At 28.4% G+C, this 60948-nt stretch overlaps 4 protein-coding genes and 1 long non-coding RNA gene across 5 annotated transcripts; all 5 read left to right on the top strand.

The window, feature by feature from the left end:
* The first annotated feature begins 2300 nt into the window (after window positions 1-2300).
* Window positions 2301-27451, top strand: LOC100210621 (cytosolic non-specific dipeptidase). Its single transcript, XM_065790970.1, has 14 exons — window positions 2301-2433; window positions 3782-3859; window positions 3939-3957; window positions 6855-6959; window positions 17570-17902; window positions 23270-23350; window positions 23431-23504; window positions 24069-24143; window positions 24217-24470; window positions 24552-24604; window positions 25604-25722; window positions 25848-25933; window positions 26010-26176; window positions 27313-27451. Exons 2-14 carry the CDS (start codon window positions 3831-3833, stop codon window positions 27361-27363), a joined length of 1446 nt encoding a protein of 481 aa, XP_065647042.1. The 5' UTR covers window positions 2301-2433; window positions 3782-3830; the 3' UTR covers window positions 27364-27451.
* A 1750-nt stretch (window positions 27452-29201) lies between these two features.
* Window positions 29202-31714, top strand: LOC136076953 (uncharacterized). The gene is made up of 2 exons (XR_010636715.1): window positions 29202-31252; window positions 31368-31714. It is a non-coding gene; the product is annotated as an uncharacterized LOC136076953 (long non-coding RNA).
* An 11499-nt stretch (window positions 31715-43213) lies between these two features.
* On the top strand, window positions 43214-44273 carry LOC136076069 (uncharacterized). The gene is made up of 2 exons (XM_065789534.1): window positions 43214-43875; window positions 44171-44273. Exons 1-2 carry the CDS (start codon window positions 43214-43216, stop codon window positions 44271-44273), a joined length of 765 nt encoding a protein of 254 aa, XP_065645606.1.
* A 3320-nt stretch (window positions 44274-47593) lies between these two features.
* Window positions 47594-50181, top strand: LOC136076954 (uncharacterized). Its single transcript, XM_065790972.1, has 5 exons — window positions 47594-47766; window positions 47851-47961; window positions 48202-48430; window positions 48514-49918; window positions 49997-50181. Exons 1-5 carry the CDS (start codon window positions 47694-47696, stop codon window positions 50009-50011), a joined length of 1833 nt encoding a protein of 610 aa, XP_065647044.1. The 5' UTR covers window positions 47594-47693; the 3' UTR covers window positions 50012-50181.
* A 7497-nt stretch (window positions 50182-57678) lies between these two features.
* LOC136076070 (uncharacterized) lies at window positions 57679-59241 on the top strand. Its single transcript, XM_065789535.1, has 3 exons — window positions 57679-57991; window positions 58101-58672; window positions 58771-59241. Exons 1-3 carry the CDS (start codon window positions 57679-57681, stop codon window positions 59239-59241), a joined length of 1356 nt encoding a protein of 451 aa, XP_065645607.1.
* The last annotated feature ends 1707 nt before the right edge of the window (window positions 59242-60948 follow it).

Consider the following 60948-nt stretch of genomic DNA (forward strand, 5'->3'; position numbering starts at 1 on the left):
AGTTCGGCAATAATGTATAGAGATTTGTTATAGAGTTTTTGTTTTCTTTTCGAGCATTGCCCAAGAGTTTTTTTCATCTAGGGTTAGCAATTGTTTTCGCTTTCGTTTTAATTGTTTTTATTCAACATGGAAATGTTTCATTATATATATGTAAAAACTTATTTAAAAAGGCATTACATGCTTCATTAGTATAATGACATTCATAAACTTTTTCCCATTTCTCTTCATATAGTTTTTGCAAGAAGTTGTTTGTATTTAACGTTGATAGATAGCGTTTTTTTTAAGTTAATTATCTTTAGATGAGTAGTCGAAGTTATTTTAAAGTTATTATTTTTAATATAAATAGGAAAGTGGTCACTGATGTCTGCCTTAACAATTTTTGTTTCAAATGACGTTTCAGTTGCTGAACTTTTATTTACTCGAATTGGCTTTTTTACCAATTCCAAGTGGTTGACTAATTATTGTTTAATTTGGTAAAGTGAAATTTGAATTGGATTCAATAAAGCTTTCTGAGCCATGCCATGTCTCTGTAAGAGCTATGACATCAAAACTGTAATTTACAATATTCAAAAATTCCTTAAATTTTTTGAAATTATGCTGCATGCTTTGTATATTGATGTGCAACATAAAAATTGAATTAGAGTGATTTATTGTTTTAAAATCATAAGTGTCAATATATATATATATATTTTTTAATTTTATTTAGGTACCCCAAGAAGTCCTTAGGTATTATCATAGAGCACTGCGGATGAGCATTTAAAAGGAAGTTCACGCCTCCTTTCTAACCGATATCGCAAAACTTGCCCAGAGGTAGGTTTAAACCACGAATCCTTTGTTTCTGAGGCAAGTGCGCTACCGCTGCGCCACGGCTGTTTAATAATAAGGTACATTTAGTAAATTCATTTTAGTTTCATGAAAAGTATTTTGATTTGTTTGATTTGTAAAAAATTATTTAAGAAGTTGTTCTGAAAAAGATCAAATAACAGTTTTTCAAAATCTTTGTTGTTTAAAGCATCCATGAAAAATTAGATAAATATTGGAAAAAAATACATATTAAGATAAATAGTTTCAAACATTCAAATACTCAAATATAAAATGACACCTAATTCTTACTTATCTCAATAATCTGCTTTAACTCCTCCATCATAGTTGTCCTCTTCACTATTATATATTAAATTTGAGTTTATTGAAAAATTTCAAATTTTATTGAATAACCTTTTGGTGTTCAAAAAGTTATGGTAATGTGAAGTCTTCCCCCTCTGAAAATGAGGGGGGTGTAAATTTTGTAAAGCCGTAACTTTTGAACACTAGCTGTTATTTGATGAAGTTGGAAATGTGTCGATAATTTCAAATTTAATATAAGACAGTGATTTAAATTATTCTTTCAACTATTTACCCTCGCATGTGGGGAGAATGGTCATAACTTTTGGGGTATTTTTGTTCACAGGCTCAGATCACATCAATTTTTTTAGAAAACATTCTAGTTTGATACAGAGTTGTTAACAAGGCCAAAAGTAGCAAGGTTAAGGCCAAAAGTTACAAGGCCAAGGACAACGCCAAAAGTTCTAAGGTCAAGGTCAAGAATAAGAGTTTTAAGGCCATGGTCTACGCAAACATTTCCGCAGAATTCAACGAACTCAATAGGAATATAATTTTCTCAATAAGAGAAAATATACTTGTTGATATATATGAAAACAAAAATACATAAAAATAAAGAATGAAAACTTTTAATTCCTTAATTTTTTTTTTTTTTTTTTGTTGAAGGCTAAGGCCAAAACCATCAAGACCAAGGCCAAGTTTTCAAGGCCAACGCGAAGGTCAAGGCAAACAGTTTCAAGACCAAGATCAAGGCCTTAATTTTTGACCTTAAGGTAAGGTCGGGGTCAAGGTTAAGGCCAAGGTCAAGGACTAACAACTCTGGCTTGACATTAATATACTTAAATTTAGAATTAAATTTGCGCTGTGCTTGCAAGTGTCACATCGCATGCTATAATAAATACTGACCGGCAAGATATCTAATCTCAGATCTAGTAATGCAATCCAGAAATAATGAAAAGAAACTGTAAAAACTTTACCATTTTTTCTGAATTTGACGCACCGCAAAGTGACTATTTTGTAAATTTGGCGCTAAAATTGTTTTTTTGTAGCTTTTTTTAACTAAACCCAAAGTTTTGTTACTTGTATTATTGTACCAAAACATCACAAAATATCAAGAAATAATTAAAAATAGAAAATTTGGGTCTTTCACCTAAGTACAACCTTAAATATCTGAATAAACAAATTTTGTATCTATTTAAAATATTGTCTTCGCTATGCTTCGATGCGTCGATCAACGCGTTGACGCTTGGCGGATAATAATACTCCTTAACGCATTATTTATGTACATATTGTAAAGATATTATCTAATTGGCTTACTAGCCTCACAAGAGTAAAGTAAGTTGAATGAATTATAATAATATCTGTGTTTTTTTGTCTACTGGTGTCGATATCGTCACAGTGTGTTTTGTCTGTGTATGTTTTGAAACTAACTTTATATATAGTTGAAATAAACTTAGTTTAAGTTGATCTAAGTCGAGTTCTAGTAATCAACAATCTAATTTCAAGTTTGATTGTTAATCACTATTACCTATTACCTAACTTAGTGATTATCCGTTTAGGAGTTCAACTTATGACAAGTTTAATTTATTTTTAATTTTAAGGAAATTAAACTTGTAAGAGGTTATTGTAATTTGTAATTACTTTAAGTCTGTTATTTTGTAAATGGTTAACAACAAAATTTGAAAAGAGGTTGTTGAACACTGTCACCATTATTGGTTTGGACTAGGTTTTTATAATTCATAAGACAATATATTATTTTGTTTCTATTAGATTAATTTGAAAATTGTCAAATTTCCCTGTTTTATAGTTCAAATGTGAAAAAGGCTGATTTTATATTATGAAATATTTTATTTTTTTATTTCAAAATTATTTTTATATTTCATAATATAGTTTATTATTTTGTTTTTATTTTATTAATTTAAAAATTGCTAAGTTGGTCTGTTTAAAGGTATCTTTCGTTAAAGTAAAGATATCAATGCACTCTGTTAAATGAATATATTAAAACATTGCTTAGACATATTAAAATTAATGCTAGGGTAAATTTAAAGTACCTTATAAAAAAAAAAAAATCATTAAAATAGTCTTGTTTAAAATGGTATGAAAAAAAAGGTATTATGAATTATTCCTCTATGTTTTTGTAAAAATTATCTGCCTTTTGTTATAGTATATTATATCTTTATATATGTTATTTGTATAACTTCTATAGAACTTCAAAAATGTTTATTTTTTTTGTATTTTAAAAAATAAAAAAAGATTTGAAAAATTAATTATGTGCAAGCATTAGGATTTGAAAACAATGATTCACTTTAGAAACGCTGCGAGCTAAGGCGAGCTTCGACTAAAATAAAAAAGTTAGTTTTTCTTGGTATTCATTTATTCTTTGGTTTTAATCAAAAAAATTTTAGTCCTAACATTTTTTTTATCTTTTTTCATCAATCTCTTTAATATGAACACAACAGGTCTCGGAGGTTTGGGATTCCTTTAATAAACATATTACATTTATTATTTTTTTATTATTAATTAAATATATTATTTTAACTCTATTTAAGACTAAAAAATGGCAAATAAATGCTATAAATAAAGTTTACATAAGTTAGATATTTGCATACTCTTTCGTTAACATCTTTTAATAAAAAAAGTGAACAAAAGTGTACGCAAATATCTAACTTATTCTTGTATTTAGGTGTAATATTACTTTCCTTTTTGAAGTCAATTTTCATTTTAAACAGACTATGGCAGATGTACTACAGAACTTCTATGAGTAAGAAATCTGAAAATTTAGATTTTTTTAATTTTTTTATTTTGTTAATTGTTGTATTAATTTATTAACCTTTTTTTAGTTTTGTTGATCAAAATCAGGTGCGTTGATTTATTATTACTAATTCTTTTTTCATATATCAAAATATATTTTGTTTTTATTTTTATAAATACAAAAAAAAAAAGTACTCTATTTCATTTCTGAATGTTCAAAAGTAAAACAAAATTGTCAATGTGATCCAATGTCATATGGCTTCATTATTGGATCAATATGATCCAATGTCAGTCTTGTGCAAGGAGTTCAAAATCATGGGTACTAATTGAGTTATAAAAATCTTATGACCAATTTTGCATGCTGATTTACATGATCTTTAGAAACCAAAAGTTTCACTTCCAAAATGAAAGTTCTAAAAGTATTACTACTGCTTGCTTAAAAGTGAAAACAGTTTTGAAGGGATCTTTAAGTGCCGAGACTAGTTGTGTTCATATCATAGAAAACATTAGAAAATAAGTTAAAAGTGAATTAAACTTTCCAATACAAATTATTGAATGAGATTAGTAAATGACTGAGGCTTGTCTCGGCACTTGGGGATCCCTTTAAGTAAGTAGTAGTAGAAGCCAAAATAGAAACAAAAATATCTAAAAAATGGACCAATAATAAAATATTTTATAATGGCAAAAATAGAAAGCAATAGCTGAGTTATTGTAGAAAGTAAAAAGAATGTGTAGGTTTAAGAAAGTAAAAAGTAGGGTGCTGTGTAAGAAAGTTGTAAGAGCAAGCATTTTTTGTACTGCATATAAAAGTTTAAAAAGAAATCAATTCTTTAATTACTTTGAACCGGAAATAGATCAACAGGAATTAAACAGAATTAAAATTTGTTGCATTCTTCATTCTACAAATACATGTGTTAATATTGTCAATCATATATGTATGGAAATAAGGAAAGTTTATTGCAGAAGTTATGAAATTTAAAGAGTAAGATTTTAGTAATGAATAATAAGTCAAACAGTATAAGCCAAAAATTGACTCGGTATACATTAAAGCTTTGAAGAGTGAACACAAAAAAATGACATCATATACTGAAGCTTTTAGGAATAAAGCATGCTTGAATAAATTATCAAGTCTGAGATTGCGGCGTATATTATGCTGACTTTTAGGCCTACAATAAAATGCTTCGACTAAAATAAAAAAGTTATTTTTTCTTGGTATTCATTTATTCTTTTGTTGTAATCAAAAAAAAATTTATTGTTGTTATTCTCTTTAATATGAACACAACATGTCTTGGAGGTTTGGGATCCCTTAAAATGATGACAGTAAAATCTTAAAAAAATTATTTAGTTTTTTTAGTATGTGATGGCACAGCAGTATTGCTAGGATACAGGAACAACATTAAGAAGTTAGGGTTGAGCAAGGCTTATTGGGACAGTTATGGTTGAAGCCTTATATCTCAGCTAACAAATTTTTTGATAATATATTTTTAATTATTGCACTTCATTATTGTAGGTTTAATTTTAGAAATATCAAAATGCATTAAAAGTACCAAAATGCATTAAAAGTACCAAAATGCATCCAGTAAGTTTGCGAAAAACAAAATTTGCGTATTTTGCGAGCAATACAATGGCAAAAGACTTATCTTGAACTATTGCTAATTAGCTTTATTTATAAAAAGTTATTATTTACCCTCTTTTAGAATCTGGTTTTAAAAAGATATTTGGAATTGAACTTTTTGATGCTGTTTACAATTTGATGATTTTATTTTTAATCTAAAATGTTATTGTACTTATTTAGAAAAGCAATATTATATTATTATTAACAAATTTAAAGAAACTGTTATTTTTATATCTTAACTTAGATTATTAATAGTGTTTAATATAAATAATGATTATAAGAAATTATATAAGTAAGATCAGTTGTCCAAAATGGGATGTAATGCAGTTTTAGCTGAGTAAAAAGGAATTTAGATTTAGAAAAGCTGTTGATACATGTGGTATATTTAAATTTGCTCTACAAAATACATTGCTAATAAGCCAGCTCATCAAAAATGCTGCTAAATAGTTCCAGGATATTTTTTGTGTGATTAACAAATTTACTGCTGCGTTTTAACTGTCTTGTTTAACCCCACCCATCTGCAAAATGCAAAAAAATTTGTTAGTCTAAAGTTTGGTTACTTTGATTGTTGTAGCTTATTTTTTAGAAATTGTTTTTTGTTTTTACACATGAATGAATTTTAAGAAATTGCAAAAAAACTGCGTTTACTAATTTATCTGCAACTATTATTCGTTTCTTAAGTGTCCCTATATGCCTCGCCTTACCATACTCACAGAAATATATTTTTCTGTTATTGTTTAGTGTTGTGCTAATCATAGACTGAAATTATCAGTATGTGATGCTGTTTAGAAGCTTTCAGGAATCATCAAATTTGAATAATTTCTTAATAAGCTTTACTTTGCACAGAATTTTTGCTTTAATTGAGTTTCACGTCACAAGATTTCAAAAAATATCCTGCTATTGATCCTAATGTCTTTTATGTAAATCTAAAAAAGAAAATTTGCTTGTTGATGAAGGTGTAGAAATGGCTCAGTGGGCTCAAATACCAAAACATTGGCCAGAAATTATTAGTGCTCAGCTGAATTAGAAATTAATTAGTGCTCATAAAACATTGAAATTGTTCATAAAACATTGAACATATTCATAAAAAGTGCTCATAAAAAAGTGCTCATAAAAAATTGAAAACTCAGAACTTATTAGTGCTTATAAAACATTGGCCAGAAATTATGAGTGCTCAGCTGACATTTAGAGGAACTAAAATAAGAATCTTGTCAATAAGACTACAATTAAATGAAAGAGAAATGATTTGTCAATTTTGTGAATACCTTCTTGAAAAACTATTTTATTTAGTACGAAAAAAAACGTGGGAATTCTTATAAAAATAGTTTATAGTTTTATTAATTGTTCATAATGTTTTATTTTATAAGTTATAAGGAAATCTTGTTTTTAGGACTCTTATGTTAAGGCATTAAAAAAATGGGTTGAAGTTGAAAGTGTTTCTGCATGGCCCCATAGAAGAAAAGAAACTATTGATATGGTTATTATGGTTGGAAAGGTAATTTAAATAAATAATTTTAGACATCTCTTATCTCTAATCTCTAACTTGTTTAAAATATTTTGTAAATAATTTTTGCTAACAACCGTTACTCCAAGTTTCAACATTTTTATTTACAAAATTTGTATGTATATGCTACATGTTTTTACATGTCTTGTTTTTTCTATTTGTTAGTCTCTACAAAATTGTTAAAAAAGTTTTCAAAGTTTTTAGCTTTTTTGGCCAAAAGACAGGACTTCAATCTTTTTTGTGATCTTAGTTTAAATTTTTGATTTTGATTAATTTGTATAATTGTATAAAGTTTGTAAAATTTACATTTATAATTTTTATGGCAATTTAATTTATTTAATTACAATGAACAGTATTTATTTCATTCTTTGTGAAAAATCTGCTGTCAATCCTAAATTTACCAAATCAATTTAAATTTAGTTCTTTGCCAAGTAAAATTCTATCCTTTAACTTATATATAAATATAAAAAGTATATATTTTATATATATTTTATATACATTATATATCCAATATGCAGTTTTTTTTTCACAAATTTATTCAAGTGTGTTATCTGAGAAGAAACTACATTTTAACTCCAAATTATCTTTAATTATCTAATAATAAAATCTTTTTTAAATTATTTATGCTTTTTAGAGACAAGCTCCACACTGAGCTGTGGGATACTTAATTGATATAATAGTTTAAATATTAGTTAATATAATAGTTGGAATTTTCATCTATTATGATTAATTTATTAAAAAGAAATTTATAAATTGTTCTTTGGGAAAAATAGTTATAATAATTCCACATTTCTCAATTTGAGAATCAATAAATTTTTTTACTTCAACAGTATTGTGGATTATTTTAAATAGAAAATCTTGTATTATTTTCGTTTCTTTTTTTTAAAAAGAAACCAAGAAAATGCACATTCTTGGTTTTTTTTTTTGAAAAAAAAATAGACTGTGTTTGGGCGACTGTATTTGGGCTGTAAATCGACCTGTATTTGGGCGGCACCCAAATACGGTCGACATTGTCGAAAATGGTCTAGAATAGCCCAATGGATACTTAAAAAAAGTAAAAAGCATTTTTTACTTTTACTTAGTAAAAGTAAAAATGCTTCAATTAGTTATAGAAAACTATTTATATGTTTACGGGTCATCCATAAATGATGTCAGTAAATATAGGGGGAGGGAGTGCTGGAAAGTTTGACACTAATTGACAATGGGGAGGGGGTGTTGAGGCCAAAATGATGTCAATTTAAATTATATTTCTAATTTTAATGAGTAGATTTTAACGGTATTTACATCTACTAAATGGTATAGAAATGATGTTTTGTTTGTGGGGAAATTAATATTAAATGTGAGGAATTTGATATTATATTTTATTCAATTATTTATAATATAATATTATAAATTAATAAAATAAGTTTCCCAGAGACATTAAATAAATAACAACTACTAATGTAAAATAAAAATTACTATTGTTTTAATAATATATTACCATTTGACTGCGAATCAAGTTATGTTAGAAATATTAAATCTTTGTATATAAAATTCCCAATGGTTATTCGCTCCCTAGCGGATTATAAAATGTGGTTCAAAGTAAACTCATAAATTTGTCATTTTTTGAAATTAAATTGTTGTTATTTCAAATACGAAACTCTAATTGCTCTCTAGTTGATTGTAAAACGTGATGCAATGCAAACAAATAAAGTCTATTGAAAATTCGAAATGCTAATTTCTCCCTAGCAGGTTGAAGAAAATCTTTTAAAAAGCTTGCGCTAACGATGAGCAAAATCATTATTCTGATTGTGGTGTAAACAATACTAATAAATCAATATTAAAATATAGATAAAACCGCATTACTTAACTTATTGATGGTCTCGTATGGAAATGCTCATCCCGATAAAAAAAAACTAATATCCAGAAAGAAGTCCATAGTATATGGAATTCATTAAAAGAAGAGAAACTGGTGCATATGGATCTTGAATCAAGAGTAATGTATTTTATCAATTTATTTAATGAAAAGGCAATGAAGTTCAAGAGCAAGCAATTATCATTTTGGGCCAATACTCCAAAACAGTCTGCCCCCACGAGTACTCCACTTGAATTTAACAAGATCAACAAAATGCATTAACTTTGAGTTTCTTGACCACAAAAAATTAAAAAAATGCAAGAACAGTGGCTCAAGATCGACTCAATTCTGAGATTGCAGCTTTAAATTGTGAAGTTGCTGGACTGAAGACTAGAAAGAGAAGTGGATTCATTGCTGAAGCTGAAGAGGATGATTTGAAAAAGAAAAAGAAGAAACTAGCTCATCTATGTAAAGAACTGGCCAAAAAAAAGTATGATCAAGCTCAACAGAAGAAAACTAGAGAACTGAAAAAGTTAGAATGGAGGAAATCTGCTTGGAGCATCCAGAAGTCAAAGAAAAACTAAAAATCAGAAAGAAATCTGGTCAACCGTCATTAGAAGTAGATCAACCTCTTCTTTTGAATGCGATTATGGATATTGCTCTCCATGGTTCGTCCGCTGATGAAAAATGTCGGTCAGAGGTTCTTCGGGTAATGATAGCTTAGCTATGTTTGTTAATATTGTGTTTGTTAGAGTTTTACTCTTAATTAGTACTTGCACTATTGTAAATATCGTTGAAATGTTAACAACTAATTTCAAGATTTGATTTGAATATAATTTACAAAATAAATCCTGTTTTCTGTAAAAAAGTTAATTATATCCAAATATATTTCTTTATTATTACTCTCGACAAATTGACATCCGAGATGAACAAAATTGGATTTGCAATCAGCAAGAGCGCCCTCTATACTCGTCTACTTCCGAGAAGTTATGGAACATTAGAAGGCAAAAGGCACATCAAAACAGTCCCTGTTAGATTGATCAGTCCTCAGAATGAATCTCATTTAAAACATGTTGATGGATTCTTTTGCAGTTCAACTTAAAATATGTGGAAGAAGTTTGTTCTATTTTAGGGCCAGATAAAGTGTGTTTCATTAGCCAAGACGACAAGGCTAGAGTGCCAGTTGGAATCACAGCAGCCAAAAAACAGGCGCCGTTGTTGATGCATTTGGAGTACCGGGTAACTCTCCCGGACCACGACTGGGTTGTGGCTGCTAAACACAAGCTTATACCATCTGTATACGCTGGAATTATGATCAAAAAAGATGGTCTCAGAAAAACAGATGCTGTTTCTTATTCTGGACCTACCTACATTGCTGTTCGATCAGGAAAACACGCATCCTCGACTGCCTTCGCTCATGGATTAGATTTTCAGCAGAGAACCTCAAAATAATATGGTTAAGCCTATCGTTGTGTTGAGCGTCGATGGAGGACCCAACGAAAATCCCAGATACCAGAAAGTAATTGAAATCGGGATTCACCATTTCTTGAAGAATAACCTTGACGCTCTTTTCATTATGACAAACGCTCCAGGCCGCAGTGCATTCAACAGAGCTGAGCAATGAATGGCACCTCTAAGTAACGAATTATCTGGGGTGACTCTTCCACACGAACATTACGGAACTCATCTTGATTCTCAAGGTAATTACATTGACAAAAGTTAATTTGTAAAAATATTAATATAATTTTTAACCTATAATAACCAACATATCTTTTTAAATCAGGCAGGACAATAGATGAAAATTTAGAAAAGCAGAACTTTGGTTTTACTGAATAGGCTTTGGCTGATATTTGGTCTGATCTACAAATTGACAGTTATTCAACCATTGCAGAGTATATTGATCCAGACAAATCAGAGCTAGAGACAAGGAGCCTTTTATTACAAGGTCAACGTTGGATTGCCGATCATCTTCGTACAAGTCAATATTTTACTCAAATTGTCAAATGTGAAAATCGTTCTTGTTGTCGGACTATTAGAAGCTCTTTACTCTAATTAGAACAAGATTTCTTCTGCCACCTGTCCCTGTCAACCAAACGAAAGACGGGCTCAAAGCAGTAGATGTCTCAGAAGGAGCAAAAGAATTGTTTCCATCATCTGTCTTTATGCTCATTGCATCAAACATTGAAAGTATTCTTCCTCGTACTGCCAAAGGATTTCCAATTTTTGCCGTATGATGCGTTTTGTCCATCAATTCAATCTAGCCTAGCTAATAGAATCTGTAAAAAGTACAATATCTACTTGGATAGAAGCGTGCTTTTTCAACATAGCCTCTCAAGCTAAGTTGAAAAAGCACGCTTTTATCCATTCTTCTGCTATAACACTCTCTCTAATCAAAAGGGTCCAACCTGTTCGTATCGCTGCCAAGCATCAGACAGAATTTTTGGCAGTCATCGCCTTGCAGAAGAGTTCAGAAACTGCTGAATGGTTAGATAAAAATGAAGTTGACGCAACGAATTTGATTGTACCTTAAGAATACAATATCCTTTTAGAGCGCAGAGAGCATTCACTACCTATCGTTTCAATCGATGATCACTTCAACAACCCATGGGAAGATTATATTAAAGATATATAATACTATTTGCTTAGTTAATTATTTAATGAGATATCGACTATTATATAATATATTTTGATGAGATCTACTGTTATATAAATGTATAAGTTAGTCAGAAAAAAAATCAATGGTTTTTAAGCATTTTTGTTGTTTTTTAGGGGGGACTACACAAAAACTGACATCATATATAACAGGGGGTTGGCCAAAAATTGACAGTTTGACAAAGGGGGGGAGGGGGAGTCAAAAAATTGAGAAAAAACACTGACCATTTATTGATGACCCCTTATGCTGGCAATAAAACACGTGTTCTTTTTAAAGTGTTTTTAATTGTTATTGTGAAAAGCTATAAAACAACAATAAACAAAGTCCATAAAGTACGTACGCTCATAGGGGGAGGAGGAGAGGTCTTCAAAAAGGGTATGAAAGCGGATGGGGGGGAAGGGCAATTTAAAAGTACGTACTTCGATTTTTTAATTTATCACAATTAACCAGCTAATCAATAGAGAAGTTAAAATTCAGACTAAAGATCCTAGTTTGCCAACATAAAAAGATGTATAATATAGGGAGTAGATGGTATAGTTTCTCTCTATGCACACAAATGCATGGGCACAAATCCCCCCCCCCCCATCCCTACCTTCAAAAAAAAAAGAGGTGTTGTAAATTTTGGATGGTCATTACTTTTGTAATTTACAATATTTTTCAACGAAATTTAAAATCTGTTGATAAATTTAAATTTAGTTTTAGATATTAAAATCGAAAATTTTACTACATTAGTGCCCTCACATTTGGGCAGGGAGGGGGTTGGGGAAGCTTTTCAAGGCTTTTTGTTCCCAGGCCTCTGCTGCCCCTAACTTTTTTTTTGAAAATAAAAAAGTTAGGGGCAGCATCCCTAACTTTTTTTTTTGAAAAAAAAAAAGTTAGGGATGGGGTATTTGAAAAATTTATTTACTTTTTATGGGGGATGGGGACTTTAAAGTACGTATGGCAACAGGGGAGAGGGTGTCATATTTCAAAATTTTTGGCGTACGTACTTAATGGAGGACCCCAAACTGCAAAGTTGTTTTGACAATATAAAGAGCTTGTGTAAATATAAAACAACTTCGTGGTGCTTCAGCTTGCTGTTCGTATTGCTGTTTTATACAGTTAAATTTTTATAACATTAATAACATACAACCTGTTAAAATTAAATTAATCAAATAAATAGAATTATTAATAAATTAAAACATTATTTAAAACTTTAAACTTCATACTTGCACAAAATATACTATATCTATAGACCAAACGAGTAAGGTCAAAGCAAAACATTAGATACCACGTTTTTTATAATTCTGTGTGCAAAAGGAAAAAGGAGATAAGTCAAAAAAATGTTAAAAATTAGTTATACAGGGCATTCGAATAATAATATTTTTAAGTATCAAGGAAAAAAGTTTAAAATTTAAATATCCCCTCAAAAAATGGCTTATCACCTTTTCCTTATGCACACAGAATTTATTGCTTCTTTGTCTGTTACTATTAAAAATTCAAGTATAATAAATATACTATTAAAAATTTAAGTATAACAAACATTAAAAATTTAAGTATAAATAAAGTTTTCATTCAAATGTTTTTTAAGTTAATGTTTTAATTTAATTTTTTTATAATTTAATTTTTGGTTTAATGTTTGCAATAATCACTGGTTTAATTTTTGCAATAAAATGTTTCCACTTTGAAAACTTATTTTAAGCAAAGAAACAAAACAAAGCAAAGTAACAAAACAAAATCATCTAATCAAAATGTTTATGATTTAAATTTTATTCCTCACTTGCACTATGTTTTAAATCTGATATTGTTACTTGATACATTTAACTTTCAGTAATGAAAGTTACTATGCCACTGCTATTATGGATGTTGCTGCAATTAAATTTATAATTATTGGGCATTAAAATTCTTTTCAATTTTTTTTTTTCAATTTCAAATTTTATTCACAAAATTATTTGAATGAAAGAATTTTAGAAGACTAAAATTCTTTTGTTCAAATAGATTTCTTTAAAAGAAAAATTCCTAAAAACAACTTGCGTATTTATAGAAAATGTTTTATCTTGATATTGCTTTAAATAAAATGAAAGTGTAAAAAAATAGTATCGCGTTTTTCACATCCTATTAGAGATTTCTTGTTAAAGTAATTTTTAGTTCGAAGTTTATATTATGTGTTAACATAAGATATAAACAGAAACATTTGTATGGCTAACTTTTGCAAGTCTTTGAGTATATTAAGTAAATTTAATAGTTGAGTAACTGTAAGTTACAGTAGTAACTTAACTGTTTTTTTTGTTTTTTTTTATTTGGTTTATAGGTAAATTTACTTTGATGCACTTTATCCATTCAGTAAATCAAACCAAATATTATTGGCTTCACACAGAGATTTAAAGTAATTTAAATTCAAACCGCTTTATGTTGAATGAAAATCTCTACGCAAGAGAGCAAATGGTTGTACTTCTATTCAAAAGATAAGTTTAGCATGACATACTTTATGACCCCTAATAAAAAAACTTAGACAAAATCATTACTTGTATGTCCAAAAAAAAAGCTACATTAGAAAAGAAAAAATATATAAACAAACAAACAAAACAAAAACTAACAAAAATATATTAAAAAAAAAACTAATTACGAAGGTGTGAAAAGCATTTTATTAAATTGATATTAAATTTATTGAATATAAATTTTTTTTTAAGTAAATTTAATTCAAATTTTTTTAAAAATTTAAAAATGCCTTATTTTACAATTTTTTATACTACTAAAATTTCCAAACTATGTTAAAGTATTAAAAAAAAAAAATTAATAAATTTAATTCAAGTTACTTTAAAATGTTAATATTAAATATTACATTTTTTGTACATTTAAGCTATGATATTGCTTTTTAGCAAAAGTTTTTTTTTTATCATCAGTTTTTTGAATTGATCATAGACTGAACGTCGATTAGAAGTGATTAACTAGTTTATGAGTAGTATGCAAAGATTTTGTTGAAACCTAAATGTTAATATATGTATAATTGAGGAATAAGTTTCATGTTAATCAAGCTTTCCAAAACAAATTATTTATCGAGATATTAGCAAAAAACTATCATTTTTAAAGCCTTTTTTTTTTCTTGAATGCTCTTTGATTAAATGATCAATACAAAAAAGTTTTTTTAAGTAACTTAAACTCAAGTAGAGGAATGTCTTTATATATATTTTATAAAATGAACCAAACTTTTATAACCAAATAAAAGTAAAATGATCAATAAGTAAACGCTTTAAAAGCCCAACTTATCTTTATTTTATTTTAAAAACAAAACTAATATTGATGCTATAAATATAAGATATGTAAATTTCAAAATTATACTGATATTTGTTAAAAATGAGTTCTACTAATAACATCTTAAAACCAAAAATACTATATTTTTTTTTTTTGGATTTAGAAAAAAATAATGAAAATACATTAGGTTTCATGGTAACTGAAAACTTTTAATGGAAATAAATTAAAAAAAAAACACAAAAATGGTAATCTTTGTTTAAAATTTTTATTTTGTCAAAAGTCTCCAGTTAAACTAAAATGTTTTAGGTAGCGCAAACGTTTTTTTATAAAAGTCAAAACCCAATCTAATAGCGTATTTGTGTAAAATGTTTAGAAAACTCTGCGGTAACTTATATCCGCCAGTAAGTATATTTAAATCCCTTAAAGAAATTCAACCATAAACAAGTGTCCCCTGATTAAAAAAACCCTAAAGATAAATGCTTTAAAGAAAAAAAATAACCTTAAATAAGAATAAGATTTTAAAATAAGTAAATTTTTTTTTTTTAAACGTTTAAATTTTAATTATAATTTTTTTTATAGTAATATTGATTAATTTAAAGATATTTTATAAATATAGACTTACAACAATTGTTAATTGGTTTCAAATTAAATTTAATTACAATGCAGTACTTTAAAATATGCAACTGATGTAGTTAAACTTTCAATGATGTAAATATCTTTATTGAGTAAAGTTACATTTACTTGTGTTACGCTTTTTAAAATCTCACAAGTCCTGAAGATGGCCATGAGCAAAGAATGACCAGTAAAGAATTTAGGATTTTAATTTTGGATTTTTTGACTTAAAAACCTCCTATTTGCACCAATGATGCACTTTGTACTTTAGTAGTTTTAAAAAGGCAAACAAAAATTATTCTCTTCCATCCAGTAATGATATTGCTTGCGTTTTGTTTGGGTGACATTACATATATTGAACTTGTAAAAAAACTAGAAAAAAAAAGAAACTGATGACTGAACATTGGATGCAAGGTTCTTCTTTCAAATATCCATATGCAATGAAAGGTGGTAAAAACCCACAGAAAGGATACTTTTTGTCTCCAACACATTGGGTGGGAACTATTCTCGCTTTAAATTTTCTCCTTCTTTAAATAATCTTCTTTGTGTACTTGTATTTTATTTGCCACTAAAGTGAGTGAAAATAATCATTGACTACAAAAATAGCACAATTAGTTAACAGACCACTTAAAAAATGCAGTCATTTGACAGAAAGTAATGAATAAATGATATATCATTTAAATAACTAATATCAAAAATTTTTGTTTTATTTGGTAATCATTTTTTACTACCTATAAATTCAAGTACAAATATACAAATTATGCTAAATACACAGTACGAAGCGGAAGTCAAAGAATTTATTTGAACGTTTGGTTCTAATCAATAAAACTGTTATGCTTTGTGGTAGACTTGGTATTGCATATCGAGGCAGAAGGAATGACTAGAGTGGAAATAATTTTGCTCAACTTTATTAGCAGCATTAGATGTAATTCTTGAATGGTATAATTTATAATGCAAAATCAGAGATGCTCTGATTTTGCATTATAGATTTTATGTTATTTAAATTTAGTTTATTAAGTTTTGACATTTATTCACCAAGGAAAAAAATTATTTTGGGTGTTAAAAACAAAAACCTAAAAATTGACCTTTAACTCTTTCCCTGAGGAGAGGATTTGAAATTCAACTAACTTTATAAGGAACCAAATCCCCATAGCACTCCACTGAGAATTTCAAATCCCTCCAATATTTTTTTATTTGTAATTTTTCATTATGCTGACCGCTTTTGGTATCAACACCCCCATCACCACCACCAACAACAACAACAACAACAAATCCCAGATCCGTCCCTGCTTAAAATTATGATGTTAGGTATGTATTAGTTTAAAATCAATGAAAATTATTGAAATAACTTAAAATAATAAAAAGTTATATAACACATTGTCACACCATTCATTTCAATGAAAAGTAAAGAGTTTTGCTTTTGTTTTTTTGCTTATTTTAATCAAAGTATGTTTTTTTCATTTTATAACTTCAAAAAATATAAATCTTTGATGCAGTTACAATTTGGATCTGTTTTTTAAGCAGAAAGTTCATGTTTTTTTTGTTTTTTTTTTGAATTGTAAACTTTTCTTTTATTCCCTCTATTTTTAACAAGTTTATTTCAATGAGCCATTTTTATCAAGGTGTTTTAATTCTTAAAGAAAATCATTGATTCTCAAAATCATGTGACAATGGATATTTTGAATATGTCATTTTTCCCATTGAATCCAGTTGTTTCTTTTTTATTTTTCAAATGTTAACAATTGTTGTTTTATCATCATCATTTAAGATAAAGTTTAAAAGGTTTGCAATGTTTTACTTGTCTATGAAACAAGTAAAATAATTAAAAGGTTTGCAATGTTTTACTTGTCTATGAAACAAGTAAAATAATTAAAAGGTTTGCAATGTTTTACTTGTCTATGAAACAAGTAAAATAATTAAAAGGTTTGCAATGTTTTACTTGTCTATGAAACAAGTAAAATAATTAAAAGGTTTGCAATGTTTTACTTGTCTATGAAACAGGTAAAATAAAAAGTACAAAAACTAGTTTTTTCCCTTCTGTCATTTTTTCTTCCTTTAATAGTTGATCATTTATTTTTCTTCATTTTTCACTTATAATAGTTGCAAAGTTAAACTGACTAACTAATAAATAATAAGTTGTATTGCATGTTTCTAATTATTAAAAGTTATTATTAAGTATAATTAAATTATTGTTTTAAATACTAATTTTTAATATAATTTGTTTTGTTTTATCCATCACTAAACCCTGTTTTTAATCCTTTTTATTTTCAGGAACTGGAAAGTCTGGGAGCTAACATTGAAATTTGTGATAATCCCTTAGTTGAGCAGAAGACAGCTGATGGTAAAAGTATTCCTTTGCCCCCAATCCTTCTTGGAAGTCTTGGCTCTGATCCTTCAAAGAAAACTGTTTGTATATATGGGCATTTGGATGTTCAGCCTGCTTTAAAAGCAGATGGTTGGGACACAGAGCCTTTTGAAATGACTGAAATAGATGGCAAGTTATATGGAAGAGGTTCAACTGATGATAAGGGACCAGTGTTGGGCTGGTTGAAAGTTATTGAAGCATTTCATACTTTGAATATCAAATTACCTGTTAATTTAAAGGTTTGTTTAATAAGTTGTTTTTAATATGTTTTTATAATAAATATTGCTTATTCAGTTGAATATTTGTCAAATTTAAATTTTAGGAAAAAGAAAAGTTAAAAAATTGTGTATCAAATTTAAGCTTTTTACCAATTTTAGACTTTTTATGATTCTTGATTTGATGTGCCAAGACATGTATAACTATAGGACAACAATTGCGACAAATGTATATCTATATTGATTGTGTGTGTGCATTGATTATGATTTTATTTTACAAATAAAGGAATACATTTAGATAAACAAGTTTGAAAGCAATTAAAAACTGCTTTTTGTTTTAGCAATTTGTTTAAAAAAATTGTTTAAAAAATTAAAAAATTTGAATCAAATACTGTAAATTTGCATAATAGATTTTGTGAATTGTTTATTTATTTAAGAAAAACCTTATGAGTGTATTTATCTACAAATAATATATAAAAAGCTTCACCTCACCTCCAATACACTTGCAAATCTATTTGCTTAGCAGAGAAGATATTTAAAGTTTTTTTATTTAATTCTGTTTTTCAATCGATCAATTTATTTCTGAATTAAGATTTTAGATTCAAGGATATTTACAAATAGTAAATTTGCTAATATAAAGTAAACACCTGCTAATGTTAATAATATCTAATTCAAATAAATATAATGCTAATTTTCATAATATATAATAAAAATAATAAACTTTATAGCATAAAAATAACGGTGTTAATAATAACTTTATAACATAAAAATATCGGTGTTAATAATACTACTAATAATAATAATAACAATAATAATAATGATAATAATATTAGTAGTAATAGTTAAAAATAGTTAATAATCGTAATGTAAATATTTTTAAAAATAACAATAAGAAATAATGACAGCATTGATTATAGAAATTATAAGCATTAACTATATTTTTTTAATAAAAAAGTAGAATAGACTAGTTTTAAAGGTTGAGAGCTTTTAGTTCAAAAGGAAGGTTGTTCCAAGTTTTAATTATTTGATATTTTATAGATTTATGCCCATATTTATGAGAGCAGTGTTTAGAGACAGACAGGTTTAAATTACTATTGGAACGAAGGTGATAACGAGTGTTGGCACTTTTGGAAAAGAAATTGATGAAAGTTAAAGGTAGGTTATTGTGTTGGTGGTTCCAGACAAATTGGCAGTTTGAAAATTGAATATAGTCACATAGTTTTAATACTTTAGAAGTTAGGTAGAGCATATTAGAATTAAATTTAATATTCTGAAAATAAATAATTTTTAAAGCCTTGTTTTGGAGGTGGGATAACCTAATAAGAGCTTGTTGATGGGACTGCCTCCATACTTGGCATGCATATATAAGATGTGAGCCAAAAATAGCATGGTATATGTTCAAAAGTGTCTCAAGATTAACATAATGGCGAACTTTGGCCAACGTACCATTAGATCTACTTAGTTTCATTGCCAAGTCACAGTGGGATAAAAAGGAAAGATTTGAATCAATTTTTATACCAAGATATATAATTGAGTTAACAGGTTCAACTTTTTTTGCCATTTGATCTAAAGTTCATATGTTTATAGATTTTTGTTTTATTTTCTTTAAAGATAATAAGTTCAGTTTTATTAGAGTTTAGAAAAAGTTTGTTGTAGCGAAGCCACTGAACTAGATTGGCAAGATCATGGTTAATGTGTTTGTTAATTTTTTAAAGGATTTATTAATTAGCATTAGTTTAGTATCATCAGCAAAGTGGTAAACAGTAGCAAACTTAATGGGCGTATGAAGATCATTAATATAAAGAAGGAAAAGCAGTGGTCCCAATACTGCGGAACACCATTAGAACATTTTACAAGGGTAGATTTTGAGTCATTAATAGAAACAAATTGTGTTCTATTGTTTAAATATGTAGTAAATCATTTAAGGGGTACGCCTCTGATCCCATAATATTCTAATTTTTTTAACGAAATTGAATGATCTACTGTATCAAACGCTTTCTGTAAATCGACAAATACACCGCATGCAAAATATTTATCATCGATTGCTTTTCTAATCAGTTCAGTCATTTCAATGAGAGCATGAGTTGTGGAGTGATTGGCACAAAATCCATACTCATGGGTGTAAAAACATTTAAATTTTTCAAGAAAAGCATAGAGCCTAATATGCGTTGCCTTCTCAAATAGTTTACCTATATTAGAAAGCAAGGAGATGGGTCGATAATTGGTGAAATCTAGTAAAGAGCCTTTTTTAAATATTGGAATAACTTTGGCAACTTTAAAAATATCTGGCAAAATACCACTTTTAAATGAGTTATTTATAACAGTACAGAGAGGCTTTGAAATAATGTGTGGGACTAGTTTAAGGAGGAATGTAGGTACGCTATTAGGACCAAAACTTTTTTCAGTTTTGAGTGTGTTTGTAATGAGACCAGATATTTCATTTTCAGTTACAGGATTAATAAAAAACGATTTAGCATTTGGAATGTTAAGAAAGTCACTAAATACGCGTTTTGGGGGTATGGCTTTGCTAAGTAGTTTGCTATGTGTAGTGCTAAAAAAATTATTAAATATATTAGTTACGGCAGTGTGATCAGTGATGAGATTTTTGTTCAATTTAAGTTTAAGAGATGTATTGTGTGTAGAAGGTCTAATATTATTGATTTCTTTTATTCCTTTCCAGGTGTTTTTAACACTGTTCAGATTATTATTAAAATACCTAATAAAGTATGTTTTTTTGCTAAATTTTAATAAATTGGAAATTTTGTTTCTATAAAATTTAAATTTTGTAAATAATTCATTTTTCTTATAAATATTTTTGATTTTATAAACTTTTTATAAAGTTTGTTTTTGACTGAGATTTAAGTATTCCATACGTTATCCAAGGTTTTGATTTTAGTTTAATTTGTTGGTTGGTTATTATTTTGTAAGGAGCATGTCGGTCTAAGATTTCATCAAATGTTTTTAAAATAAAAATCATGGACTTATTAACATCATCATCTTTTTTAATGGAGAGTTCCCAGTTGATATTAGAAATTTCTTCAATAAATAAACTTTTTTGAAGAAATTTCTAATATCAACTTTTATTAAATTTTTTGAAGCATCGTCTGTAAGTTTTTATTTGCATTCCTGGCATATCCAAACACCCCAGTTTGGATATGCCAGGAATGCAAATAAATTGTGCCATATGGTCTGAAATTGAAATTGTAAGGTTACCTGAGTATTGATCAGTTAAATGAAAGTTCGTGAATATGTTATCAATCAGCAGTTTTGATGTAGCCATTATGCGTGATGGTAGAATTATAGAAGGGCTTAGTGAGTAAGAAGTTAAAGAATCAAGATATGTAGAAACAGGGTTAGATTCATTGTGACTTAATAGATCCATATTAAAATCACCCATTAGAATGATCTTTTTTTTTTTCGTTACTTAACTTTTCAAGTAGAGGAGTTAAGTGGGAAGAAGTAAACTCATGTTGATTCATTGAAGGATGACGATAAATGCAGCCAATTATTATGTTTGATTCACAAGGTTTTTTCAATTTTAACAAAAATAGACTATAAATATTTAGATCAGTAAATCATAAGATCATTGCGAACTACGTAGTTTAAATTTGAGCATAAGTATAAAAGTCCTCCTCCTTTTTTAGCCTCAGTAGGACAATGCTCAATATTAAACCCATTTATGTATATATCAGTTAATTTGTATTGTTTATAGATAAATTAGATTCTGTAATATTGCTAAGGGAAAATTATTAAAAGAGCTGAGTTGCACAGATCACATTAGATGGCTCTTTGATTATCAGTTATATTTTTATGACAAGTGTTGCAGAGAGATTTAAATGCCATAATATTTAGAAAAAATTTTTTTATGTACATGCAGTATTAACTAATTAAAGTGACTAAAGTGTAAAATAGAGATTTAAAAAATAAATGCAAAGTAAAAGACTAAATTTAATAATTTAAAACTTGGGTAACCGTTAGCATGAGTAATCGAAAATAATTTTCAAAACAATATAAAAAATAAGAACAATGATAGAAAAAAGGATTCACATTAAAGGAAATTAAAAGCTAATTTTTATGAAATTAAACAATCAAAATAAATTAAAATTTGACAAACCACGAACTATTATTAAAAGTAACTATGACAACAATAAATATCGAAAATAAAAAAACTAATAATACTATAATAATATCTATACTATATTAATAATGTAAACTAATAATAATGTAACTACTGTTAACTGTTGCCAATAATAATATTATCAACAAAGATACTAGAACAATAACAAATAAAAATAAGCCAATAATAAATAAGTTTATAAAAATATAATATTAAAAATAAATGTAATATGTTAAATAGCTAGGTATCAATTGAGGACTAATAATAAATACAATTAACTATGAATAAATATAATAATGTGAGAAAGCAAATAATTACATAATGGCTGAAAAATAATAACTAATGAATTATAATCATGATTACAAGTTATATTATAAAGAAAAAAGAAAATTATTTAAAAAAAAAATAAAGAAATAATAAAAAATAAAAATCTTTTAACTCTACTTTTTCTTCTTTCTTTTTTAATTGATTATTAAATTCTTTTTATCTTATTATTTCTTTCTTTTTATTTGTTTACTTTACTTTTCGTTCTTTTGTTTACCTTCTTTTTTTTCTTCTTTTTCTTTTTTTTATTTAAGTTTGTAAAGTGTTTTTTTTTTTTTTTTTTTTAAAAAAAATTTGAAGTGTTGATTCACTTGGTATTTAAGATAATGAATATTGATTTTTTTAATTTTTGTTGCTAATTTAATAACAAATCTTTGACATGTAAAAATATGAAAGTTACGAATTACTATCACAAAGAATATAATACTATGTAAAAAACGTTTTCTAGTATTCAAATGTATCTGCTTATATGCGGTAGTGGTGTAGTGGTAAGAGCGCTCGCTTTGTAAGCGAGAGGTTTGGAGTTCGACTCCCATCATGTCCCTGGAAGTACCGCGCTCAACTTAGTTTCTCCGCGCAGCGGCCTTGCTCGGCAAGGTTCGTGTTTCGGAGTTAAAGAGTTGAGAGAGGGTTGCACCACAAATAACAACTAAAAAATAAAAAACACAAAAAAATGAGTAGCCTCCTCGACTGTAGTGGCCCCCCTCGGCCCTTGGGGAGGTGAATAATCTAAAAAAAAATATATATGTACCAATATTTTGGCTTATACATACTGCATGTAACTATTCTGGTTTCTAGAAATCTGAATAATCTTTAAGACATAATAAAAAACTTCATTAGTTAAGATAAAAATTCTTTGGACTTTTTTTGTTTCTATGTTTTAAAATAATTCAAAATATATTTTTTCAAAAATTTTTTTTTTATACTCATAAAAGAATTTTTTTTTTTAGTTTTGTCTGGAAGGAATGGAAGAAAGCGGAAGTGAAGGATTAGATGAATTAATTGAATTAAAAAAAGATACTTTTTTTACGGTATATAGTTTTAAAATACTTTGTTGCTGTAGCATTTTGTTTATTACATTATTTTGTAATTTTTTTTGTTAAATCTTTAGGATGTTGATTATGTTTGTATCTCCGATAACTACTGGCTTGGAAAAAAAACTCCTTGTATAACATATGGTTTGAGGTTTGACTTTAAATTTTAATTAAATATGTTTACTTATCATATTTAATAAAAAATTAATAGAACAACAACTTGCTAATATTTCAAAAAATAATTTATATAAATATATAAAATTTTATATGTATGCATATATATATATATATATATATATATATATATATATATATATATATATATATATGTATATATATATATATATATATATATGTATATATATATATATATATATATATATATATATATATATATATATATATATATATATATATATATATATATATATATATATATATATATATATATGTATATATATATATATATATATATATATATATATATATATATATATATATATATATATATATATATAATATCTAAAAAATATTTTTTATTATTTTTATAGTATAATATATATCATGTTTATAGTTATATTTAATTTAGTTCTTCTGTGTCATTATCTTACTACAATGTATGCTTTTTTTATTGAGTTTTCTTGTGCAATAATAATCTTTTATAGAGGTAAAACTTATTTTGTTCTATAAAGGTATCACTAATTTCTTTATATAGAGGTATCACATATTTCTTTTTGGAAGTAACATGTGCAAAGCAGGATCTTCACTCTGGTGTGTTTGGTGGCACTGTGTAAGTTTTTTAGTTTTTTTAGATATTGCTTTAAGAACAGTGTTTTTGAGTTAAAATTTTACATTTATTTTAGACATGAGGCAATGATTGATTTATGTCACCTACTCAGTAAACTTGTTGATAATAAAGGAAAAATTTTAATACCTGGTGTAAATGAATTAGTTAAGCCTATTACAGAGGAGGAGCATAAACTATATGATGATATTGATTTTGATCCAGTAGATTATGCAAATGATATTGGGACTGATAGATTAATTCACCATGGAGAAAATGTCAAACACCTGACATTACAACATAGATGGCGCTATCCATCTCTCTCTATCCATGGTAGTCTATTGTTTTTATATTTTGATATGAAATTATTTTATATTTATTTTTTTCACTTTTTTTATTTTTTTATTTTGTTAGGTGTTCAAGGATCATTTGATGGTGCAGGTTGTAAAACTGTAATTCCAAAAAAGGTTAAATTTTTACATGCTTATTTTTAAAAAATCATGCTCATTAAAGATTTTACTTTATAAATAATTTTAAATACATTGTTTAACTAAATTTTCCTTGCATATATAAAATAAAATAAAATTTAATAATATATTATTTTTTAAAACATGAGATAAAAAGTTAAATATAACTTTACATTACCAAAAATTATATGTAAAATCTACAAATACAAAAAAAAAAAAAAAAGGAAAACTAGAATGTTGAAATGTATGTATGTGTGTTTATATATATATATATATATATATATATATATATTTTGTTATTCATATATATATAAATAACAAAAATATATATATATATATATATATATACATATATAACTTGGAATATATTTAACCAAATAAATTCAAAAATAGTCAGAACAGTGAAACAAATAGAAAATCCAGTAATTCTATTTTCTCACAGTGTTTTTATTAAAAACAATATAATTACCAAACAAAATTACCAATACAAAATATTTTTTATATATATTTTAAAACTATTAGCACTAGAGGCCTTTCAAATAATCATCAGTAGTGCTGTTTTTAGTATTATACAAGATATTTGTATTAAAAACAAAAATAACTTAATTTTTATATTGTTGCTATGGGTAACTATTGATTGTGAAAGATTGAATTGTAATTATATACAGGAAATATCAATTAAATGTATCATGTTTTTGTTTGTGCAAATGTTTAAATAAAAATATGGAAGAAAATAAAAATTTTAGTAGTAAAAGACACTTTATTTATCTAGAAAAAAAAAAGATTTAAGTTTTTATTTTTGTAGTTTTTTTCAAAAAATAAAATTTATTATATATTTATATGATAAAAATTATTTTACTCAATTAAAGATGGCTTTTATGCTTCTTTTTATAAGTAAAAAAGATAACAAATTTATTAAAATAAAATTTGAATTTAGTTTCATTAATTTTCTAAATTTAAAAAAATGAGATGTATTGTTTTTATTATTATTTATTTTAGGTAATAGGCAAGTTTTCTATTCGCTTGGTTCCAGACCAAACACCTGAAAAGGTTGCAGATCTAGTAAAAGTATACTGTGAAAAAATCCATAAAGAAAGTCAAAGTCCAAATAAACTTACGTAAATCATTTTTAAACATTTAAAAGAAAAGATCTTTGTTTTTTCAATTTAACATTTTTTAATTTGAACTTTTAATTTGAAATTATTTATATAAATTCATAAATTTTAATTATTTATGTTTCAAGAGTGACAATGGCACATGGAGGCATGCCTTGGTTAAGTGATTATAAACATCCTCATTACAGTGCAGGGATTAATTCGATGAAAAGAGGTAGATTTATTTTCTATACATTTGCTAATAGAAAACCTTGCAAATCAAGTTTTAAATTTTAAAAAATTATTTTTAGTTTTCAATATTACTCCTGATTTGACTCGTGAAGGTGGAAGTATACCTGTTACATTGTCCATGCAGAAAGCTACAGGAAAGAGTGTTATCTTACTTCCTATTGGTTCTTGTGATGATGGTGCCCATTCACAAAATGAAAAAATTGATAGATCCAACCTAATTAATGGGGTATTTTTTCTTATATTATATACATTTTTTTTGTATATATTAAAACAGGAATGTACTAATATATTCTGCTCTTAAATTTTTGAAGTACTATTTTAAATCAATACAGTTTCTCAAACAGAAGAAAAAAAATTTAAAAAGAAAGTGAATTTTGTCCTTCATACCTAACATACATAGATACTAAATGCAGGGACTATTCTAGATTGTTTTCGACAGCACCTACCATATTTGGGCGTCGCCGAAATTCAAAATTTCGAAATTCAAATTTTCGAAAAACGAGCCTAATTTTTTGTTCAAGCCGGGCTTGAACAAAAAATTAGGCTCGTTTATTAAACGAGCCGAGCTTGAACATCATAGGCTCGTTCATATAGGCTCGATTAAAGCTCGAATATATATATATATATATATATATATATATATATATATATATATATATATATATATATATATATATATATATATATATTAATTTATCCAATGCAATGAGAGCAAGACTTATATTTGTGAAAATGTAATTTGAACTATTAGAGTGCAGTGTTTAATAGGAATTATTATGTTTGTGAGAGGTTACATTTTGTTTGAACTTTGAACATTAAGTTTGAACATTGAACTATTAGTTTTAACTTTTATTTTGAACTATTAGATTTGTGGGATCTTATTTCATTATGTTGTTTATTTCCATGTTTAATAGTCTGTAGGATTGTTTATGTTGTTTGTTGATTTGGACTTGCATTATTTACAGACGAGCCTTTAACGAACAATTTTTTTTACTAAACGAGCTTTAAACTAACAGGTTACAATAATTATTTCGAGTTTTAAACCAGTCGAGCTTGAGCAACATGTAAAACGAGCCGAGCCCAAACAATACTAATCCTTAACGAGCCGAGCTCGAACAAAGAATCTCATGTTCGAAACGAGCTCGAGCCGAGCCTGAACACTCTTAATATGTAAACGAGTCGAGCCCTGGCAAGCTTGGCTCATTCGGCTCGATTTACAGGCCTAATCTGCATTGACTCATTATTAAAGTAAATAGTTAATTTTTAAAATAATTTTTTTTTTTCATCAAATAAATAAAATAATTGTAAAAAAAGTATTACTTTTTATTATTATTATTATTTTTAAATATTTTAAATTTTTAGATCAAAGTAATGGGTGCTTACTTAGACGAAATTTCAAAAATAGAAGATTAAAAATATATATTTACAAAAAGATAAAAGTGTAATTATAAATTAAAGAATTATATAAATATATTAAATATAAAAAAATCTTAATTGCAAATATACTTATTACTTATTACGAAACGCGCTAAGTCCTAGTAAACTGATTTTAAAAAAATAACGAAAAACTCAGCTGTTCCTAGTTGCGCATCAACAGAAATTGATATTTTCTTTGTCCATTTTTAAGACCAAAAATTTTGTAATTGGTCTAATATTTAAATAAATGATAGATTTTAATATATAAATGCGGAATGGAATTAACTCAAAATTTTTATTTTTACGACTTAGCGCGTTTTGCAGATGGGGCCCATATAGCATTCTGTGTATTTGTCTTTTCCTGTGTTTGTAGATTTGGATGAGCGAGGCAAAAAAATTATATTTGCTACGCATTGTTTTAAAAAATGTATGGGGGAAGTGGGGGCATAACCGCCCCTGTAACGTTTGGCTTATTGTTATATGAAAATAAAAACGAAATGCGTTTTTTAACAGTTCATTTCAATAACCACATTATTAAGCTTTAAATTGCTGCAATTAGGAAAAGGTTTTTGAAAATGTTATTACACTTAGTGAAAAAAACGGTTTTGCCTCAATGGTGAGACACAACCGCACCCTTACAAAATTCGTTTGGGTACGCTTTTCGCGGTATATTTTCTCATTCGATATATATATTAAAAAATTTTAACAAGAAATAAATGTAACAAGAAATAGATTTATACTCTAAGCTTTATATTTTAATCAAAAACTCAGGCAAATTGAATAAAAAAATACAAAATCTCATTTCCAATATTACAAGTAAAAATATTTCTATTCAAGTTTTTACATGAACGCATTTAAATGTGACGATTGTAATTATTGTCTTTCGTAATTAGCTAACTTTGATAAATATCAAAAGTAGGCGGCTGTGCGTCTAAGCGGTTCTGCCCCAAAGGACAGTTTTTTAGAAAGAATACAGTTTCATAGCTTGCTTATTAGGTTATGTTGATATCAAAAATGGTTTTCACTCGATGAAATAACGCTGATAACATATTTTTAACACTAAAATCAAGTATTGCTTAATCCTCAAAAGAAACATTCGGAAAAATAGGATGTAAATATGAAGCGCCTAACAGGAAAAGGTACCAAGTCTTAGATTCTAGTTACAGAGATGTTTGACATAATAGTTAGTCAGGTCAAAAAATTCAAAAACGAGATTATTGTTTTTTTTTTATAGTTTTATCATATAACAATACATATTAGGTGTTTTTTTGTCAAAAAAAATTTTTGGTAGTTACAAAAAAGGACTTTTTTAAAATGTGGAAAAGGTACCAACTCTTCATCAAAACTGTTTTGATAATGTTCTCTCCTCTAGAAGTAAAGAACGCCTTGTTAATTATTTTTTTATGCTGTATTATTAACGTTTTAGAGTACCAGTATATATTACTTTTTATTTTTGATCAATAAGCATTGAAAATCCTAAGAAGTTATTGAAAATATAACTTATTTGTATGTTATTTATTAACAAATTAATTTATTAAATTTTTTGTTATGTTTTTAATCATAGTACCAACAATTATTGATTGATAAAACAATTATTAGATTAAATAAAGAAATAATTTTAAATATGCTTTACTTTGTTGAATATGCTTTACCTTTTAACAGGTGCTACTTTAGAAACAAATTGATATCAAATGCTGACGTAATAAGCCCGCTTAATTCATAAATGTAACTATGTATTGCTTAATTCATAAATGTAACTATGTATTGCTTAATTCATAATTGTAACTAAGTATTGCGGTTTTTTTGTATTTAAATAGAAGTGCAATGATGTTTATACACACCAAACTAATTATAACAAATAAACAACTATTTGTTGCAAAATTTCTGCTAGTATTTCAAACTAACGATAAGAGCCGACTCACGTTAGGTGTAGAAAAAAGTTCAGATAAAATTAAACTTTAAGTTTAATTTTAATGACTCGTTTAATATTGATGGTTTTTAGTTATTATGAATCGTGAATCCAGTACTTCTAAAAATGCTGATATAGCAAAGCTTTTGAATAGTTGTGGAACTGATGGTTTAGATCCATCAGAAGTCGACGATGCCCTGCACGATTTCTTTGAATATAGAAATCGTGAAAATGATTTTGATTATGATTTTTTAATGTCTGATTCATCTGATAACCAAGCATTTAGCGACGATGAAGCGGCGATAGATGAGAATCAACCTTTAACCTCGACTTTGCACGATGAACCAATCAGTGAGAATGCACCTTTGGCTTTAACTTGACAGTAGAAACTGCATGGCGCGCTTCTCGCATTTAGAAATATGCGAATAAAGACTACAGTGTTTTGAGATTGATGGGATGTTTGAACATGAAAACAAACTGAATGACAATATTGTTGCCCTGTTAAGTGCTCTGCTTCACACGAGTGAAAGGCTAATGTGTTGTAATCGTTATGAAAATCAAAATGAACTTCGATCAAGAACACTGATGGATTATCGGTTTTACGGATATAAGATATGTTTGAAAACATTTCTGTTTTTGCATGTGATTGGTCGTAAATGTCTCCTTCTACTACGCAGGCGAGTCATTAAGTTTGAAATTGCTCCTCGTAGAAATGGAAATACTGGAATACAACCCAAAAATACTTGTACAAAAGTAGATGCCACAGCAGTTGTTCAATTTATAATGAATTATGCTAAAGACAATGCACTAGTTCTACCCGGAAAAACTCAACGAATAACAGATCATCGGATGATGCTTCTTCCGTCATGGGAGACAAACAAAAGCATACATGAAAAAATAAATCCGCATGTGCATTGTCTGGAATGCATTCGCTGCAAATTATAGCTTTCTCGAAGATTTGGAGAATAACCTTGCCTTTTATTGTTATCCAACGTCCGCGCTCGGACTTATGCAGGGTGTGTCAGAATAACACTATAAAAATGTCTAAAATGGTTAATCTAGAAGTAGAAGTCAAACAAGAGCGTATAACTGAGATGTTAAAACATCTAAAGTTAGTTGAGAAAGAGCGTTCCGTTTATCATGATTGTTTCAAACTGGCAAAAAAAAAAATGAAATTTCACACATTTCTTTTGACTATGCACAGAAAATCTTTCTACCAAACTTACCAGATCAACCTGTACCTATCTATTTTTTAACTCCGTTTAAAGTTGGGATTTTTGGTATTGCAAATGAATCGGCCTGTGTTCAGCACAATTATGTGATACCTAAAAACATGTTAACCGGAAAGGGTGCAAACTGTATTTTGAGTATGATTCATCACTACCTTGCTGAACATAAATGTTCTATCAAAGATACCCTGTATTGCCATGCTGACAATCTGCGTATGGCAAAATAAAAACAACATTGTTATGCAGTATTTCTCTTGGAGAGTAGCTGTTGGGTTAAACTAAAAAATAACTATTATGTTTTTGCCTGTCGGTCACACGAAATTCTCTCCAGATGCAGGATTTGGGATTCTGAAATCCAAAAAAAAAAAAGAGTTTGCTGCATGCATAGAAGCTAGTACTCCAATTTCAAAATCGAATAAACTAGTCATCGTCGGTGACGAGAATGGTTCAATTTTTGTTCCAACATATGATTGGCAAGAACAGCTTTCACGTAATTTTAAAACAATTCCTAATATCAAGCAATGGATACAATACTTGTAAGATTGATTCGGACAGTGCGGAGGTAGAATTCTAAATATGGCAACACCATCGTATCTCAAAAATTACCACGCCACAAATATTACAACCTAAACTTCTCTCACCAGAAAGACAATGGTATCTCTACGATAGCATCCGAATTTTTGTCCCAGAACGCGGGAAAGATTTAATTTGTCCAAAGCCACAAGTTGACAGGATAACGCTTGTCCAGGTTTTTTATTTTTTTAATCTACCATCATTACGAGAATTAAAATACGGATAAATTTGACTTAATATTTGAACAATGAAAACATTGCTAATTATCTTAAATTATTTTTTATTTCTAGACCAGAGCAGCAAATGTTCGCAAAACAGTTCAAGAAACGGTTGGCAATCTAGATTTTTAGATGGGTTTGCCTCCGGTTAAAAGAAAGCCGTCCACATGTTCTTACTACAAACAAGTTGGACATATAAATAAAATGCTAAAAACAGTTCCAGTTTGCCCCAAAAGAAAAGCAGATACAATATTTTGTATTTAATTAAGATTTGGTACCTTTTTGATTTTTCAGTTCTGTTTATATATTTTTATTTTTAAAGAGTTACTGAAATTTATTTGATGTGAAAATTTGTACCCGTAATCTAAACTGTATTACGCATTTAAAAACAGAAAATAACCACTAACTTCTTCATCAAACTGAATTTATAACATTTTTAAATTATGCGAACTTTTAACTTTAATTTTCTCAAAAACGCTATTCCGGTCGTTGTGCCGCACAAACAGCTATAACTTGGTCAAAAGTAAAGATATTAAGTTAAATTTTTTTTTCTTTTTGATCATTTTTCTTTCTATTATACAGTAGTGCTAATAACTCTATTTCTAAGACTTGGTCCCTTTCCTGTGAGGTGCCTCATATAATATTTTTATCAAAGTAAACATTATCCACAACTTCTCAGAAACGCAACAGGCACTCTTTTTGACAAGAGCGAAATGAAGGAAACTATTTTACCAACGTGTGGTATGTTTTTTGCCATATTAGATGACATTGTTCGTAGGGAAATGTTAAAAAACGGCTGTGCCTCCATATGCGGATATGCCCCCACTTCCCCTACTTTAGCTTTTGGTATACAAAACTTCAAGTTTAATTAATTGATTATTTATCTTTTTATTTATTGCTTTAGTACCACTTCATTACGCGCTACTAAAAAGCATTTTTAAACTTAGACAAAGATATAATATTTATACTATTTTTAAAGTAAAAATATTTATAAGTATAAAATAAGCCAAAGTTAATTTATATTGGAGCACGAAGTGAGACTTTCCGATAGACCTGGATTTCAATTTTTAACAAAAAGAAAAAAACAATTACCCCGTTTTATTACCTGTTGGTTGTTACCATGTAAGTTATACGATCGTAAGTTACATTGACTAATAAAATGGATAGATTCTTCTTTTTTTTAACTTACTTTAAAAATTAAAGAGCACATTTTAGAACTTGAGTTAATGTAAGAAGGAAATAATAAGAAAAGCTTTTTATTATTTATTAACGCACAATGGGTCAGAAGCCGGCAAAACCATACAAAAAAGTTTTTAAATTTTGAATTTTTGAAAAAGGCAAATTTTGCTCAATATATTAATAAGCCAGAAATTATATTTTATTAAAAAATAATTTTTCAATTAACTACGTCCACGTTTCTTGTTAATGCGTTTTTGATCGATCACAAAAAATTTAAGAAGATTTGAAATTTAAAAACTGCAGTTTGACTTTATAATTATTTTTATTAAAGACATAAGTTTAAAATTAAATATTTTTGTATTTTTTAATTGCTTTCGAGTAACTTTCTTGTATTTGCTCAATGAACATTTAGATCGCATTGAAACTATTATTCCTAATTTTTTATGCTACTGTTTTAAAGTAATAAAAACTCAGAGACTGTGATAAAATATGAATTATATACTTCTACGTAGTACAAGTTTGGGACATAATATTTATTATTTATTTTATAATTTCCGAAAACAATAAAATTATTTGTAATCAATAAAAACACGATAACAACCAATGAGAAATAAAGGAAAGGAACTGAGTTTCATAGTTACTGCTCGTAAAAAAATTACTTCATTAAAAACATTTTAAATTACTTTCTTTCAAATTAAAAGTATTTTATTGAACTTTTATTAATCTCTTAAAAATGGATAGGAGATGTCTTATGCATTATATAATGGAAAATAATTTACTACAAAATGATGATTTACATGCAAAGATTTTGAGTTTTGTTTCCCAAAGAAATTTTGAAGAATCTAATGATAACTTGTCAATTATTTCGAAATTCATTTACCAAGCTAAAAACAAGTGGAAAAAATCGAATAGAACAAGTGCAGTATTTGAAAAAAGGAATAAAGTTTGGTTAAACCAAACTATATTTGACTGTAAAAAAAAAAATCGAAACAAAAACCTGTGGTATGTTTACTTTAACTATGTGTAAATTTATTATAATGTGTATAATTTATTTGTATTATTATTACGACGATTTAATAATTGATAAAATAATATTATACTTTAAGGTGGACGCTCTTCGATTTTGTTTGAAGATGCGTCTGTGAGAACTAAAGATCGCATAATTAAAGAGCTTTTAAGTAAATATAATTTAAACGAACTTTTATATGCAGCAAGTAAAAGTTTGAAAAGGGATAAAACGTTTATAGAAGCAAAAGTGGTTAAAAAAATATACAACAAAGAATTATCGACAGAATCACTTACTTCAGAACAATCATTAGCGCTAGTCTGAGATGCTAATTTATCCAAAGAAACTTATCAGCATTTAAGAAACAATGCTCTTCCATTCAGCTCTCTATACCCATCCTATCATATTGTAAAAGAGGCTAAAAATAAATGTTACCCTGAAAACATTCAGGTCAGTGACTACTCTGCAGAGGTTCCATTACAAGCTCTTCTTTTTCATACTGCATCAAGAATATGTTCACCTTATAGTGTTGTGTTAAATTCACCTGTGCTTAAAGATTGTACTAAACTATTTATAATATACAAAGCTGGTTTTTATGGTGCAACAGGACAATCTGTTTATAAACAACTGTCAGATATTTCTAGTGAACTTCATACAGATGATTCACTTTTCATAACTTGCTTTGTTCCTCTAGAACTATATTGTTTTAAAGATGACAAAAAACAGGTTGTTTGGAGAAATCCAAAACCATCGTCAACTAATTACTGCAGACCTTTGAGATTTAAATATAGAAAAGAATCAAATGAAGTAATTCTTGCAGAATATGCGTCAATTATGGCTTCTATTAAAGAGATAACATTATCTGTTGTATCTGTTTTATTGGAGGACGGTACAACAAAGGAAGTTGAAATACAACATATTGTAAATTTAACAATGATAGATGGAAAAATTCAAACTATTATTTCCACAGCAACCAACTCATACCAATGCTATTCAGTGTGTGGTGCATCTCCAATCGAAATGAACAATTTATCTTTAGTTGTTCAAAAAAAAACTTTAGAAGGCAATTTAAAACATGGTGTTTCAACTTTGCATGCTTGGATAAGGTTTTTAGAACGTATGCTCCATATCTCTTATAAGATGCCGATGATGAAGTGGCAGGCTAGAAATCAAGACGAAAATAATATTGTTAAACTGAGAAAGCTTGAAGTTTGTGCTGAATTTCGAACAAGGATAGGTCTTGTCATAGACTAACCGAGAATAGGTGGGGCAGGTACATCAAACGATGGCAACGCAGCTAGGCAATTTTTTCAGCAATACGATGTCTCAGCTAGTATAATGAACATCGATGTAGATCTTATGAAAAGACTTCATATCATTCTGGCCACAATATCAAGTGGTTATGAAATTAACTCATCCAAATTTAAAACATTCTGTTGGGAAACTGCTTCGCTCTATGTATTCCTGTACCCTTGGTATCCTATGACCCAAACACTTCATAAGATTTTGATTCATGGCTATGAAGTCATCGAACTATTTACTCTTCCATTAGGTATGTTTTCTGAAGAGGCTCAAGAGGCTACCAATAAGGTTTTTAAGATTTTTCGTGAAAATTTTACAAGAAAATGCGATCGGAAAAAAAACAATATAGACCTTTTTCATCGCCTTTTATGTGCATCTGATCCTTTAATTTGCACATTAAGAAAGAAGATACATAACAAAAAAAAAAGTCTACCATCTGGTGTACTTGAACTATTGCAAGAGCCAACGATAGAATACTCTGTGTAAAACATAAATTTAAATAATATCCTTGTTGTTAGTTTTGTTGGGTAAAAACGGAATTTTTTATAAATGGAAAATAAATGAGTTTTTTAATAATTTGCGTAATTATGTAATAAAATTTGAAGTTTTTTAAAAAGAAATGTTATTTTTTCCACAAATTATGTTTTTCAATATAATAAACTGTTTTTAATTAAAAAAAATAAAAAAATTTTGGTTTTAGAGGTTTTGGCTAGAAAATGTCACTTATGACCCACTGTGGAACGCTTTTGAAACCGTAAATCACAATATTGTGCTAAAAAAAACTTGAAGTGTATGGAGTAAAAAATAACTCACTTTGATTTAAGGATTATTTATCAAGTAGAAAGCAATACATTCAGTATGAAACAACAAAAACAAAAAAAGCACCATAACTTGCGGGGTTCCCCAAGGCTCGATCTTGGGACTATTATTATTTTTACTCTATATAAATGATTTCAACATCAAACTTATAAAGTTTAATATTGTTTGCGAATGACTCCAATTTGTTTTATTTACATAGAGACATTAACATAATTTTTAACATAGTTAAAAAGAATTACGTAAAATAAACGAGTGGTTCAGGTGTAACAAACTCTCTTTGAAAGTCAAAAAGACCAAGTTCATTCTATTTCATAGAAATAAAAATGAAAATATTCCTCTTAAACTACCTGATCAAAAAATAAATAATACTAATATAAAAAGAGAAACTTTCATAAACTTTCTAGGTGTGATTTTAGATGAAAATTTGTAATGGAAACTCCGTATAAACACTTTAGAGAGAAAGCTCTCATGAAATATTTCATTAATGTATAAAACAAAACCTTTCCTAAATATCATGTCTTTTAAAAGTTTATACCTTCTATTAAAACATAGTCCTAAGCTGTGGTAACATGGTCTGGGCAAACACAAGTTGTACTAAGCTTAAAAAACTCTACAGCAAACAAAAACGTGCCTGTAGAATTATCTTTGGAGTAAGTAAAAAAGTGTCTTGTGAGCTTCTCTTATGCAAACTTGGAGCGTTGAATATATACAAAATTAACATACATCTTGTTTTATAGTTCATGTACAAAATAAAATATGGATCTCCACCAATATTTCAACCCTATTTTAGCAAAATAAGTCATAAAAAGGTTACCCTACCCTACTAGGTTCTCATACAACATCTTTGTTATGCCAAAGTTTACATTAAAGTTAAATTCTTACTCAGTCCAACACCGCGGACCTTATATGTGGGAATTTTTTCTCCAGATTGTTACTATCAAAAGAAATACACTTGAACAGTTAAAATCTGAATTAAAGCGTTTTTTAATATCTGCGGACTTTAATTTTCTTTTTCTTTTTTAGTAAAAAAATTTAAATTGCACAATTTATTTATTTTATTTGCTTTCACTTTTATTTGTTCTAAATTTATTTTACAAAGCGAATTTATATATTAACCGTTATATCAATTATGAAACGTAGTTTTATACATTTTATATATATTTTGTCACAAGCTTTTATCACGGTTTTATATATTTTATTGTATAAAATCGACTTGTAATGAAGCCACAATGGGGCTCGGTGATGAGACAAACTGATGTCATTTTCTTTCTCCAGCCATTTGTTTTATTATTTATGTTATTTTACAAATTGTAACTTTATACGACAAAATTAAAAAATTAAAATAAAAGTAAAATAAAAAAGTCTACAACAGTTTTAAATATGTGAGAGTTGTGTCCGTCAAACATTAGAAGCTTCGATCTTTCTAATTGGTTTGTTTTGGTGATAAATATTTTTCCAAACCATTCAATGAATTGGGGAAATTCCATCTAACCTGAAGGAGAACAGTTGTAAAGTGCATTGTCCGGACCGCCATTGCACATGGTGCTGTAAAGACCTTTATTAACAATGTATGGTGATAAAAATTGACCGCTTGCAGAACAGCATATCTACTGTTCTGCAACCGATCAATTGCTTCAACTAAAACAATGTTTTAGTTGAAATAATTGACCGGTCGGTCGGTACTTCAAATAAAACATTGTTTTAGTTTAAGTACCGACCGTTTTAGGTGGATTCTTTAATCCGCGTTTGCAGAGAATTTTCTGCTTGCCTATGTCGGTTTAATATCCTCTTTCATCTGCATTTAATATATTTTGTGGCTTATTCTGTAGATGAATTTTTTCAATAACAACTGTTATTTTTTCAAAACAGTCATCAACTACATTAAGAGATTGTCTAATCCGATGGGAAAGTTCGTTTTTCCATCTCTCCTCAAAACCACGCATCCAATCAATTCCAGGCTTGCCATTCTTAAAGGTCTTGGCTCTACCATTACTGTTTATGTAATATTACACAATATTTGCAACATTGCTACAGTCTATCCCAGTCTCAAAGTTTCTAAATTGTATGAAAAATCAACGTTTCTTCTTCTCTTGTCAAAAACGTTGAGCGTCCAACTTGTTTACATTGCACTTTTTTGAGATGATTAATTAATGTTGTTCTATTTATATTGCACATGAATGCCGCTTTACTTATGCTGACATTGTTTTTACTCATATCATTAATGGCTTTGTTCATGGCTTCCTGAACATACAATCCATATGTTGAACTTGGCTTTTTATGTAGTTGCGAGGCATGATATCATGTGATTATGAACTCTAAAAAAAAATCAATCATGTATTTATTTACACTTAAAGCGTAATGAAAATGACCACACATTAAAAGTAAACTTTGACAGATCTATGAGGTAATTTTGACAATCATGTCAATGTTACACCAAAACCGAAATGCGCGTTTAAACAAAAAATACCAAAAAATCTTTTTAAATGCTTAGCATTTAAAATAACATCATAAAAATACATTTAAAATTATATATAAGTATGGTTTAACTTACCTTATAACTAAAGTCTTTAACATTAAATAAAACTAAACTTGTGTTCGTCGTAATGTGTCGTTATGTTTATATTTATGTGGATAAAAACAGCTATACTTGTTCATTCAACAGATTACTGTCGCGTTGGTTAAAATAACTTAAACAATAGTCAGCTGGTGACTGGTAAAAACATTTAATACAACACGTGTCAATGTTACCCACCTGTCAATGTAACTCCGCGTTACCTTACACTTGCTAAACAATTCAACAGAATTGTAGAGCTGAATTACATAAAACAAAGGATAATGTTTTCATTAATTCAAATCTGTCGTTGGAGTAAACTGAGAACAATCACATCTAAAACAAGCTTATTGGTAAACTTATTATTTTTGCTACTTAACTCAAATTTATCGTAGAAACTGTTGGCGTTATTTATTTCTTCCAAATAGATACTGAAATTGGTCAAAAATTCATTTATTTAGTTAATTGTTATTTTACATTGCCTAGCAACGTACATAGCAACCGTTTTTAATGTACTTTTATTTACCTTTTTAGCGCTATTTTAAAGTTTACTTGACTTTCAGAAATGGTTTGACCAAAACTTTTCATATTTGGACAGTTTTTTGACGATGTAACAAGTTGTGCAATAAACCTCAAAATTATATGAAGAGTACACGGGAAAAAACGACACATTTAAAAAGTTTTGAGAAAGTATATATTAATTTATAAAAGTCTTTGTATAAAGTTACGAAAATTTTTTTTTTAATAAAAGTTACAAATATTTTATTAAAAATGTAAACTTCGGATAAGTTAATCAAGAAATAATTTTTCTAATTTGCTTCTATGCTTTATATGAAAACTTTTATGAATGATTAATATATACTTTCTCAAAACTTTTTAAATGTGACACTGCCGTTTTTTCCCGTGTATTCCCGTTTTTCCCGTCATATGAATGTAAGTGTTAAAAACAGAATTTAGCCATTTTTTTGTCACCATGGGGGGAGGGGGGGGGGGTAAAGTCAGTATCGCATTTAAACCATTTAAAGAAATAAAGCACGGTCTTAAGGAATAAGTTAGTTGTGAAGTTTTTTGAGGTTTATTGCATACCTCTTATATCAAGCTAGCTATATGCAAAATTTTATTCAATGTGATCTTCTACATTTTGCAATATTGCCACAAAATTGGCGATTTTAAAGTTTCCGCTACTTAAAAATTGGCCCCCATGGCAACCCTTTCTTTTCTTTTTTTTTTTGCTAGTTTTATTATATATTTACTGTATATGTAGTAAAAATTGTTATTGAAAATCAATATTGAAGATTTTTTTATCTATACCCTCTTAACCGTGAGTTAATTCTCACTTTATTTACGTCGCACGAGAACAGTCAAACTAAATAGACGTTATTACCCAGTCAAACAAAACTTCTTTAAAACATCCATAATAACTTTACTGCCATCATTGAAATAAATAACAGCAGAGTAAGTTCCCATTTCAACTGTTTCTTTACTGACAAATGTGTTCTTTCTTTAGAACTTTGAACCATAAGATAGCATTCAGGAACTCATTTAGACTTTGTGTCTTACAATCGTCTCTCATTTTTAAATTGATACAAATTAAAATTTGCTTTTTAGAGTATAGCTGATAATTTTATTTAGTGTTAAGTTTATAAAAAAGTAACCAACTTTGAGAAGATTTTAGAGTTTAAATAATAGTTCTAGACTTGTTACTAAGATGCTTTCAAGATCAACAGCTTTTGATAACTTTTAAAATATACAATTTTAAAATATTTTGAAGTTTAGTTGAGTTTATTTCAGTGGTCAATAATTTTAGATATTTACAACTATCCAAAAGAATCTTTTTAAGTTTTAAAAACGAAAAAACAATGTTTGCTACTTTTTGTTTAAAATTATTAACAAAGATAAGCCGCATTAGGCACCTCAGTACTGACAGTCTTCGGTTATCGTGCATATCTATGACACAAGAGTGGACGTTAGGTTAGGTCTTCTTGGGGTACCGAAAACAAAATTAAAAAAGTAGCATACCGTAAGAATATAATAGAAGACATTGATATTGTTTAAGATATTGTCTTAATGCTTTTCATTTGCTGATTTAAATATTAATCCAGACGGTTCTGCAAAGTTTATTTCTTCAATTTTGTGCACGCATTTAAAAATCTGGGTTAAATCACGTCTTTTTCATCTTTCTTTGAGTGTTGTGAGGCTTAACATAGCTCTTCTCTGCTCAGAGGTTTTATGTTTAATAGAGGAAAATGTTTTGGTAGCATGGTTTTGGACTTTTTCCAGCGCGTCTATGTCTCTCTGTTGGTATGGTTGAACATGCGTGGTGTACAATTCTTTCCACAGTGGTAGAAAAAAAAACTACAAAAAGCCTCCCTAAGGATTGGTCAGCATTTGCAGCAGCTACCGTAACTTAAGCGTTGAGTTTGAGGTCTTCTGACGTTAGAACTCCCAGATCTCTTTTTAAATGAGTAACTTCAAGTGCAAACGACAGGCTATCTTGTTCTGGCATGAAACATTTTTTATGTTGATATTTTTTTTCTTGACCTATGTGCATCACTTTACAGTTCTCGATATTGAAACTCGTCTACCATCGCTGTGACCACTCAACAGCCTTGTTTATATCTACTTGAAGAAGGTTAGCATCCCGGTTTGATTTTATCATGCCAATGATCTTGCTATCATCAGCGTAGAGCTTACTCTGGTATTCAAATTTTTATGGAAGATCGTTGGTGCACAGAACAAACAGAAATGATCCTAAAATCAAACCCTGTAGTATGCCGCTAATAACGTTCTTCCAATTTTAGGTGTGTTTTCCGATTACAACTCTCTGCCTTATTTCTGAGAGCCGTACCACGTATCCACGCGTTTAGATAATCTTTGATTCCGTAGTTTTGAAGTTTGTGGAGAAGTCTTTTGTGGGGAATTTTTTAAGGATATTTTATACGTAATATTCAAGACTGCTTGAATATTACGTATAACAAACCCTTGGTACATACCTTTTGTATTTATGTTAATAAAAAATAGAAGATGATATTATTTTTATATTTGATATATATTTTATATCATTTTATCTTCCATAGCATCTCACCAGTTTTGTGATTTAATCTTGATTTTCCCAAAGCATTTGATTCTTTACCTCACAATAGACTTTATGTAAAAATTAAGATCTTTCGGAATAAACGACAAACTCCTGCAATGGATCAATTCTTTTTTAGTAGGCAGAAAGCAACGCGTTACAATTAACAATACCATCTCTGTTTGGGTTGAAATACCATCTCTGATTGGTTTTTTATAAATGTGGTGTCTACTTTGTCGTCAATAAAAAAAAAATTTGTTTTTTTTTATTGACGACAAAGTAGACACTACATCTTATCCGGAGCAAACATTTTTTTATGAAGATAAACTTTATCAGATCATTTCAGAAAAAAGTAAATTTTAAAAAAATGCTTTTATAATTGTTCAGAAATAGATTTTAAATAGTAAAAAAAATAAACTACGTTATATGACTTTATTTGTTAAAGTTTAACCTACGTTAAAATCTCAATAAAAGATAATAATTTTAACATTTGTTTTATCAACAAAGTTATTATAGCGTTTAGTTTTGATTTTAAAAATAGATTTTCTTTCAGTAGCGTAAAGCATAATGGGATTATTTTTACGCTACTTATGGGCGGTGTTTTGTTATTTAATAAAGCTAATAATTGACTTTATTGATTACACAATAGTTGCCTTTGAGCAGGGTCGGCCTGGCCAGGGAAGTTAGGGGGTTTTCTCTCCCCCCCCTCCAGGCCCCTGTTATGTCTGAAGGTCTTGGGCCTCACTATAAAACAAAATACACAAGTAAAACACGCAAAAATACAAATTAAAAGTAACTATTTATTGTTTGTATCCTCAATTTTGCAAATATAATATAATAAATATGATAGTATTTCTACGATTAAAATACGAAAAAAAAAATATATATATATATATGTATATAAAATATCGTAAAGCAGCCTTATATAATTATTCAATAATAATAGAGTAAATTATCTTGAGTATGAAAATAAAAAATTAATTTATTACAAAAAAACATTAAATTTCGTTTTTTTATCGAGTAATGCGTATATATTTTATATACTCCCAGGGCCCTGGAAAGGATAAAAATGTGATGGTGCAAAATTATTTTTGGGCTCCCCTCCTAACAACGATTCTTTTTGTTTTTTGTGTTTAAGGTTTTATGTTTTTTAAGTAGTACTTTAACTGTTGAACCAAAAAAGCGTATCATAGCCATCTTAATGATGGTGGCTTACATCTTCTAAGTGGAATGCAATGACGGAATTGTAACGACAAACCCCATCAAGACCCGTAAAAAAATTTTTTAATCTTTTAGGCAATCTTGCTTCTATCAGGACCCGGCCAATTATAAACCAAGTCTATTGAGTTTAAAGTAGAAAAAATAAATAATGCTTCATTTAAATTGTTGGTGGAACTGTTGAAGTGTTAAGATTTTAATTCAATGCGTTGGTAAAACTTGCTGATGTGAGGTTAAATGTTCAAGGTTAGAATTTTGAAAATAAGCGATGTTTACGGTTAAAATTTTAAAATAAGTTGATAATTTAAATAGTATTTTGAAAATTTTTTACTTTTTTTGTGTGGATATATTATAACTTTTGTTTTAAATTGTAGTTCTTTCAGTTGCCAAGGTAGTAAAAAAACGATCAACAAGCAATTGTTTGAGTTAGGAATTGATGCAACGGTCTATTGCGGACGTAATTTAGTATGTTGAATAGTAACCAGTTCGATTGAAATAGAAATATTATAAAGAATATCTTCAACGATAAGAATAAAGCAATAGAATAGTTTTTAAAAGAAAGAAAATATATGCTCAAAAAGCAGTGACGCTGCAAACACTCCGACGCCAAATTTTTGTTTACGCTTTTAAAGCGTAAACAAAATACAATAGATCTGTTCCCAGTCCGGTTGCCGTAAACTTATTGCATTGCATTCTGGTATCACTTAAGGGGTTATAGTGATTGTTTACCCATTTATTAAAAGCTTTTGGCTGTAAATTATTTTTAAATAATGTCTCTACTTTATTGCTCAAATGATTTAGAAGAAAATAAATTTGATGAAAATGTGTGTGCTAGTAATGAAAATTTAGGTTTAATTTTAAAAACAAAGAAATGTTTTTCCGAACAAATTACAGACACTATGACTGAAGATGACTTTTTAAAATCGAATATATCTGACCTACAGAACTTTTTATTAAAAAGATTAATTAATCAAACCGGAAATAAAGCAACTTTAGCAAAGAATGCTTACTATGCTAATTGCCTGAACGTGCAAGCTCAAGTGCAGAGTGCTCAGGATGAAGAAAATGAATTTAAAAATGACAAGTTGAATAAAAGAAAAACTTCATCAAAATTAACTGTAGACTCAAAATCCTTAACTTATGGTTGGGTTATTGGTCCGTCGCTATTCCCAGATGTAACATATGCAGAAGTTCAGTTATATTTAAACAAAAGAAATGCTAGAAAAGCTTTTCGAGGTGGCAAAAGTTTATTTAAATCAGAACATCTTTCCAATATTCGGTATCACAATATCAACTCTGACTCTAAGTATTGCTACATTGCAGCTTATTGTTTACCTGAACAAAAAAGCAATAATCCTGTTTATAATGTTTGGGTATTGATTAAAAAAAAGTCAGTTACAATAAAATCTGCAGATTGTGATTGTGCAGCTGGGTATGTTTATTAAAATTTGTTTCAAAGTAATATGTTTTTGCTAAATTAAATTTTTTGACAATTTTTTGGTTTTATGTCAGTCTGAATAACTAACTTTATTTTACTGATAAACAAATATTATTTGAAAATCTTTGTTATAGAGCCTAGTTTAAAGAAAGACTTATTTCTGCAAATATTTTGAAATTTTGAAACTTTTTATATTGATAGAAAGTTTTAATAATTTAATTATTAAATTTGTTTTTCCATTTGTTTTCTGCAATTTTTACTTTAAAAAAATATACTACTTTAATTTTAGAACCTCTGGTTGCTGTAAACATGTTGGTGCACCTTTATGGTATGTTGAACATAGTGTAAAGATTGGTGACAATAAAACATGTACATTGAAACCTCTCGAATAGCTCAAACCATCAAAAAAAGTTCAAAAACTCTATGGACCATCAATCCTAAGTGAAATTGAAACAATAAAACCTCTATTAAAAGATACCTTAGTGTTTACAAGAAAACAACTTTCAAATCATTTAAATTTTGATCCATGAGCCATAAATCAACGAGAAGTTTCCATGACAAAGGAAGATGTAGATTCTTTGGCACAGATAACTAATTATAATTGTGGATATGTCATGCTTATGCAAACAAAAAATGTTGTTCCTATACCTGATATTTCCAATGTTGCTCAAGAAATCGAAGTTAAAACCTCCTTGCATCCATCTCTCCCTAAAACACCTTATGAAGTTGTAACTTATTTACATTGTAAGGTTACAATTATTGATTACATTATTGTAAGGTTACATTATTGATGCAGTTAGCTACAAATTTTGACGAAATTTCTGAACTAGAATACTTAACAAGAAAGCAGTCCTGTAATAATGATTGGCATAAACACCGCAAAGGCAGAGTCACTGCATCAAAAGTTTATAGTGTTGTTTGTAAAGTAAATAATGATCTAGAAATATTATGTCCAGAAAAAATAACATCCATTATCATTGGCGTATTATGTAAGTCAAAAGGTTTTAAAACGAAAGCAACTTCCCGGGGATTACGTCATGAAAAAGATGTACTCGAAGCATACTTAAAAAAAAATTAAAAAAATCATAGATTTATGAAAGTGACTAGGTGTGGTTTATTTGTAAATAAAGATTTACCAAAAGTTAGTGCATCACTTGATTCCCTTGTTCATTGTGATTGTTGTACTGGATGTGTCGAGGTTAAATGTCCTTGGACTCATAGAGGGTTAACAATTCCAGAATATGCCGCTATCAAAGGCACGTGTTTAATATTTGAAAAAATACAATTGTACTTGATCCTCAACATTCTTATTATAGTCAAGTGCAGTGTCAAATGGCTTCAACCGCTTTTTCATATTGTGATTTTGTTGTTGGAACTTCGATAGACTTATATAGTTATCGTGTTCATTTTTTAATTGATTTTTGGCAAAGTTGTGTTAAAAAAATTGAATTTTTTTACAAAACTATTATCTTGCCTTATATGATAAACAAAGTGATTTCCAATACTGTAGAGTCTGTTTTGAATGAATTTTTGCTTAAAGTTTGTGACAATAATAAAATTGACGATGAAATTGATTTTTTTATTTCATAACATTTAAAATTACAAAAGGTCAAAATGTAAGCTAAAAATATTTTTTTAAATTACATTCATTTTAATTAGTTAGACATAAAATATTTTAATGTTTTAAAATGTCTTTTAATTTAAATATTGTTATGATTTTTGTAATCAACTAAAGGAGGTGCTAAATTAGTAATAGCTGCAATTATAATAAAGATATGGTCTAGCAAATCAATCATACTCAGCGGTAAAGGTGTTTGCAGCAATCGAAAGTCTTTTACGCGAGCGTGATTCACGCTCTACGTGAATTCTTGCTCGGGCTATCAGGGCAGTTTTAGAAGTTAACTTAATGGTAAACTTCCCTTTGCTTTTAAGAAATTGTGGTATTACTTATTTAACTTTCCTTGCAATTAAAAGATCACCGATATTGAATCCTTTATCCACCATTACAACATCTCCTTCATTTAATGTGTCGAGGTAACCTGATGTTTTGACAATATATCGATCTGAAGATGAACCTCCGTATGCTTGAGATATATAATTAATCATTCCGGAAGGTGCTATACCTATAGCTTTTTTTCCAAGTGTTTCGATTTTTGTAACTCGAATATGTTTGAGCTTGTGCTTTGGCAATACTTAGTCGTTCGCATTGACCTCTATACAGTCTAGTATTGAGACCACATTATCTCCAAAAGACTTAAAACATTCTGGGTAACAAGTTTTATTTTGCTCCCAAGTAACTGGCTGAATAAAAATCTTAAATTCAAGTGCTAAAAAAGGAATCCAGGTTCTTAGGGTGCGAGAAACAGTAGCTTTTGAAAGACCAAAACGATAAGATAAGTCTTCATGGCTACACCCCATTCGAATCTTCATTAAAGTCAAAAGCATAAGATCTTTACCATTTATTTGCTTCAATGGACCAAACATTTTCATGATGGTTGATTCGTTGTTTAGTGTGTTGTTTGAAGAAGAATCACGGTAGTTTGTGAGAAATGGAACTTTATGTTCAAGGCGCTTGTATAACCAATCATGCATTAAACCTGTTTGTATACCCGTCATACTTTTCAGTAATGTATAATTTTTACTTATTTTAGAATATCTTTGCGACTTTTTAATTTTTTCTTTAAACCAATGATTTCTTCATTAAGATTTTTTATTGCTTTATTTGCCGAGTCTAGTTGGTTAAATAAATTAAGACAATCATCTTGCTTTTTAGGTAAAAGTAAACAAATATCTTTTCGAAACATCCTGCAACGAACACTGCTTTCTGCATAAGTAACACAATGATTATAAAAATCATTAATCTCTGTAGCCCCTGTGCATACTTCTTGTTCGACTGTATCAAAATGAATAGTGCTGACAAAATGGGATGATGTATTGAGTTTTTTTAACTTTTTTTTTGGTGGCTCTCTTATAGTCGGCGGTTTACGTTTAACTCTATCATTTGTTTTGTTGTATCCTTGCATTTGTAAAGCTTTGAAAAACGCTTTTAGGACTCTCTGCTTAATTATGTTAGTGATACGAAATCCTAATCATTTAAAACAACATAGTAGTATTATAGTTAGAAAACTATAATTGTAGTATTATAGTTAGAAAACTGATAAGTGTGATTTCATCAAACCATCAAATGTGAAATCATGATTTCATCATGATTGACGAAGATTACAAATAATGAACATAGTCATTTAAAAATTAAAACTTTATAAAATTTATTCTGTATTTATTCATGAAACCTATACATTGCTACAATGTTTTAAAATCAAAACATTTTTATACAACTTTAATTAATATTTATTTATAAGTTTTTTATTTTAACATGTGTTATTATTCATTATGCTACATAATTTGTTTTCCTTATAATATGCTAAGCTTACTTTTCTTCATCGTTTCTCCGATAGTTACGGCATCCAAAAACAGCACAATAATCTCCATTAATCTTTTTTTAATAAAAGCTAACATTTGAGTTTGGTATTTAAACTTTTCATAAGAAGTAACAAAAGTTGTTTTTATCTCACCATTTGCTATAAAAGCACTGTTTTAAATTACCCCTTAGGAAGATCCAGAATGCATTGCGGCAAAAAGCATGCGGTTCCACTGGGAACAGATCTATTAATTTTTGTTTATTTTATGATAATTTATCTAATAATCTATCCAGTCGGAATCACGTGACTATATTGCGACACCAAAACTAACCATATTGAATTGGGGGAAAACAAACTATTCTTTTATACGCGAAGTACTTTTTAAAAAGCACTATGTCCTACAATTACTTTGAAACTTTATCAAAAGAAGCAGCAGAAAGATATCAGCGAAAAATAAATATTTTAGGTGATTTTACTTTATTTTTACATCTCTCTGTTTAATTAAAATAATGCATTAATTGCTGTTTAAATATAATTTTGGTTATTTTAGGATTAAGTAAATGTCCATACAAGTTTACAGCAGATTCTTGGAGTGAAGATCCAAGTCAGTGGCCTTCTTTGAGCTATCACAAACTTTATCACTACCTGATTAAAACTCCACGTAAGGGATTCTTATCTAATTTATATTTTAAAATTTTTATTATTTCAGTATTTCAGTAATGTTAGTAACATTAATTGCTAACATTTCAAAAACTGTTTGTTTTCTTTGCTTTGTAAAATACATTATGGATGTATTTACATGGATATATATTTTAAAAATGCTTTATATTATATATTATTGGAAAAAAGTAATGTATATACAAAATGCATATACATTTTTTTCAATGTTATTGTTTTTTAGGTATCTATTCTCCAGAAGCAATGGAAAACTATAAGGCATTAGAGGCTTGGAAATTCTTTCAAGATGGCTGGGTTCAAACTATTGTTCATTTGAAAGTATCTCAGGATATTACTATTTTGAAATGTGAGGTTCGACCTTCATATAGGACCACATCTCCTAACCATAAACCTTGGGTTGCTCTTGACTCTCTTGGTAATGTTTTAACTGCTCACTGTGACTGTATGGCTGGGTATGTCTCTTTTATATAAAATTAGTAAAAATAAAATTCAAAAATTCAATTATGGTTTTATAGTTTTTATCTATTTTTTTTAGTCTTGGCGAAACATGCTCACATGTTGCTGCAATGCTATATAAAATTGAAGCCGCTGTTCGTATTGGAATGACATCGAGCACACCAACTGACTTGCCTTGTCAATGGAATCAAAATTTTACAAAAAATATTGTTGGCTCCCCAGTTTCTCAAATCAACTTATACACTGATGCTGCAAAAGAAAAGCTTTCTAAAAAGAGAATGAGAAAAATGCCTATTTCTCCAACACCTCAAGAAAAAAATGGTTTTTTATCAGAAATACAATCAGTGCAGCCCAAAACGGATGCTCTTCATTTGTTTAAAGATTTTGATAAAGAATTTATTCAAATGGAATCTGTTTTCATACCAAAATTACCAACATCTTTAAGACAATTTTTTAATGAAAATTATAAATCATTTGATAATGAGCAACTGATATCTTATTTTGATGAGAAAAAAAAACAAATAAGTTTGACTTCTGACGTTATAGTTTATGTTGAAGAAGCAACACGGAATCAAGTGCTATGTGATTCTTGGTTTAGAGTAAGAGTTGGTCGAATAACTGGCTCCACTTTGCATCAAGTTTTTCATGCTAGAATTGAAATGCCACCTGTTTCATTAATTTTAAAGATTTGTGCAGAAAAAATTATACAGATTAAAAATCCTGCAATAAATTGGGGAAGAATAAATGAAATAAATGCATTGACTTTATATAAACAGATTCATTCTGACTCAAATGCAATAAGTAATTCAAAACCACTGTCAGATATTTTTATTCATCAAAATTTGAGAGTTGAAAGAATAGGACTTTGTATTGACTTTGAAAAACCATGGTATGCAGCATCTCCTGATGGTGCTGTTTGTTGTACTTGTTGTGGACCTAGAGTTTTAGAAATTAAATGTTCTTTTAGTTTAAAAGACAAGTCATTAAAAGAGGTCATAGTTAAAGATGCTTTTTGTGTTGGTGTAAACATGAATGGAAACTACTTTTTAAAACAAGAACACCAATATTTTTTCCAGGTTCAACTTGAAATGAGAGTTACTGGAGTCAGTTACTGTGACTTCATGGTGTGGACACCCAGTGAATTTGTTGTATTGCGCATTGAGCCTGACACCTCTTTCATTGAGAATGTATTAATTAAGTGTGATATTTTTTGGAATACTTTTATTTTGAGAGAGTTAGTAACAAGAGAAATAGAATCAGAAAGAAAATTACTCCCCTCTACATCAAATAATCCTATAAATAAAGATATACTTTTTTGTATTTGTAAATCTAAAAGTTTTCAAAGTGATGATACAATGGTTGGTTGTGATTCATGCGATAACTGGTTTCATCTTAAATGTTTATCTTTGAAATCACCACCTAAATCTACTGTATGGTATTGCAGTGACTGCAAATACAAAAAAAAGATCCTAAACACAAAAAAAGTAATTTATGTATTTTTAATTTTTAAATAGAATTATTAGTTTTTTAAACTATATATTACATTATGGAATTTTTTTTAGCCTTTTATACAATAATGGTGTACAGTTGAGAAATCAAAAAATTATTGGCTTGGTCACTTAAAAGAATATGTATCATCTTCGTGAGTTAAAAAAACGGCTATTTTCATAGCCACATTTTATTAAAAGCATATTAAGGCATACACTTTAAACTGATGCAGTCATAAATAAAATACTAATAGACAGTTAAGTTGTTTTGCCTTTGATATAAAAAACCCTTGTCTGTCAAAAAGAGGATATTCTTTGATGAAGGCATTGACTATAAAAGTCATAACAACCTTGGATTAAGCTAGGTTGTAGGGTACACGTTCGATACTTATTAGTGCTTATTAAAAGGGTAATTAGGATTTTTCCTCAAGATCTAACAAACAAGAGCGGGAGGGTGGTTTTTAAAATGAACTCTCAATTCCTTGTTTTATGGTTTTGATTTTTTAAACAGTACACTAAAAGGTTGTTTTTTTTTTTTTTATCAGTGTCTTGACAATTTTTTTTACTTTTAAGGCCTGATTACACTAAGAGTTAAAAAATCGTAACCCCTCTCTCTCTTTTTTTTTTTTTTATCATTTTTTGAAAATAATAATAAACGAGGAAGAAAATAAAATAAATAAGAGGGTATGGAGTAGAGAGCTGCATGGGGTTGGGTCTCACGGGGATGGGTTCAGTTTCTGCGGGATTCCCATGGGGATGGATTGTGAAATTGTGGGAACCCCGCGGATATGGAATGGATTTTTCAAAATATTAGTTAAAATGAAGGATCAAATTTTTATTTATTTTCACAAAAAATTTGTTTGTCTAATCTCATTATAACATAACAGTAAAAGTAATTTAAATTGTTAAGTGCTTTTTTGTCATAGTGATTGATTGATCTTCAGCCATATTGAGTCTTCAGCCATGTTGATATATTATTAAATAAATTGATTGGATATTGTTATTAATTATTATATATATTATCAAGGTGGTACTAGCCCAAGAAATTTCAAAAGTGTATAGTTTTACTATGTTTATAAGTTGTTTAGTGACAGAAAATCTTGAAAATCTGTTTCATTTTATTTCTTTTCTGTGTATTTTTAAATAAAATAACTTCTTTTGACTATATTTTGAGAAATTTTTTTATAAGCTATTAAACTCTATTAATTAAACTCTTAACTATATTTTAATAAATTTTTTATGCTATTTCATGGGAAGGGCCGATAAATGTTTGCAGGGATGGGTGGGGATGGAAGAAAATGCTTGCGGGGATGGGTGGGGATGGAAAGAGATGCTTGCGGGGATGGGTGGGGATGGCTTTGATATCTGCGGGGACGGGTGGGGATGGAACAAAGTCCTGTTCCCATGCAGCTCTCTAGTATCGAGGGCTTAATGCACTTTCAAAGAGTAGTGAGGTCGTAAAACTGTTACGAAGGTTGTGAAGAAAAACCAACCAAGCAGAACGCTTGAGTTAAATGAAGCATATAACGTTGGCATTAACGCCAAAAAATAATGTTTACAAAACAAACTTGTTTACGAACTGGGACGCGTCTAGCGTCCAATAAATATATAAAAGGGATGTAGATAGATAGTTATAGAGTAGAGAGTCAGTAGTTGTTAGGAAGGAAATAGAGATTGAGATAGAAATAGATGGAAGTTATATAGTGGTGTTTGAGGAACAATCATATTGTATTATTATTGTTATTATATGTAAATGTTGTATTAATATTATATTCTCAACCGATATCAAGTTCGTAGTTATCATTTATAAATATATATGTTATATATTAAATATAAGTTACCGAGTAACACCTTTGGAGTTTACCGCGTAACAAAGCGAACTGAATATTTTAATCTAACTTTATATATAACTAAAAGGTAGCTTCAGTTTGGTACAGAAGATTTTCTAGAAATTTTACCCAATTTTTCTGATTTTTTAACGGGAATCTGAATTTCCTTACTTTTCTCTAAACCGACAGACATCCTGCATTTTTTCCTTTAAACGTGTACGTTTTTGACACGGTAGAGAATTATTCTCAATTAAAAACCTCCCATTTTTAAAATTATAACCTACTTACAATAGTTCCTAGTAATCTTTAAAAGTAAACCAAAGAAAATTACCTGCAGTGCTGGAACTACCTAGGGGCCACTCATAAAATGTGTAAGCATGTATGGGGATAGGGGTTACCCAAGAGCGTACAGGTGTGTACAGCAAACGGTGGTGTTCAAGATGGCAAGTATGTACGCGGTTTGACTATCACTTATGAATGTTTTCTTAACCTGTTTTTTTCCTAACAAAAAGCAAAATAATTTTCATTTCATCTGTTAAGAACTGCTTGTTTTTTAGTTATGCACAGAAAAACTTAAAAAATTTTATTTTCTTATATATATATATTGAAATAGCATATAAGAAAAAACTATAGAATATATATATTTTTTGTTACTAATAATAATCCATTAAACTTGTAAAAAATTATCTATGCCAAGTAATACTTTAAATATGATTTGTGGCTATGAAAATAGCCGTTTAAAAAATAACTAAGATAAAAAGTGAGTTTTGTCGTAAACGATACTTTCCCCAAGGTTTGTCAGAGCAGCGCATACGGTTACTATTTTGTCACAATTAGAAAGAGTAAGTGACGTAGCTTCGTCAGAAATGTTTTTAATTGTTCGCAGTGGCAAAGTACCTTGAAGAATTGTGTAGCGATTTTTTAATAGTCCAATAACTCTTTCAATATGTATCCTAACCGATGATATATTACGAGATTTTTCTACATCTGAAGCAGAAAGTTGAGCTTTACCTTTCGTAAAAGCTGGGTTTATCAACAAAGAGCAGCTTCCAGCAGCAAAATCATCTTGCAATGTAAAACCTCTATCTGCTAAAATTTGATCACCTGGCATATGGTACTTGCTAGATGCAAATTCTGATTCACGTAAAATTTGATTATCTGAAGCTCTACCTCCGTAGCACTTTGAAATAAAATTGATGGCTCCAAGAGGTGTACATGATATAAGACATTTTATTGTGCAATGTTTTTTATATTGGCTGAAAAACTGTGCTCTTGCCATAAGGGATGATGGCGATTCCACAAAAACCTCAAAACAATCAATAATCGACGTTAATCTTGGAAATTTGTTCTTGAAAACTGGAGGAATTGTGTTATAAATATGATCCCTATCTTGCATTTTTATTAAATACTTTAATTTAACATACATTATATCAATCCATTTCCAAAAATTATCTAATGCAGTAGTTTTTTTAAAACCAAACATAAACGATAACATATCAATGTTAATGTTGTGTGTCAACTTTACAAAGCAAAATACTATTTGATCTGCTGAATCCAATATTTTAAGCAAATTTTCATCAGTTCCTTTGCACAGGAAACACAGCAGCTTTTCTAATACTGGTAGACTAAGACCTGTAACCATAGTGCATTTATCAGGTTGTGATCGAATTTTATTTATTCCCAGATTACAATTATTAAATTTTAGGGACATAAACTTTGACATGAATAAATCCCTTTCTAGGCGAAGATTATTTATTTCACTGTAAAGTTGTTGTCTCTCAGATCTAGTTACAGAGCTTACGCCATCAATATCTGCATACAAATTGAAAAGACTCTCAGAGGAATTTTTCCTCAATTGACAATCGGTGTCAATAAGAACACTTGTTTCTAAAAAATAGAAGAAAAAAGTATTAGTATTTACTTTTTACAAATATTTTATATAAAAGACTAAGATATAATTGAAGCTAAGATAAATACTTTTTCCGTAACTCTCATTGGAATCTTCAGTACTTAAAGGAATAGGAAATTCTGAAAAAAACAAAAACATTGTATTTATAAGGAATTTCTTAAAAAAGTAAAAAAAATATATGAATTGGTCATTTGAGAAACACTTCATATCCAAAATAAAAAAACTTTTCAGAAATCAAAAAAAACCCAGCTGATCCATAATCTAATATTTTTTGAATTTTTTTGTATGTTTCTTACAGGGGTGACTAAGTGGAGATGATTTGTTTTATGCATATTGGATGTGTGTGTGCCTTCACAAACAATTTAATGTTGAAATTAATTTTGGCCAAAAATTGACACGAGGTGTTTCTCAAAGGATTCATATATATTTAAAAAGAAAAAAAATCAATACCTTGTCTAAAAATATCATTAGAGCATTGTTCTAAATTACTCTTATTAAGAGTAGAAAACCAAAATTCTAAAAAGAAAAATCAAACTTTTTTAAATATGTAAGTACATGTATATAGATTTGAATATAATAACCAATCCCTGTTTAAAACCTTTGCTAAAACAATGTTCAAAAATATTTTATTTGCATTTAGGGTGATAAGTTCTGAAAAATATTAACACAAAATGTTTATAAATGAGTTTTACAATTGTGCAAAACAAAATACATAAAAAATTATTTGAAAAAAAAATTTTCAACTTAAGATTGAAATTTTCAACTTAAGATTAAGAACCTTTAGATTTAAAAAAAAATTTCATTATTCATTGGAAAATAAATTCTTGAGAATAATTTTTTATTAATTTATAATAAACATTACCAATGCAAAATACAAAAATTAGCTAATTTTTAATTTTATAGTATATGTATGCTCTACTCATATCTATTATAAAACTATTGGTAAAGCATTGTTTTATAGTAACTCTTTAAGGTATAGAAACACTAAAACCTGGGAAAGAAAAATCAAAATTTTAAGGAAAATAAAAGAATATATACATCTGAATACAATAATCAATACCTTCTGTAAGACTTTTGCTAGAGCATTGTTTTAAAAGATCTTCGTTACATGTAGAACTACTTAAACTTTTGCTGGAACTTTGTTCTAATTGTTCCTTATTTGATGTAGAAGGACAAAATTCTATATAAAAAAAATAATGTTTTTAAAAAATCATTATTATTTACCGTATTTTTTTTAAAACATAAGACATAAAGTTAAAATTAAAATCAAAACATTGTTTGTTTAAAATTAAAAACAATACCTTGTTTTTCAAAACTCTTGCTAGAACATTGTTCTAAAAAACTTTCTGTGTATGCAGAATCACTGATTTCTGAAAAATTGAATAAAATATTTTCAGAGTATTTTTTATTCATTTACATTACAGGTACAACACATTGTCATTCATTTAAAATATCAATAAAATTAACTAATTTACTTCATTATTAAATATTAATGACCTTTACTACATAAGCTCTTTTTTTCAATTACAAAATCAACTTTTTCTATGTTAGATTCATCAAAAAGTTTTAGTTTCTTACGTGCAGGAACAACCAAATCTGTTTAAAAAAAAACTATCAAAAACAAAACTAAAACATAGCATTTCAAAATAACAAATGAGAGTATTACTAAAAATGATTTGATATATAAAAATAATTTTTACTTTGTCTATTTGTTCTTCTATTGACTCTATTAATTCTACTAATGTTAATTTTTCTTTGAGGGGAACTTAGTTTTTCAGTATCAAAGATTGAAGGAATTGAGTCTCGACGTTTTTCAAAAAGTTCTCTTTTACCTAAACAATTGTAAATATTGTGGTATAAAAAGTACTGATATTTGTATAAGTATTTATCAAAATTTATTTAAGATGCAAAGTAAAAGTAACCCACCAGTAATAAAATGTGCCGAACAAACATAAACATTAGAAGACTTAGGAGACCACTGCTTCCTACATGCATTATTATCTGCAGCACGATTTATCGCATTTAGCCACTTTCTTCGAAGTACTTCATCTTGAGGAAGACTATAAAACTTAAGTTCATGATTTTTTTTAATACTGTTAGTGCAACCAACAATACAACAACTTTTTGGCATTTTTAAAAAAAAGTACTCAACAAACCGCTATGGATTTTTTAGTTTGTTTTCCCCCAAATAAAGATGGTTAATTTAAAAAAAAAAAATTTTTAAACGGTGTGACGTCACGCCGACTAGATGAATAAGTCGGATCTGTATAATTGCGGAAATATGATATCGTAATTGCCTTTGTTTATAAATTAAATATAAATTACAAAACTTTTTAATCGTTTTTACAAAACGGATAGGAAGAAATCTTTCTGATACTCAAAGCCATGCTAAAGCTGCTAAAAGTGCAGCAGCAAAAACAAACAATAGAGAGACTTTATAAAATATGGGATTTATAACTATAACAAAAACAAAAGAAAATGCCTTTTCTCTCAACAATTAATTAAGCTTTTTAATAAGTTACAATGATATATTATATAAACTAGATGTTTAACTTCGATGCGAAAAGTGAAGCCGCTTTTTGCTCTTTTTACAAATGGCGTATTATATTTGTAAACTAATATTTTTAACTTTTCTTTTCTTAAATGAAGTAAATATATTTTAAATTTAAATACTATTTATGTAAAAATGTTAAGCGGAAATTAGAATACTTGTAAAATAATAATTTATTGTTCCTTAGTTTATTTTCGATTAAAAAAGGATTAAATTTTGAATTTGAAAAGTAAAACGACAGAGGCTTTTGAAGCATTTTAATGAATTAAAATACTTTTTAATAAACATAGGCTCATAAAAAAAGTATTTTATAAATACTAAAACTTTTTTTTGAATTATCTTTAATTTATAAGGAATTTTTGATTTGCATTTTTAACTTTTATTCCACACTTCGGCTTCAGCTTTTGCCCTTTTTATAAATGGCGGGCTATTGTTATAAGCAAAAAAAAGCGGCTTCATTTTTTTTCCAATAAAATCCCGCAAGTTAGACATCTATTTTATATAATATATCATTGGTAAGTTAACTTTTATCCGTTTTTTTCTTTCATCCAACAACCCGGTGGGCACAGGACGTAAAAAAGACGTCTTTTAAACGTCTATTGAACGTTTTGGACGTTCTTTGAACGTTCAAAAGACGTCTTATTTAGGTCCTGTGCCCACTGGGAACCTTTGGTATTATAACCATGGTTGTTATTGCTAACTTTTTCCCTTTTTCAACAACTGAGCTACTCAATTTAGGTTCAAATTTTGTACCAATGCAGAAAAAAATCCTTATATGGATATTATAACTAATATCGAAACTTGCGCTTTACAACTTGAAAAACTTAAAAAACCAACACAGGCAGAAACTCTACGACAAAACTGTTCACAAATTTTAATAAATTCACTAAAATTAAAATTAAAAGATAATATAACTAAGCAACAGCGTCTTTCCATTAACAAATTAAAAAACAATTCTAATATTAAGATATACCCTTTCGATAAAGGCACAGGTTTCGCATTATTAAACCAAAATGATGCATCTCTCAAATTAGAAGAACAAATGAAAAATAGCAAAATTATTGATTATGATCCAACATTGTTAAAATTATTCAACCGACTCTGAACAAAAATAAAAGTAGACTTATGAATTCTAATAGTTTTGTAAATGAAGCTAAGCAATGGCTAAGCAATTGCTCTCAAAAACACCTTCAAAAAGAAATTGATTTTCTAATAGACATATTTGTTGAAAATGGCCACGACAAGAACATTCTAAATAATATTACTATAGACTATTTAAAAAACGGTTCAAAAAACACCACATGTCAACCATTAGATACCCAATCCTTTAAAAAACTACCTTGGATACCAATACACGAGTTCAAGCGAACTTCTGCCATTATTAATATCGCGCATGAAAAAGTCCTGGAACGAATTTAGAAGGGTAAATATTTATTTTGTCAGTTGCGAATTAGTAATAAAATATAAGATGAAAGTTAACTGTGCTGTTATAGGATGTACCAATAGTTCCTATAAGCTAGAAAAGTTGAAAGATAAAACGTGTTTTCAACACGAAGGGAAGATACTCTCCGAGAGTGGATGTGAGGCACCATTTCGAATGTATTGTTTCCCTAGTTTTAAAAGAAATAGCATAAAAAAAGAACAATGGATTAGTCAGCTTAGACGAGAAGGAAATAAAAAAGGAAGTGCATGGAAACCAGGAACTGCAGATAGAGTATGCTCTGATCATTTTGTTGATAAAATTCCAACTGTTATGAACCCTAATCCAACAATAAATATGGGTTTTTATCAACCTGAACAAAAAAAACCTAGAAGAACTTTAATGAAGCACCCAATCACTTCTTTACCATGTTGTAGAACCTTTGTTGACTGAAAAAAGTATTGTCACAGAGTTTTCAAGTCTTAGTTTTAATGCTGATGTTTTATCACCTATATTATCAGACCATACGTATTCATTGAGCTTACCACAACTTAACTATTGTACTTCATGTGAATACAAATCTTCACTTATCACCTCTTATGTTAGTAAGGTAAATAGCCTTACTAATCAATTAAAAAAGTCAAAAATAAAACAAACAGTCAAGCTTAAACAAAAATTCTCTTGGAGATTAGTTAACAATGATAAAAGAATGAACTTTTATACTGGTATATCTTCGATTGCTATTTTTAATGTTATTTTTGGTTTGTTAAAACCATTTTTACCCTCCATTCGTTATTGGAGAGGCCCAAAACATTCACGTAGCAAAGTTAAACAACTAAAATCTATATCTAAATGTAAACTGTTATCACACAAAGAAGAATTTTTAATGACACTTATGAGGTTGCGCTTAGGTTTATTAAATGAAGATATTGCTGATCGTTTTGACATTTCAAAAGCTTTGTGTTTTAATATATTTACCACTTTTATTAGAATTATTGCTTATATTCTCGGAAATGCTATTATTGTTTGGCTCCCAAGTGAAGTCATAAAAAAAACTTACCAGAGTCCTTTGTGAAAGCAAAGCATCACAAGTGTAGAGTGATTCTTGATTGTTTTGAAATATTTATTGAACGTCCAAAGTCCCTTTACAACCAAGCAGTGACTTGGTCTGATTACAAGCACCACAACACTGTCAAGGTATTAATTGGTATAGCACCAAATGGGTACATAACGTTTCTATCTAAATGTTACGGTGGAAGAGCATCAGATAAATTTATTACAAGTGACAGTGGTTTTTACAATCTGTTGGAAAGAGGCGACGAGGTGATGGCAGACAGAGGATTTCAAATAAGAGAAGAACTATTATTCTGTTATTGCAGTTTATCAGTTCCACCAGGTGCAAGAGTAAAGAGTCAAATGACTGCAACTGAATGCAAGAAGACTACTGATGTTGCGAACTTAAGAATTCACATTGAAAGGGCCATAAACCGAATAAAAACTTTTCGAAGCTTAAAAAATGTATTACCCATTTCTATGCTTCATCATATGGATGATATTATTTTATCGTGTGCAGCTTTATGCAATTTAAAGCCTGCTTTAATAAAAAAATAATTCAAGCTTAAAAGTTTAAAACATAATTTTTAATTTAGTATTAGTCACGCGTGCTTAATACAAGGGGGTGGGGAAATTTTAGTCCAGATCTAATAAACAGGGGGATCTTAATTAAAGGTCAGATAGCAATTTTTTTGTTTTACACAACACATATGATTTTTTTATAGATTGACAATTTTTTAAATCTGATTACACTGAAAGTTTTATTTTTTATCTGTGAATGATATTATATTTTCCATTTTTTAAGGCCGGTTTACACTGAATATTTTTCTTATTTTTGACATTTCAACATTTTTGACATTTCAGCAAGTAAAAATTAATAAGATTTGTGGGTAGGAAAATTTTCTGAAAATTATTAAAAGCCCCTCTACAATAACTCTTGAGTCTTGATTGAGATTTTTGTTAAATTTTCCCATCCACTTTTTAATAAAACCCTCCAGTTTGTTAGATCTGGACTAAAATTCCCACCCACACTTTAATTCCCTCCCCTTGTATTAAGGACTCAATAGTAAGCACGTGAGAGTATTAAAATTGTAAATTTTTATAATTACTTGTAAGGGATGCCGGACACCACCGTGCACTTTTAATGAATATATATGTTTCACACTACTACTGCTTTTTATTATTATAAATAGCTTGAATAACCATTTTGATTTTCAGTATTTTCTTTACCTAAATATTTGTACACCATTATTTGGATCTTATAATAAGACAATAAGTTATTGTTTCTTTTTCTAAACTCAATAAAAATACCAATTTAAATATAAGAAGGATTTTATAATTAAAAAAAAAGATTTTACAATTTTGTTCCAATCAGTTAATAGAAAAATCTACAAAGACAGTTTTTAAATAATGATCGTTGTAGTATTTAAAAAAATCAACTTTCATACTCAACCAACTAGCTTCATCAAATGCAACTTTATCAATTTTATACCCATGAGCTGTCCATACCATAAAATAACAATTGTTCATCTTAGCAGTTCCCATTTGAACCTGACATTGAGTATAATATCTATGTTTTTTATTAATGACAAACTTGTTATTTAAATTTTTTTTAACATAAGGAAGAGATATATTTGGATCTTGTGGTGTTGTATGGTTAATTGAAAATGGGCATTTTATTTCTAAACAAGCTGGTGGGCAACACGAGCATCTGATTACTCTATCAGGGCTTCCACCTATATAGGGCATTTCAACATCTAAAAATAATCCGCATTCATTTACAGTTAAATTTTGATGAAGAGATTTCATCACTTCAAAAAACTGCTTTGCTGCTTCTATTTGCTCTCCCATACTTTAATGCAGGTATATCTGGGTTCACAAATGTTAGCCCTGAAATACTTTGGTGTAATGACCACATATCAACTTTAATGCCCATGTTAATTTTTTCAATTTTTTTTAGAACATCATGAGCTTTTGAAGCAGTTATAACTCGCTTTCAAAAATTAAACCAAAGCTCATTTGTGCTTTGACCTACAGTCATATGCTCTATATCAGTAACAATTATTTGAGTCATATTTGTTTTCATGTTTTCACTGAAGGAAAATTTATTGTCTGACATAACAATAATGGCTATTTCAGCAGAGTTAAATAATAAATAATTGTGTATATCAGGATATAATAATATTGGCCAACAAGTTAGGCCCTCGTCTTCTGATAACCAGCCATTACTGAGCTTAAAAGGATCAGGTAATTCAACACCGTTAA

Source organism: Hydra vulgaris, chromosome 02 (genome assembly GCF_038396675.1).
Source record: "Hydra vulgaris chromosome 02, alternate assembly HydraT2T_AEP".
Lineage (NCBI taxonomy): Eukaryota > Metazoa > Cnidaria > Hydrozoa > Anthoathecata > Hydridae > Hydra > Hydra vulgaris.

What these genes read in the sequence shown, in the direction of transcription:
- LOC136076070 (XM_065789535.1), top strand. Translation starts at nt 57,679, where the DNA reads ATGAAAGTTAACTGTGCTGTTATAGGATGTACCAATAGTTCCTATAAG. An exon ending in TAATCCAACAATAAATATGG is followed by an intron (nt 57,992 to 58,100) that starts GTTTTTATCAAC and finishes GTATTGTCACAG; the next exon opens with AGTTTTCAAGTCTTAGTTTT. An exon ending in TTGTTTGGCTCCCAAGTGAA is followed by an intron (nt 58,673 to 58,770) that starts GTCATAAAAAAA and finishes GAACGTCCAAAG; the next exon opens with TCCCTTTACAACCAAGCAGT.
- LOC136076954 (XM_065790972.1), top strand. Translation starts at nt 47,694, where the DNA reads ATGTCCTACAATTACTTTGAAACTTTATCAAAAGAAGCAGCAGAAAGA. An exon ending in GCGAAAAATAAATATTTTAG is followed by an intron (nt 47,767 to 47,850) that starts GTGATTTTACTT and finishes TGGTTATTTTAG; the next exon opens with GATTAAGTAAATGTCCATAC. An exon ending in CACTGTGACTGTATGGCTGG is followed by an intron (nt 48,431 to 48,513) that starts GTATGTCTCTTT and finishes TATTTTTTTTAG; the next exon opens with TCTTGGCGAAACATGCTCAC.
- LOC100210621 (XM_065790970.1), top strand. Translation starts at nt 3,831, where the DNA reads ATGGCAGATGTACTACAGAACTTCTATGA. An exon ending in AAAAAGATACTTTTTTTACG is followed by an intron (nt 23,351 to 23,430) that starts GTATATAGTTTT and finishes TTAAATCTTTAG; the next exon opens with GATGTTGATTATGTTTGTAT. An exon ending in GATCCAACCTAATTAATGGG is followed by an intron (nt 26,177 to 27,312) that starts GTATTTTTTCTT and finishes TTAAATTTTTAG; the next exon opens with ATCAAAGTAATGGGTGCTTA.
- LOC136076069 (XM_065789534.1), top strand. Translation starts at nt 43,214, where the DNA reads ATGTCTCTACTTTATTGCTCAAATGATTTAGAAGAAAATAAATTTGAT. An exon ending in GATTGTGATTGTGCAGCTGG is followed by an intron (nt 43,876 to 44,170) that starts GTATGTTTATTA and finishes CTTTAATTTTAG; the next exon opens with AACCTCTGGTTGCTGTAAAC.